The sequence below is a fragment of the Anomaloglossus baeobatrachus genome, unplaced genomic scaffold, assembly GCF_048569485.1.
Source record: "Anomaloglossus baeobatrachus isolate aAnoBae1 unplaced genomic scaffold, aAnoBae1.hap1 Scaffold_489, whole genome shotgun sequence".
NCBI lineage: Eukaryota > Metazoa > Chordata > Amphibia > Anura > Aromobatidae > Anomaloglossus > Anomaloglossus baeobatrachus.
The window spans coordinates 91561-163649 of record NW_027444239.1 but is presented as its reverse complement, the minus strand read 5'-3'; the positions used below and the strand labels follow the sequence as shown (position 1 = coordinate 163649).

The 72089-nt window shown below is 42.2% G+C and overlaps 2 pseudogenes; one reads left to right on the top strand and one right to left on the bottom strand.

Annotated features, from left to right (window-relative positions):
* The first annotated feature begins 14799 nt into the window (after nucleotides 1–14799).
* On the top strand, nucleotides 14800–15006 carry LOC142281936 (U2 spliceosomal RNA; annotated as a pseudogene).
* A 25214-nt stretch (nucleotides 15007–40220) lies between these two features.
* Nucleotides 40221–40426, bottom strand: LOC142281935 (U2 spliceosomal RNA; annotated as a pseudogene).
* Nucleotides 40427–72089: the final 31663 nt, after the last annotated feature.

Below are 72089 nucleotides of genomic sequence, written 5' to 3'. Positions count from 1 at the left end.
GCTCGAGTTCTAGTTCGATCTAGAACATGCCCCAAAATCACTCGAGCCTAGAACTGGAGAACCACGAACCACGAACCGCGCTCAACTCTAATCATGACACGTGGGCTATAACACAATAGACCGTGTGACAAAGAAGAAAGGAGAGAAAGAAGAGGAAGAAAATGCAACTACCTGTAACATTACGTGATAGTCACTGGTAAGTATCACTTGACAATTCAAGTGAAAAAGGATTCCTTTATTAAAGGGTTCTCAGTCGCCTCAGGATCATGAAATACTAGGGTAAATGATATGAGAATGGGTAAGAAGCACCACTAAAGGAAATATGAGATGCAGGACATATATCTATAAACCCCTGAACTACATGATAGAAATAAAAAGAAGAAAAAAGAAAAAAAAGAAGAAAGAAGAAGAACACATAGAATGCGGAAAGAGAATGGGTACAACTACCTGAGTTACTGCAGGGAGGCCCCTGGTTGGTATTGTGAGGGTTAGTGGAATTCCTTCACTGAAGGGTTCTCAGTTGCCTCAGGTTCGTGAAAAATGCTATAGACAAATAATGCCCGGAGAAAAGGGGTTCATATACAGCGAATAATGGTAATACAAGGTACATGTGTCACATGTAATAGTATATATATATATATTGTACTAAGCTCTACACCAGAAATAGAAAGTAGTCCCTCTGCCTTCTGTCTAGGTGCCCTGAGTTATGTCCTGTAAACTGTCACAGGGACCCAGACACACATGTGTAGTAGGGGAATATCCCTGCTGAGATGCCAGTGCTAGAGCACTCGTTTGCTGTGGAGTTGAACGCTATGTGAGCAGTTCTTACCTTCAATGAGCAGAAGTCTCTTTTTTCAGATTTCAATATCTCTGTGGGTATCTGGCAGAAATATGGAATACTCTTTACTGCTAAGACCCTGTACACCACTCCCACTAAAGGGGGCTTTACACGCTGCGACATCGCTAATGCGGAGTTGTTGGGGTCACGGAATTTGTGACGCACATCCGGCCGCATTAGCGATGTTGCTGCGTGTGACACCGATGAGCGATTTTGCATCGCTGCAAAAACGTGCAAAATCGCTCATCGGTGACATGGGTCTCCATTCTCGATTATCGTTACTGCAGCAGTAACGATGTAGTTCGTCGCTCCTGCGGCAGCACACATCGCTCCGTGTGACACCGCAGAAACGAGGAACCTCTCCTTACCTGCCTCCCAGCCGCTATGAGGAAGGAAGGAGGTGGGCGGGATGTTCCGGCCACTCATCTCCGCCCCTCCGCTGCTATTGGGCGGTCGCTCAGTGACGTCGCTGTGACGCCGCACGGACCGCCCCCTTAGAAAGGAGGCGGTTCGCCGGTCACAGCGACGTCGCCGGGCAGGTAAGTATGTGTGACGGGTCTGGTCGGTGTTGTGCAGCATGGGCAGCGATTTGCCCGTGTCGCGCAACAGATGGGGGCGGGTATCCACACTAGCGATATCGGGACCGATATCGCAGTGTGTAAAGTAGCCTTTAATAAACTGTGTAAAGGATTTTAAGTAAAAATCCACAATAAACCAGCGCTAGATGGGTTTTTATAATTTTATTAATAGACCACAAATAAAAAATTTTTTGCTATCCTTGTTTCAAGACAGAGTATTTGATAATATACAATACACTGATTATTACTAAAACCAAGGACCACATAAAACAAGGACCACATAAAATAAAAAATGAAAGTAATGAGAATAAAATTATTTTGTATAACCAATTAACTTCGAGGTGATACAATATTCACATTCATTTAGTTTTACCAGTCTAATGTAATGCCCCGGCCGGTGGCATATATTTTGTTTGGTTAATAATTTAGACTTATACAATGAAAGATGTACTATACCACCCCTGGCTAACTTACAAGTTTTAAGTTGTACAATATAAGTTTGCGACGTTATATTCGCCCCCAGGGCCTGGGGGAATAAACCTCACAACAACTTGACCGCAAAAAACACCCCGGATTTCTCCGTTGATTAGGCTGGAACCGCTATGTACAGGATTGACCTGTTAGACTTCCAGAGCGGACGTTTTGAGGCCAGTGGCCGCGACTAGTGCTGGCTCTGGGGGAGATGTATGGTTACCGACATCCCTCTTTACAGAGCCTTTATAACACTTCACAAGGCCACAAACCAGCCGGTCCCGTATTCTCCCAAATGTACTTTCGAAATCAAGCAGTACGAAGCCACTGAAAGCACCAAGATGTTGGCTGCGGACAACAATAAGATCAGCGGTAACTACTCAGCCTCTCCAGCGGGCAGTCCAGACCGTATCCAGTGTCAGCTGACTGATTCCACACAGGAGGAAGTTGCTTGGCAGGTTAGCACCACACAAGGCTCCGATCCGCTTCCAAACGAGCAATGCAGAACCGCTGGAGGTACCAATGTATCCTGGTTGCAGACAAAGGAAATGTCAGCGGTAACCTCTCAACCTCTCCAGCAGGCAATCCGTACCGTGTCCAGTGGAAGCCGGTTGATTCCACACGAGGGAGAGATTACTTGGCAGGTTATCAACGCACAGGTGAGGTAGGCTAAAAAAAAGAAAACTGATCCGACGCGCGTTTCGGGGGCGTGTAACGGCCCCCTTCCTCAAGGATAACTCAGCTGTTGCCTAGAGCACTATTTATGCATATATTTAATTGGTTATAATTTGCATAAAATTAAACAATGTTTAAATTCAACCAACATTCAATGACCACTACATATATCAATTTGTGAAAGACCGTTCATAATAGCCATATAATATAATTATGTGCAAAGGTTTTTCTAAAGGTTTTTCTAAAAAGATATAGCCTTGCTTGTATCATCATATACTGGGAAGACAATGTGTATATATGCATATGCTTTTTTTCAACAATAAATTTAACAAAAGGACATCATAAAGGTGTAATATAAATTTGCTATAATATGAAAAGCCCCTTATATCTACATCAACCTTGGGCAAGTGAAGCACCAATTTTAATATATATTATGCATATATACACATATATCTCCATGACAATCGCTTTTTTTTTTTTTTTTTTTTTTTCCTTCTCTCCGTATTATTATCAGTACCTATTACTCCTCTACCTATAAAAATATAAATTAATTAAAAGCAAACAGTTCTATATCATTATTGAGTCCATATGGTTTCAAGGTGTTCAATTCAAAAATCCATTGGCTTTCTGCTCGTGACATTTTTTTAATGAAATCGCCACCTCTCCAATCCTTAGTTATTTTTTGTACGCCCCATACTTGGGATCCTTTAAAGGACCCTCCATGTTTTAACACATAATGTCTGGATAGGGGGTGCTTAGTACATTTATTTTTAACACTTCTAATGTGCTCACCCACCCTTTTCCATAGGGGTCTAATAGTTCTCCCAATGTATTTTTTCTGACAGGGACATTGAATGCAATATACTACTCCCTTTGATTGACATGTAATAAATTCTCTAATCATGACTTCTGACTGCCCCTGTAAGAAGGATTTCCGTGAAATATTTTTTGTATTCTTACATACTATACAGCTTTTGCATGGAAAAAAACCTTTCAGGCCAAATAATCCTCCCTTATTAGGTGCTGTAAGATTACGTATGGTGGGTGCCACTAAATTGCCAATATTGTTTGCCTTCCTATATATGAATATAACGTCGCAAACTTATATTGTACAACTTAAAACTTGTAAGTTAGCCAGGGGTGGTATAGTACATCTTTCATTGTATAAGTCTAAATTATTAACCAAACAAAATATATGCCACCGGCCGGGGCATTACATTAGACTGGTAAAACTAAATCAATGTGAATATTGTATCACCTCGAAGTTAATTGGTTATACAAAAGAATTTTATTCTCATTACTTTCATTTTTTATTTTATGTGGTCCTTGTTTTATGTGGTCCTTGGTTTTAGTAATAATCAGTGTATTGTATATTATCAAATACTCTGTCTTGAAACAAGGATAGCAAAAAATGTTTTATTTGTGGTCTATTAATAAAATTATAAAAACCCATCTAGCGCTGGTTTATTGTGGATTTTTACTTAAAATCCTTTACACAGTTTATTAAAGGCTACTTTACACACTGCGATATCGGTCCCGATATCGCTAGTGTGGATACCCGCCCCCATCTGTTGCGCGACACGGGCAAATCGCTGCCCATGCTGCACAACACCGACCAGACCCGTCACACATACTTACCTGCCAGGCGACGTCGCTGTGACCGGCGAACCGCCTCCTTTCTAAGGGGGCGGTCCGTGCGGCGTCACAGCGACGTCACTGAGCGACCGCCCAATAGCAGCGGAGGGGCGGAGATGAGTGGCCGGAACATCCCGCCCACCTCCTTCCTTCCTCATAGCGGCTGGGAGGCAGGTAAGGAGAGGTTCCTCGTTTCTGCGGTGTCACACGGAGCGATGTGTGCTGCCGCAGGAGCGACGAACTACATCGTTACTGCTGCAGTAACGATAATTGAGAATGGAGACCCATGTCACCGATGAGCGATTTTGCACGTTTTTGCAGCGATGCAAAATCGCTCATCGGTGTCACACGCAGCAACATCGCTAATGCGGCCGGATGTGCGTCACAAATTCCGTGACCCCAACGACTCCGCATTAGCGATGTCGCAGCGTGTAAAGCCCCCTTTAGTGGGAGTGGTGTACAGGGTCTTAGCAGTAAAGAGTATTCTATATTTCTGCCAGATACCCACAGAGATATTGAAATCTGAAAAAAGAGACTTCTGCTCATTGAAGGTAAGAACTGCTCACATAGCGTTCAACTCCACAGCAAACGAGTGCTCTAGCACTGGCATCTCAGCAGGGATATTCCCCTACTACACATGTGTGTCTGGGTCCCTGTGACAGTTTACAGGACATAACTCAGGGCACCTAGACAGAAGGCAGAGGGACTACTTTCTATTTCTGTTGTAGAGCTTAGTACAATATATATATATATACTATTACATGTGACACATGTACCTTGTATTACCATTATTCGCTGTATATGAACCCCTTTTCTCCGGGCATTATTTGTCTATAGCATTTTTCACGAACCTGAGGCAACTGAGAACCCTTCAGTGAAGGAATTCCACTAACCCTCACAATACCAACCAGGGGCCTCCCTGCAGTAACTCAGGTAGTTGTACCCATTCTCTTTCCGCATTCTATGTGTTCTTCTTCTTTCTTCTTTTTTTTCTTTTTTCTTCTTTTTATTTCTATCATGTAGTTCAGGGGTTTATAGATATATGTCCTGCATCTCATATTTCCTTTAGTGGTGCTTCTTACCCATTCTCATATCATTTACCCTAGTATTTCATGAAACTGAGGCGACTGAGAACCCTTTAATAAAGGAATCCTTTTTCACTTGAATTGTCAAGTGATACTTACCAGTGACTATCACGTAATGTTACAGGTAGTTGCATTTTCTTCCTCTTCTTTCTCTCCTTTCTTCTTTGTCACACGGTCCAGACTGCCAGGACCCAACTACCACCATTTTTCCCCCCTAGAAAGACACGACACCGTTCTCTTATAAATTAAAATACTTTTATTTGAATTTTCCATTTTGGAGAGAGGCATGGAGAAAAAACCACTCTCATCTTTTGGCATAAAATTTGGTCGCAGCTTTAAACCAGGCATTAACTTGCCAACATCACGGGGTTCAGGTAAATGTACCGCCTTCCGGCCGTCCGGCGCGGGTATTTCACCACCACTTTTTCTACCCCTTCCGCTGCTGCGACTTAAACACAGAAAACTCAATCAACTTGGAAAACAAAAAGGGAGGGAGGGTGGGAAAACAGGTCCGGGTCCTGCAGCCGAGAGGCTGGAAGCTGGGCAGCACGGTGATATGTATCCAGGAGGCGGGGCTTAGGCCAGTCACACCACAGGAGGCGGGGGCGGCAGGTCAGTGTCTTTCTAGGGGGAGACCTCTATTTAAACATGCATAGGGGCCAGCAGTCAGGGGGCAGCATCTCAAGTTTCTGGCTGCAGTGCCCCTCAGACTGCCAGGACCCAACTACCACCATTTTTCCCCCCTAGAAAGACACGACACCGTTCTCTTATAAATTAAAATACTTTTATTTGAATTTTCCATTTTGGAGAGAGGCATGGAGAAAAAACCACTCTCATCTTTTGGCATAAAATTTGGTCGCAGCTTTAAACCAGGCATTAACTTGCCAACATCACGGGGTTCAGGTAAATGTACCGCCTTCCGGCCGTCCGGCGCGGGTATTTCACCACCACTTTTTCTACCCCTTCCGCCAAGGAGCAGCACCGCGCCAGCAAGCTGCGACCCCCCCCAAAAACTGAAATACCTGAGCCGTCCCAGGCATTTCCGAAACCACCATATCCATAACATCATCATTTTGGGGTGTACCCATCCGAGCTTAAGGACAGCCAAATATTGCCTTCCAGCTGGCGGTGCCAGACCAACAACCTCTTTTTTTTTTTTTTTTTTTTTTTTTTAAAAAACACTTTATTAACAGCACAACTTGGGTAGGCCCTGATCGACCATGCGCCAGGAGAGATCCTTATCACATTCTTCCATAGCTCCAAGCCACCTGGGCCAGAGGGTAACCTTCGACCGGATCGTTGTAACACTCCACACTAAAACAGGGAAACTTGTACCTCTCTGACCGGATAAGGGTAAGAGGCCTAGCTAGACGGCCTTGGACCAGCTACTTGAAGCCTATGTGTATCACCAAGTCGGTTGTAGAAAAGAGAGCTCACGCAATCTTGATCGCCTCTGATAGACCCACAGCTGAGCCAAGCTCCGGCAACCTTTCCAATTACTTTCACTGTAACAGGAACCAAGAACCGACCACCAAGGCGAAGAGGCGAAGATCCGCTCTCCTCGCAGACAACATACATGGAAGTAACCTCGGACCCAATCACTGGGCCGACTTGGATCTGAAAGGCAAAAACACTGTCAGAACAGGGAATTCTCGTAACCATCAAACACCTCGTCTCTCCAAGGTGGTACTGACAAAAAGACAAAAACCCACAAAAATTTTTTTTTTTTTTTTTTTTTTTTTTTTGGATAAACAAATCACAATCATGTCATTTTACATTAGCCCTGTACACTGTTCTGAATCTCCTTACGTGTCGAATAAAACCCGATTTCAAAAAACCAACTCCGACCTGACGTCCCTCATAATGCATTTCCATTGTCGTTACCTGATCCACTGAAAACTGTGCTCATGTATGCTGGCTCCTGAAGCCTTGTAGCACCCCAACTCTGGGAGAGTACGTGCCGGGTACCACGGCTGGCAAACACCAAAATAACGAGTAACCGTCGCATTACCAACCAAAAACCAGCCCACAAAATGGAGGACCAACTACGTAACGCTAAAATGAAGGGCCGTCGTCATGGGTAAAAACTGGTCCCATACACCCGCTCGCCTAAGAGACATAAACGACAACGTCGGGACACCCGCCGAGTGAGGGAAAAAGATCCAAAATATCAATGTATAGATTTGCAATGGGGCGAACAATCCAAACCCCCACTTTTTTCTTTTTTTTTTTTTTTTTTTTTTTAAAACAAAACAAACAATCTTCGGCTAAAAAAGAATAGGCCTACTGTGCTCCACTCGCTTACCATAATCATCCAACCCTTCAATACCTTTCACCCCACAAGACCCTCATCGCTTCAGTACCGTTCCGCAATTTAAAAATGGGAAGACCGACCTCGTAACAGTTTGCTTGCAACCGAAATTGGTGCACATTCGCTGAATACTGCAGGGTGTGTATTACTAGAGGGTGGCTTGTAAAATCGTCACGCACATCAACCACCAGAGCAACACCCGCTGAATAACGTACCATCGAACCGTCAGGTCAATGCAAAATGGAGGCCCGGATCATAGGCCTAACTTCACCGAGCACCCCACCATCTAGCTGAGAACTCCAACCTTGATCCTGCTGGTGGGTTGAGTTACCAAAATACCTGAGATTGGGATTGCAATAAGGTGCCCGATACTAACCCGGAACCCAGATGCCTGTTTTGCCTTCAACCCTGCGTTGACCCATAATCATTCCAAGCCACAAAAACCTAATCAGCCTGATTACTTATTCGAGGAAAGGGCTGTAGTTGGTTAAGGCTTTTACCCACCGGCATCGTCGGACCACTGGTCATTCTCCTATTTCCCAGTCCACCCCCCCTTTTGTGTAGCTGGAACCGAAATAGGGGGAAAGGCGCAATCAAAGTTAGGTTAATGGACCATGTCCCCCCGGGCCCAGCATAAGGAGCATTTTTTTTTTTTTTTTTTTTATATATATAACTATATAAACACTTTGTATCGCAAATGATCCCAAACAGCTGGCCCTGCAACGCCGTAATACTCCATCTACAAATCTGTCTGTTCCTGCTCTTGAAACTATTATGGCATGGCACGGTGGCTCAATGGCTAGCTGCAGCCCTGGGGTCCTGGGCCCAAATCCCGCCAAGGACACCATCCGCAAGGAGCCTGTACGTTCTCCCCGTGACTGCGTGGGTCTACTCCGGGCACTCTAGCCTCCTCCCACACCCCCATAAACATACAGATAGGGAATCCAGACCGTAAGCCCCGATGGGGCAGCGTCCCCAATCCATGCAACGCACACAAAAACTAAAAGTGAATTTATACCTTTTAGAATATGTATGTGGAAGTAATTGTCCAGAAAATATTAGCGGGCATAATTATTCTGCGAATAGCTAACATTGCCGGTTTTCCCATCTCACTTGTTTATTTTCAGTTCTTACGGTAAGGAAAACCAATTAAAACATACGTAATTAACCAAAGAGGGAAAATCTAGTAAAAAAGGATGAAAATTACTTCACTACAAAAAAGAAGCAGTTTTAGAAAAACAATCAAACCATGCAAATGTACAGAGATATACTTCTCACATTTCGATAAAACTAACTGTGACCAATATAGATCCCTTCTTTCAATTACAGCATGACATTAGGGGTAAAACAGGGGGGTTAGATCCCGTGATCCCATAATATTGTCACTAATCAATAAATCACTTGAAGGGTCAGTTAACCGGTGGCAACAAGATTATTACAAGGAATGGAGGCCGCCTGTATTAAACTAAGGTTGAAAAATTAAGATATGTTTAATTTTTGAAAGACGTCTCAGAGGATATCTCATTTGTACCTCTTCCGACAGGCCTACAAGCTGCCGTAACCCTCAGTCCGATACAGCGCCGCACAATCAGCTCTGCCCTCATCTACTGTCTCCTCACCCATCCCCTGTAGACTGTGAGCCCTCGCGGGCAGGGTCCTCTCTCCCCCTGTACCAGTCTGTGCCTTGTACGGTTTATGATTATTATACTGGTACCTATTATGTAAAAACCCCTTTCGCATGCAAAGCGCCATGAATTATATGGCGCATAATAAATAATAATAATTTGTATAAATACCCGTGTGGTCAATATAAATAAACTGCCACCAAACTTAATCCTCCGAAATAGGGAAGGCTTCTTTACAGTTAGAGCAGGTAGATTGTGGAATGCTGTCTACAAGGGGTAGGAATGCTAGATACCATCACAGCTTTTAACAGAAACGGGGGAGGGCGATTCCCTCAGCACCAATAACATTGTTATAAATAACTTAGTGACAACATGTAGAGCTGGGCGGGACGCCTGTTACCTGTGACGTCACGTTATCCTCCCTAGGGGGACTTATCCCACCCCGCATTCCCCATCAGGGTACTCACCTGGTGATTCAGGAAATGACAAGACGACTGGATCTAGATCTACCCACGTAACGCCTGCTACGACGACGCTCACACCTATCCAAGGGTTAAGATGACAGACTCCGGACATGGTGGCTACCCATGCCAAAGCTTGCTACCGTGACCCCTGCACATGACCGTACAACGCGATAGTCGGCACCGCACCCACCGCCGCCATAACATGCTGAAATCCCCTGTGTGACAACGGGGCGGGGCTGTTAACAGTCACCATTGTCATAATGTCAAATGGAGTGTGTTTTGGCCTGGGAGGGGGCTTGGTGTAGGTGTGGTATCAGCAGGAGGGAAAACACGCCACCTGCTGACTGTTGCTTCTTGCCCCTGTTCACTACCAGCCCCCCTCAATTTGAACATTGAAGTCCTAACAGAATCCCTTAACCCGCCCGCTCACTGGGAGACCCACATGGTCCCTGGTTCATTCCCAGGCTAGCCCCCTTGGCATTCCCGGGGCATACAAACGGAGGGGAGGGGAAGTTCAGTGCGTGTGGGATGGGGTGATTTGACTCTTGCAGGTTAGTGCCTGCATACTAGATTCTCCCCTACCGTGCCTCCAACCTGCGCTGTGACAGGGACTGCACTGAGTCTGCACTTCAATTAGGCTGTGTGCCTAATTCATGCGTCCTGCGTCCCCTGCACAGTCTATGGAGACTGTGTAGAGGCCGTACGCACGTTGCATAGTAGAACGCAGCGATTCAGCTGTTGCCCGAATCGCTGTGTTCTAAGAAGTGACATGTCACTTCCGTGCGCTTTGCCGGCAGCTCCTGCTCTGTCTATGGCAGGAGCTGCAGGCTGAGCGCACGTTCTCTACCGGCACCATGCGCCTCAGAACGGAGCTTTTCAGCTGCGCTCTGAGGCACACCTTTTAGGTGCCGTGCAGAGCGCACACAGCCCTACCCAGCTCCTCCTCGGCACTGGCGACGGTGTCTGGTCGGCGGTTGCTGGGCGGCGGGTGGGCGGGGCCAATGACAAAGAGCGCGAAGCGCTCTTTTTCAAACTTAATGGCGGCTCAAGCTGACCGGCGGGCGGGTAGTTCCCTCAGAACGCCGCTCGCCGGCGCACGTAGCTTGAGCCTCAGCAGGGAGGGAGCCGCTCATAGCAAACAGCGCCGTGAGCAGAACGCTTTCCTCCATGCTGATTTTAGGGGAGGAGGGGGGGGGGTGGGAGGAGGGGGTAGGGGGGTGGGGGGAGGGGGGGGGGTGAGGTTGTTAAATAATGGCGAGCACAAGCGGACCAGCGGGCGGGTAGTTCCCTTAGAACGCCGCGCTCACCGGTCACACATCGCTTGTGCCTCAGCATAGAGGGAGCCGCTCACAGCTAACAGTGCTGTGAGCTGAAACGCTTACCTCCCTGCTGATAGCTCTCTTACCGCCTCCAGGAGCGGGTCCCTGTGTCCGGCTGCCCAAACAGGTCCGGGTCCTGCAGCCGAGAGGCTGGAAGCTGGGCAGCACGGTGATATGTATCCAGGAGGCGGGGCTTAGGCCAGTCACACCACAGGAGGCGGGGGCGGCAGGTCAGTGTCTTTCTAGGGGGAGACCTCTATTTAAACATGCATAGGGGCCAGCAGTCAGGGGGCAGCATCTCAAGTTTCTGGCTGCAGTGCCCCTCATTGTGTTATAGCCCACGTGTCATGATAACACTTGTACCATCTTTTCATTTAGATTCCACCTACAATTATTTACCGATTCCAGTTCTGAAATAGGCTTTCATGATCTACTCACTAGAATTCTCAAGTGCATAAGGTACTGAGACATATACATGTTCACACCATTATAAAGAACAAAGTATAAACATTGAGGTTTTTCTCACACCCATGTTCCTGTGTTCTTTGATATGATATGTGTTCATTTCCTTCACTATATAGGATTGCAAGTTTTCCATTTGTACCTTAATGGCAATGACGCTATACAATTGAACACATATCATCCTGTTATCCATATAGGTGTGTATTTACCTGCTTGACTATTTTTGGTTGTTTGATCCAGAATGTTTCTCCAGATAGGTCATGTGGAAATTTTCTTTCCTCAGTACAAATGTTTTCACTATGGCTTTGGAAAAATTTTTTGTATGTGCATCATGGTCATTTGACCCATTGTACTCTCAAGTAGCAATATATTGTACTGTTATGTTGTACTATGTACTAATTACGTGTTTATATGGTTTTGTAACCCTTTATGATCTTAGATAACTTTATCCTTGATAAAGACCTAAAAACAAGGTCGAAACGTTGGATGAATTATCCTTTTGCACAAATAAAGAATTTTCAGCATTCCAAGAGTTCTTTTCTTACGTTATTGATCACTATAGTGTGCCAGAGCTATTTCTATTGAATTGACTCTTATTTTTTCTGAGCACCTGCTATATACACAGTGACCCAGACATATTCAAGTTTCATTCAGAAGGCAGAGGGAAGCCTTAGCAGCTGAGCCTATATCTTGGCTTGTGAGCATTAGAACAGGCCGGCGATTACAGGGTAACATGAAAAATGTCCAGCTTGCATTATGACTAGAACATGACAATATCCTTTTAAGTACTAACCTATGATGCGTTCCTAAGCAGTTGATGTTATATGTTCTACATTTCATTTTCTGCATACTTTACAAGTAGTAGAATTTGCTTTGATATAGGCAACTGGATTTTCACAATGAAAAGACAAAGGATAACGCCCGAAAAAGACGCCATACATTATGTCAGTGCCATCACTGACAAACCTGGATTGACCATGAAATACATCAATCCCCTTAAAGGTGAGTTAAAACAAGTTTTAACTAAATTGCCTTAATATTGTCATGCATTAGAATGACTGTCTTAGGTAATGATAAATATTTTCTACAGGAAGAGGAGTGTTTGCTGAAACTGAAATCGAAAAAGGGAGTTTTGTTGCAGAATATCGAGGCGAGCTCACGTATGCACTTACGATGGTAGACAACTACTCGAGATTTATGGTTGTGGTACAAGTCAAAGATCTAATGGCCCATACTGCAGCGAAGGTCTTCCAAGCACACTTATGCAGACCTCATGGCTACTCAGAGAGAGTCCTCACAGATCAAGGCACAGCCTTTGAAGCGGAAATCTTCAAGGACTTCTGCAGCTTTTACCGATGCAGGAAGATGCGCACTACACCCTACCATGCTCAAACCAATGGTTATCAACCTGCTCAGGACTTTACCCCATATTCCAGATGTGGCCTTACAAGTGATTTATAGAGGGGTAACAATACGTTGGGATCACCGGATCTAATCTCCCTTTTTATACACCCTAAAATCTTGTTTGCTTTAGAATAAACAATAACATCATAAAGGTATAGCAGTACCGTTTCAAAGTTTCGGTGTCCCAAGCAGCATTCCATCAGCCTCTGGAAGGTTCCTGGCAAATTGCACAGCTCGAAGGGCATGCTTTTGAACTCGCAGAGACCCATCGGGGTGGCAAAGGCGGTCTTCTCCCGGTCTGCCTCAGCAACGGACACTTGCCAATAGCGACTAGTGAGATCAAGGGTAGAAAAATAATTTGCAGTTCTCAATGCAGCTAGCTATTCCTCAATACAGGGGAGTGGTGCTGTCCTTCTTCTTTAACAGGACCAACGGAGCTGCCCAGAGGCTACAACTGTCACGGATAACCCCAGCCTCCTTCATGTTGCTCAACATGTCCTTGGTACACTGGTAATGTGCAGGTAGTTTTGGCTTATATCTCTCTTTGATGGGTGGGTGTGCACTTGTGGGGATGTAGTGTTTGACCCCTTTTATTCTTCAAAAGTCTAGCGGATGTTTGCTGAAGACTTGCTCGTATTCTTGCACTAGCCTGTAGACCCCCTTCTTGTGATGTGAAGGTGTGGAGTCAGTGCCTACGTGTAATTCCTTACACCACTCCTCTGGCTGACTTGGTGAGCTGTCACTGAATGGGTGGGCTGAAGCAATGGTGGATACTGCTGTTTGGATAGCATGTGTATCTACTGAGAACAGCTTATCAATGGTGGCAAATCGGAGCAGCTTAATCTCTTGCTCTCCGCAGTTCAACACTCTCATGGGCACTCTTCCCTTCCATATTAATGAATAAAACTATGATGTAAATAGCATATAGATACCCCACAAATGCAGATAAAAGTAGGTTATGGGAAAAGGGGGAAGAGAGAAACAGGAAAATAGTGGAATAAAGTATACCTTCCAGGTGGGAGAGGAAATGGCAGCACAGCCAGTGGAGGTGAAGCAAGGGGAGCCTGCAACTAAAGAGTTGAGAGCGTTATCACATGGTGACTGAGCCTGATTGTAACGGGAGCATAGAGGTGCCGATCCTGTCTTACCTGCGTTGGTGTAGAAGTGGGTGTCCTGTGGTGGAGTCAGCTATGTGCAGTGGTGGCCGTGGGTTCTTTTATGTGCGACCGTAGTAATAGCTGCGCCCACTTCCTGTATGGGAGTGGAATGCAGTGAGGGTAATGGAACGCACGCCTGCGCATTTGTGTTTAACGTCGCGCATGTGCAGAACGGAGAAAAGGCTGCGCTCACTTCCTAATGAAAGGGAGTGAGACGCATCTGGGAAGGGAAGGGAAAAGATTAGGGTTTGGGGATGATGAAAGGGCTTTCTACGGGCAAGGATGGCAAAGGGTGGCAGTGACGGAAAGTCAGGCAGCCTGTCCTGTCCTGTCCTGTCCGTCCGTCTTTTTGTATCATGAATTGGAAAGACTGCAAGGGGGAGGGGAGGTGCTTGTGTCCAAAAGGAGGAGTTATTCAGATTCATTGCAGTGGGCGGCGGCTGCAAAAAGCACCATTCTTCTTGTTTTTGCTCTGCAAAACAGCCTTTTCAAGGGTTGGCTTGGGTGACAAAATGTCTTCTGTAGGCGTGGGTTTGTCTCCCTCTCCCTAAGATGTGTCCGGTATAGGCCAGGGTGCCACTCAAGGCCGTAACCAATTCGGGTTATAGCTTCTCGGCCTTTTGGCTAAGATCAAGTGTAGTTTCGGAGGACGCTACCTTGGTCGGTACTGGAAGGTGCCTGGGATTGCACGTCTGCCGGCCTTGAGGAAGTGTGTGCGCCTTCTGGTGACACATAGCCCTCTTGTGCCTGGACGGTTCCCAGGCAACGGGAGGCGATCACCTTTGTTATTTTGAAGTCCTACTGATAAACAGAAAAAAAAAAAAATTAAATCTGTTCTTATCAGTTTAATATCTGATACGTCCCCTCTCTGGGGACCATATATTAAATGGATTTTTAGAACAAGGAGATGGAAAAAATCTTGCTCTGTCCACTGCACGCATTGACCTGGTATTGCAGTACCTCCAGGACCGGTGCACCCCTTCTTAACCCAGTTTCCAAAAGCAGAACTCAATTCACCTGATTCAAATGAGCCCCATTAGTTAATTGAAAGAAAGCAAAAACTTTATATGCACCTCAATTTGGCCAATTCACTTTTCACACTTTCACCCTTTTTTTTATCTTTCACACCTTTTACTTGCTTTATTGATGCAAAAAGCTGTGCCAAATAGCAAACTCATCTCCACTCAACTTGACCAACTCTGCTATGTCCCGTGCAGTATCTTATTCTCAGTCTTATCTAGATCATTTGCAATTGAATAGAATAGATCCCTTTTGGCTGCTTATGACTGTGTAAAATATGTAGTTTTACTGGGCTGGGATGAGAGAATCCATTGAAGCATGGTGTAGGGATTGTGGTTCCTGTGTGCTAAGAAGAGAGGCTGGCACCAGCCAGAAAGCCCCATTGCAGCCAATAATCACTTAATAACTTTTTCAACTTGTCATCATATGGGAGGCCTTCCATTCCTTGTAGTAGTCTAGTTGCCCACCTTTGAACTGACTCTAACTTCTGAATGTCCTTATTAAAATGTGGAGCCCAAAACTGGTTCCCATATTCCAGATGTAGCCTTACAAGTGATTTATAGAGGTGTAACAATACGTTGGGATCACGGGATCTAATCTCCCTTTTTATACACCCTAAAATCTTGTCCCAAGCAGCATTCCATCAGCCTCTGGAAGGTTCCTGGCGCATTGCACAGCTCGAAGGGCATGCTTTTGAACTCGCAGAGACCCATAGGGGTGGCGAAGGCGGTCTTCTCCCGGTCTGCCTCAGCAACGGACACTTGCCAATAGTGACTAGTGAGATCAAGGGTAGAAAAATAATTTGCAGTTCTCAATGCAGCTAGCGATTCCTCAATACGGGGAGTGGTGCCGTCCTTCTTTTTTAACAGGATCAACAGAGCTGCCCAAAGGCTACAACTGTCACGGATAACCCCAGCCGCCTTCATGTTGCTCAACATGTACTTGGTACACTGGCAATGTGAAGGTGGTATTGGCTTATAGCTCTCTTTGATGGGTGGGTGTGCACCTGTGGGGATGTGGTGTTGGACCCCTTTTATTCCCCCAAAATCTAGCGGGCTTCCCACCGGTAACCCGCTCCCCAGCTTGGATGGATGCTGAGGGAGCCCCTTTTGCCCGCAGGCTCTGGCCCTGGGAACTGTAGCCTTGGCGGTGACTGTGCTTCCCTCTACGGTGTGAGCTGTTGCCTTCAATCGGGTCTTGACTGCTGGGAAACCCTGGAGGTTCCTGTCGCTAACGGATTTGACCGGTTTTACGGCGACTCCTAGCCTGGTCGGGGTCCGTAGGCCCTGCCGGATGGTGCTGGCTTCTCTTCACTCCCCGATCTGGTACCGGCGGGCCACCGCCCATCCCCGGTCCGTACGGTTCACTCCAATCAGCCTCTCCTGCAGAAGGTCACCACCGTCTGCCAACCTTGCTGAGTGCCCGGGCCACACACCCGGACACGGTCAGTCTCCTCTCCTCTTCACTTCTCTAACTCCAAAACTGATCTCTAATCTGACTCCTTTTCCCGCCTCCAGGACTGTGAACTCCTCGGTGGGTGGGATCAACCGCCTGGCCCACCCCCTGGTGTGGACATCAGCCCCTGGAGGAAGGCAACTAGGATTTGTGTTTAGCTTCGGTGTGCCTAGCCGGAGTGTAGAGTGTGTTGGTGTAGTACCTGTGACGACCTGGCTTGTCCAGGGCGCCCATGTGGGGTGTTGGCAGTGTATTTGCGCCTGCGTTCAAAGGTTTGCTGAATGGATAACTGAACGCTGCGCTGGGACAAGGACGTGCTTGATGATGGTGTTATTTCTGAGTAGGCAACTGCAGGTGCAGGACCGGAGGAGGCTTGTTCGCAGGCAGCATGGACAGGGGATTGGCTCGCATGCACAACCAGCGAAGACGTAGCAGTGACATTAGCAAGCACTGCTCCTCGACTGTGTTGTACTTCCCACAAAGTCGGGTGCTTGGCTGACATGTGCCTGATCATGCTGGTGGTGGTCAGGCTGCTAGTTTTGGTACCCCTGCTGATGCTGGCACGGCAGGTGTTGCAAATGGCCTTTTTAGAATCATCTGGATCCAACTTAAAAAACTGCCAGACTCGGGAAGACCTAACATTTGTACAGGCACCTTGTGTCGTGTTGTTGTTCCGGGGAACGGTTGCCTGACTTCTGCCTGGAGCCACCACCCTGCTTCTTACTGCCTGTTGGGATGCTACGCCTCCCTCCCCCTGTGCACTGCTGTCCTCGCTCTGCATATCCTCCTGCCAGGTTGGGTCAGTTACTGGATCATCCACCACGTCGTCTTCCTCTTCCGCACCCTGCTCCTCCTCCTGACTTCCTGACAATTGTGTCTCATCATCGTCCACCCCTTGTTGAGACACGTTGCCAACTTCGTGAGAACGTGGCTGCTCAAATATTTGGCCATCTGTACATACGATCTCCTCATGACCCACTTCAACATGAGCTGGCGAGAGGCCAGAATGTGCGAATGGAAATGTGAACAGCTCTTCCGAGTGTCCAAGTGTGGGATCATTAATGTCCGAGGACGTGTACTCAGCCTTGTGGTAGGAAGGAGGATCAGGTTCTGAAATGTGCGGTGCAGTATCACGGCTACTGACACTTGACCGTGTGGAAGACAGAGTGTTTGTGGTGGTGCCAATCTGACTGGAAGCATTATCCGCTATCCAACTAACAACCTGTTGACACTGGTCTTGGTTCAAGAGCGGTGTACTGCTGCGGTCCCCAAGAATTTGGGACAGGACGTGCGAGCGACTAGATGTGGCCCTTTGTTGTGGCAAAATTAGAGCTTGCCCACGACCTCGGCCTCTGCCTGCACCACCATCACGTCCACTTCCTTGTTCCTTGCCAATGCCCTTGCGCATTTTGCAATGCTGTGCTGACGTGTATTCACTAGACTTGGGCGTTATATCAAAGTTTGTGCAAATTGTGCACCTGTACGCTGCCACCGACAGGCACACACGTGCGGTTTTTAAATGCAAGCACGGACGCACTAAGAACCTAACAGGTTTTAGGAGCAAAAATTAATGACGAGAACTCTGACACTATCAGCCACTGCTGACTGACGTGTATTATACACTACACTTGTGCGTTATATAATAGTTTGGTAAAAACGCACACAAGTGCACCTGTACGCTGCCACCGACAGGCACACACGTGCGGTTTTTAAATGCAAGCACGGACGCACTAAGAACCTAACACAGGTTTTAGGAGCAAAAATTAATGACGAGAACTCTGACACTATCAGCCACTGCTGACTGACGTGTATTATACACTACACTTGTGCGTTATATAATAGTTTGGTAAAAACGCACACAAGTGCACCTGTACGCTGCCACCGACAGGCACACACGTGCGGTTTTTAAATGCAAGCACGGACGCACTAAGAACCTAACACAGGTTTTAGGAGCAAAAATTAATGACGAGAACTCTGACACTATCAGCCACTGCTGACTGACGTGTATTATACACTACACTTGTGCGTTATATAATAGTTTGGTAAAAACGCATACAAGTGCACCTGTACGCTGCCACCGACAGGCACACACGTGCGGTTTTTAAATGCAAGCACGGACGCACTAAGAACCTAACACAGGTTTTAGGAGCAAAAATTAATGACGAGAACTCTGACACTATCAGCCACTGCTGACTGACGTGTATTATACACTACACTTGTGCGTTATATAATAGTTTGGTAAAAACGCACACAAGTGCACCTGTACGCTGCCACCGACAGGCACACACGTGCGGTTTTTAAATGCAAGCACGGACGCACTAAGAACCTAACAGGTTTTAGGAGCGACAATTGCTGAGAAGTCTGACACTATCAGGACTGTTTTAGACTGTGTACACCAGCCCCAGATATGATGAAGGCTGGTATACGGTCACCACTAGGAATGGCTATATACCCTGCCTGCCTGCCTGCCTGCCTGCCTGTATACTGCTACAATAGTCCTGACAAGGACTCTTTTGGTCACTAGCCTGTATTCCAACCTGGCTATACCCTGCCTGTATACAGCAACAATAGTCCTGAGAAGGACTCTGCTACTGTACTCCGACCTGGCTATACCCTGCCTGCCTGTATACAACTAGAATAGTCCTGAGAAGGACTTTTGGTCACACTGTTTGCAGCCCTGCTACGGAAATAGCTATAAAGGGCCGCAAACCTTTCCCTGAAGCAGCGACCCTCTCCCTGCACTGACTGTCTGGATAGCTGTGAGCAGAGCACAGCGCGCCCGCCGGTATAAAGGCTCGGTCACGCTGTGCAGGCCGGCCAATCACTGCAATTCCACAACTAACAGGGCTGTGGCATTGCAGTGGTCTGCCAGCCAATCCCTGCATGAGGGCTGGCTCTCAAAAGAGCGCCAACATGCAGGGATGAAGACCACGAGTACAGCACGAGTATCGCGAGATTACTCGGTCCCCGTCGAGTAGACCGAGTACAGTGATACTCGTGCGAGTACCGAGTAGTAACAAGCATGCTCGCTCATCACTATTTATTAGTAAAATGGCTTACACTCCCCTTTTTTCCACTTTTTTCTTCACTACTTTTATAAAGAAATTTTTCCTTTCTTTATTCTTAATGCAATTTTATATAGCAACACCACCATTTTTTGCCACGAACATAATTTTTCTTGTCCGTCATCCCGTTCACCCTTACAGGGTTGTGGACAGATGCACTTGTCACTACACTTCTAAGACTCAATACAGGGTCTGGAGCTCAATGCTCCCTTTTTGGTTTTTTTTTCTTCTTTTTTTTCTTTTTTTCATTTTGTCCTTCTTCTTCTTCTTTTTCTGATTTTTGTCTCAAAAAGCTGATGAAATTTGAAACACTATACCCCAGTGATTTTATAAATGTTTCTCAATATATCACTTGAGAACTTTTATGGCCGGTATTGTAACAGTTGACCATCCCGGCAGTATTTGAAATACAGCAGTCAGTCCTCTGACGTAGCTCCATATGTGTATATATAGAGGTTCTTCCTCCTTTGATTGCATACTGTTCTTTTTTTGCCCTGATGAAGGAGACAGTGATCTCTGAAACACATTGACCGGAAAAAAGAATAAAGAGATGAAATAATTAACATCAGTTTCCTTTGGTGACAGCGCGGCACGCACCCGATTTTCCTCCTATACGTTATTGCTCTTCTACTAGGGGCTGCGGCTGTCGCCATTTGTAACGTGCATTTAGGGGTTGTGACTGGCACAACCTTAATAGGTGAGTGCAACTACTATTAATTATTTGTTACCTTACCAGGTAAGACCCTAATTTGTGCGTCTGCTCCAGAGTTATTTCCCTGATTATTAATATCTGACAGGCAGTGATTGATCCTGCATTCTCACCTTCCTCTCTGTTGCACATTCTTATTGTTCCTATATGCTCTCTATTTCCATCAGACTTTTTTGTCCTTCGGTGGGGCTCTAACATATGTGCACCATTTATTATTTATTTTTATGGATTCCTTTCTTTTTTCATGCTAGCGTTCATTATGCAGTAGTCATTCATGATATATCTTATATTTGTGAATCCATTAGGGCTCTATATGTCTGGTGCATCACATTGGGTCTTTTCAGTGCACAATAGGCACCTTTTTCTGTTATGCTCTGCTGCCACCTTATGGACATCCTATCAGTGATGCCAGAAAAAAATGGACATGTCTCCGTGCAGCAATCACGGACACGCGGGTACGCCGCACGGAGACACGTGCAGTGAAAAATCACTGATGTGTGAGCAGACCCATTCATTATAATGGATCTGCGTATCTCAGTGATTCTGTTATGTTTAAAAAAAAGCACAAACGTACCAGAATCACTGACGTGTGAAACAGGCCTTATAGTGTTTTGATTTATGTATGTATTATACAACTTCTGTGGATCTTGTATGAGTGACTTTTCTTCATTTTATTGGATTGTTTTAAAATATTGAAATAAAGTCACGCTTCCTATGCATCCTTTTGTATTCTGATTGGCTACTATAATACAGTTTTTAGGCACTGAGATCGATACCAGAGGCATGGTCTTCCGCTTACCAGAGGATAAGCTCAAAAGGCTAAGGGACATAATAGAAGGGTTTAGTGCTGTTAATAAGGTGGCATTAAGATAAATGAAATATATCTTCTCGGTCTTCTCGTTTTCTTGCTGAGTTGTGCCAATGGACAGAGTTTTTTCTAGACATTTGCTATTGGAAACTCAGGGAACCAAAGCTCCTGGATAGAGTTGAGCGCGGTTCGTGGTTCGTGGTTCTCCAGTTCTAGGCTCGAGTGATTTTGGGGCATGTTCTAGATCGAACTAGAACTCGAGCTTTTTGCAAAAGCTCGATAGTTCTAGAAACGTTCGAGAACGGTTCTAGCAGCCAAAAAACAGCTAAATCATAGCTTGGTTTCTGCTGTAATAGTGTAAGTCACTCTGTGAATCAAACTATTATCACATTTCAGTGTATAGTGTGCGTGAACAGCGCCTTCAGATCACTGCTGTTTCTATAATGGCGATCGCCATTTTTTTTTTTTTTTTCTTGTCTTCCTTCCCTAAGTGCGCGCGTCTTGTGGGGCGGGCCAGCATGTCAGCCAATCACAGACACACACACAGCTAAGTTGACTTTGAGCCAGAGAAGCAACGGCATGTGTGATAGGATCTGCATGTCACATGTCCCTGCATTATAAAACCGGACATTTTCTTCACGGACGCCATTATCTGCCTTCTGCGTCTTTGGTGTCAGACATCACTGTCGCAGCTCCGTCCTCCTGAGTCCTATAGCCGATACAGCTGTATGCGCTGCATACACAGCGTTAGACAGCATAGGGAGAGCACTTTATAGCAGTCCTTTTAAGGACTCAAACCGGCAGGGTCAGAGAGCCATACGTGACAGGTCCTGCAAACAGCAACAGCATCTGTGTAGCCAAGGTCAGGGATTTCCTCCCTGCATTTCACCATTAGGAGGGAATAGAAAGGCAGGCTTCCATTCCTCTACCCAGAGCACCACAATCCTGCCACTGTACCCTCCTGTCCTCTGTACACTCCAACTCATTATAACTAAGCCATTATACTAGCAAACACTCAGTGTACCTAGTGGCATCCTATCTGTGGCTATTGGACTTTGCTATAGTCCCACTAGTGCAAAGACATTTGCAGAGCACGTCTGCCTGCATTGCACACTCCAACTTTTTTAAACTAAGCAATTTTACTAGCAAACACTCAGTGTACCTAGTGGCATCCTATACGTGGCTATTGGACTTTGCTATAGTCCCACTAGTGCCAAGACATTTGCAGAGCGCATCTGCCTGCGTTGCACACTCCAACTAATTTTAACTTAGCCATTATACTAGCAAACACTCAGTGTACCTAGTGGCATCCTATACGTGGCTATTGGACTTTGCTATAGTCCCACTAGTGCCAAGACATTTGCAGAGCGCATCTGCCTGCGTTGCACACTCCAACTAATTATAAGTAAGCCATTATACTAGCAAACACTCAGTGTACCTAGTGGCATCCTATCTGTGGCTATTGGACTTTGCTATAGTCCCACTAGTGCAAAGACATTTGCAGAGCACGTCTGCCTGCATTGCACACTCCAACTTTTTTAAACTAAGCAATTTTACTAGCAAACACTCAGTGTACCTAGTGGCATCCTATACGTGGCTATTGGACTTTGCTATAGTCCCACTAGTGCCAAGACATTTGCAGAGCGCATCTGCCTGCGTTGCACACTCCAACTAATTATAAGTAAGCCATTATACTAGCAAACACTCAGTGTACCTAGTGGCATCCTATCTGTGGCTATTGGACTTTGCTATAGTCCCACTAGTGCCAAGACATTTGCAGAGCGCATCTGCCTGCGTTGCACACTCCAACTAATTATAAGTAAGCCATTATACTAGCAAACACTCAGTGTACCTAGTGGCATCCTATACGTGGCTATTGGACCTTGCTATAGTCCCACTAGTGCCAAGACATTTGCAGAGCGCATCTGCCTGCGTTGCACACTCCAACTAATTATAAGTAAGCCATTATACTAGCAAACACTCAGTGTACCTAGTGGCATCCTATACGTGGCTATTGGACCTTGCTATAGTCCCACTAGTGCCAAGACATTTGCAGAGCGCATCTGCCTGCGTTGCACACTCCAACTAATTATAAGTAAGCCATTATTATAATTATTATTATTATTTATTATTATAGCGCCATTTATTCCATGGCGCTTTACAAGTGAAAGGGTATACGTACAACAATCATTAACAGTACATAACAGACTGGTACAGGAGGAGAGAGGACCCTGCCCGCGAGGGCTTACAGTCTACAGGTAATGGATGATGGTACAATAGGTGAGGACAGAGCTGGTTGCGCAGTGGTCTACTGGACTGAGGGCTGTTGTAGGTTATAGGCTTGTTGGAAGAGGTGGGTCTTGAGGTTCCTCTTGAAGCTTTCCACGGTAGGGGAGAGTCTGATGTGCTGAGGTAGAGCATTCCAAAGTATGGGGGATGCACGGGAGAAATCTTGTACGCGATTGTGGGAAGAGAAGATAAGGGAGGAGCAGAGAAGGAGATCTTGTGAGGATCTGAGGTTGCGTGCAGGTAGGTACCGGGAGACTAGGTCACAGATGTAGGGAGGAGACAGGTTGTGCATGGCTTTGTATGTCATGGTTAGTGTTTTGAACTGGAGTCGTTGGGTGATGGGAAGCCAGTGAAGGGATTGGCAGAGTGGCGAGGCTGGGGAGTAGCGAGGGGAGAGGTGGATTAAGCGGGCCGCAGAGTTTAGGATAGATTGGAGGGGTGCAAGAGTGTTGGAAGGGAGGCCAGAGAGCAGGAGGTTGCAGTAGTCGAGGCGGGAGATGATGAGGGCATGCACTAATGTTTTTGCTGATTCTTGGTTAAGGAAAGCACGGATCCGGGAGATGTTTTTGAGTTGTAATCGGCATGAGGTGAAGAGGGCTTGGATGTGTGGCTTGAAGGATAGAGCAGAGTCGAGGGTCACTCCAAGGCAACGAGCTTGTGAGACTGGGGAGAGTAAGCAACCATCGAGTTTGATGGAAAGGCTTGTTGGAGGAGATGAGTGAGGAGGAGGAAAGACAATGAATTCTGTTTTGTCCATGTTAAGTTTTAGGAATCGCACAGAGAAGAAGGATGAAATAGCAGACAGACATTGTGGGATTCTGGTTAGTAGAGAGGTAATGTCAGGTCCATTATACTAGCAAACACTCAGTGTACCTAGTGGCATCCTATCTGTGGCTATTGGACTTTGCTATAGTCCCACTAGTGCCAAGACATTTGCAGAGCGCATCTGCCTGCGTTGCACACTCCAACTAATTATAAGTAAGCCATTATACTAGCAAACACTCAGTGTACCTAGTGGCATCCTATACGTGGCTATTGGACCTTGCTATAGTCCCACTAGCGCCAAGACATTTGCAGAGCGCATCTGCCTGCGTTGCACACTCCAACTAATTATAAGTAAGCCATTATACTAGCAAACACTCAGTGTACCTAGTGGCATCCTATACGTGGCTATTGGACCTTGCTATAGTCCCACTAGTGCCAAGACATTTGCAGAGCGCATCTGCCTGCGTTGCACACTCCAACTAATTATAAGTAAGCCATTATTATTATTATTATTATTATTTATTATTATAGCGCCATTTATTCCATGGCGCTTTACAAGTGAAAGGGTATACGTACAACAATCATTAACAGTACATAACAGACTGGTACAGGAGGAGAGAGGACCCTGCCCGCGAGGGCTTACAGTCTACAGGGAATGGGTGATGGTACAATAGGTGAGGACAGAGCTGGTTGAGCAGTGGTCTACTGGACTGAGGGCTGTTGTAGGTTATAGGCTTGTTGGAAGAGGTGGGTCTTGAGGTTCCTCTTGAAGCTTTCCACGGTAGGGGAGAGTCTGATGTGCTGAGGTAGAGCATTCCAAAGTATGGGGGATGCACGGGAGAAATCTTGTACGCGATTGTGGGAAGAGGAGATAAGGGAGGAGCAGAGAAGGAGATCTTGTGAGGATCTGAGGTTGCGTGCAGGTAGGTACCGGGAGACTAGGTCACAGATGTAGGGAGGAGACAGGTTGTGCATGGCTTTGTATGTCATGGTTAGTGTTTTGAACTGGAGTCGTTGGGTGATGGGAAGCCAGTGAAGGGATTGGCAGAGTGGCGAGGCTGGGGAGTAGCGAGGGGAGAGGTGGATTAAGCGGGCCGCAGAGTTTAGGATAGATTGGAGGGGTGCAAGAGTGTTGGAAGGGAGGCCAGAGAGCAGGAGGTTGCAGTAGTCGAGGCGGGAGATGATGAGGGCATGCACTAATGTTTTTGCTGATTCTTGGTTAAGGAAAGCACGGATCCGGGAGATGTTTTTGAGTTGTAATCGGCATGAGGTGAAGAGGGCTTGGATGTGTGGCTTGAAGGATAGAGCAGAGTCGAGGGTCACTCCAAGGCAACGAGCTTGTGAGACTGGGGAGAGTAAGCAACCATCGAGTTTGATGGAAAGGCTTGTTGGAGGAGATGAGTGAGGAGGAGGAAAGACAATGAATTCTGTTTTGTCCATGTTAAGTTTTAGGAATCGCACAGAGAAGAAGGATGAAATAGCAGACAGACATTGTGGGATTCTGGTTAGTAGAGAGGTAATGTCAGGTCCATTATACTAGCAAACACTCAGTGTTCCTAGTGGCATCCTATCTGTGGCTATTGGACTTTGCTATAGTCCCACTAGTGCCAAGACATTTGCAGAGCGCATCTGCCTGCGTTGCACACTCCAACTAATTATAAGTAAGCCATTATACTAGCAAACACTCAGTGTACCTAGTGGCATCCTATACGTGGCTATTGGACCTTGCTATAGTCCCACTAGTGCCAAGACATTTGCAGAGCGCATCTGCCTGCGTTGCACACTCCAACTAATTATAAGTAAGCCATTATACTAGCAAACACTCAGTGTACCTAGTGGCATCCTATACGTGGCTATTGGACTTTGCTATAGTCCCACTAGTGCAAAGACATTTGCAGAGCACGTCTGCCTGCATTGCACACTCCAACTTTTTTAAACTAAGCAATTTTACTAGCAAACACTCAGTGTACCTAGTGGCATCCTATACGTGGCTATTGGACTTTGCTATAGTCCCACTAGTGCCAAGACATTTGCAGAGCGCATCTGCCTGCGTTGCACACTCCAACTAATTTTAACTTAACCATTATACTAGAAAACACTCAGTGTACCTAGTGGCATCCTATACGTGGCTATTGGACTTTGCTATAGTCCCACTAGTGCCAAGACATTTGCAGAGCGCATCTGCCTGCGTTGCACACTCCAACTAATTATAAGTAAGCCATTATACTAGCAAACACTCAGTGTACCTAGTGGCATCCTATACGTGGCTATTGGACCTTGCTATAGTCCCACTAGTGCCAAGACATTTGCAGAGCGCATCTGCCTGCGTTGCACACTCCAACTAATTATAAGTAAGCCATTATACTAGCAAACACTCAGTGTACCTAGTGGCATCCTATACGTGGCTATTGGACTTTGCTATAGTCCCACTAGTGCCAAGACATTTGCAGAGCGCATCTGCCTGCGTTGCACACTCCAACTAATTATAAGTAAGCCATTATACTAGCAAACACTCAGTGTACCTAGTGGCATCCTATACGTGGCTATTGGACCTTGCTATAGTCCCACTAGTGCCAAGACATTTGCAGAGCGCATCTGCCTGCGTTGCACACTCCAACTAATTATAAGTAAGCCATTATACTAGCAAACACTCAGTGTACCTAGTGGCATCCTATCTGTGGCTATTGGACTTTGCTATAGTCCCACTAGTGCCAAGACATTTGCAGAGCGCATCTGCCTGCGTTGCACACTCCAACTAATTACAAGTAAGCCATTATACTAGCAAACACTCAGTGTACCTAGTGGCATCCTATACGTGGCTATTGGACTTTGCTATAGTCCCACTAGTGCCAAGACATTTGCAGAGCGCATCTGCCTGCGTTGCACACTCCAACTAATTATAAGTAAGCCATTATACTAGCAAACACTCAGTGTACCTAGTGGCATCCTATACGTGGCTATTGGACTTTGCTATAGTCCCACTAGTGCCAAGACATTTGCAGAGCGCATCTGCCTGCGTTGCACACTCCAACTAATTTTAACTTAGCCATTATACTAGCAAACACTCAGTGTACCTAGTGGCATCCTATACGTGGCTATTGGACTTTGCTATAGTCCCACTAGTGCCAAGACATTTGCAGAGCGCATCTGCCTGCGTTGCACACTCCAACTAATTATAAGTAAGCCATTATACTAGCAAACACTCAGTGTACCTAGTGGCATCCTATACGTGGCTATTGGACTTTGCTATAGTCCCACTAGTGCAAAGACATTTGCAGAGCACGTCTGCCTGCATTGCACACTCCAACTTTTTTAAACTAAGCAATTTTACTAGCAAACACTCAGTGTACCTAGTGGCATCCTATACGTGGCTATTGGACTTTGCTATAGTCCCACTAGTGCCAAGACATTTGCAGAGCGCATCTGCCTGCGTTGCACACTCCAACTAATTTTAACTTAACCATTATACTAGCAAACACTCAGTGTACCTAGTGGCATCCTATACGTGGCTATTGGACTTTGCTATAGTCCCACTAGTGCCAAGACATTTGCAGAGCGCATCTGCCTGCGTTGCACACTCCAACTAATTATAAGTAAGCCATTATACTAGCAAACACTCAGTGTACCTAGTGGCATCCTATACGTGGCTATTGGACCTTGCTATAGTCCCACTAGTGCCAAGACATTTGCAGAGCGCATCTGCCTGCGTTGCACACTCCAACTAATTATAAGTAAGCCATTATACTAGCAAACACTCAGTGTACCTAGTGGCATCCTATACGTGGCTATTGGACTTTGCTATAGTCCCACTAGTGCCAAGACATTTGCAGAGCGCATCTGCCTGCGTTGCACACTCCAACTAATTATAAGTAAGCCATTATACTAGCAAACACTCAGTGTACCTAGTGGCATCCTATACGTGGCTATTGGACCTTGCTATAGTCCCACTAGTGCCAAGACATTTGCAGAGCGCATCTGCCTGCGTTGCACACTCCAACTAATTATAAGTAAGCCATTATACTAGCAAACACTCAGTGTACCTAGTGGCATCCTATCTGTGGCTATTGGACTTTGCTATAGTCCCACTAGTGCCAAGACATTTGCAGAGCGCATCTGCCTGCGTTGCACACTCCAACTAATTATAAGTAAGCCATTATACTAGCAAACACTCAGTGTACCTAGTGGCATCCTATACGTGGCTATTGGACTTTGCTATAGTCCCACTAGTGCCAAGACATTTGCAGAGCGCATCTGCCTGCGTTGCACACTCCAACTAATTATAAGTAAGCCATTATACTAGCAAACACTCAGTGTACCTAGTGGCATCCTATACGTGGCTATTGGACTTTGCTATAGTCCCACTAGTGCCAAGACATTTGCAGAGCGCATCTGCCTGCGTTGCACACTCCAACTAATTTTAACTTAGCCATTATACTAGCAAACACTCAGTGTACCTAGTGGCATCCTATACGTGGCTATTGGACTTTGCTATAGTCCCACTAGTGCCAAGACATTTGCAGAGCGCATCTGCCTGCGTTGCACACTCCAACTAATTATAAGTAAGCCATTATACTAGCAAACACTCAGTGTACCTAGTGGCATCCTATACGTGGCTATTGGACTTTGCTATAGTCCCACTAGTGCCAAGACATTTGCAGAGCGCATCTGCCTGCGTTGCACACTCCAACTAATTTTAACTTAGCCATTATACTAGCAAACACTCAGTGTACCTAGTGGCATCCTATACGTGGCTATTGGACTTTGCTATAGTCCCACTAGTGCAAAGACATTTGCAGAGCACGTCTGCCTGCATTGCACACTCCAACTTTTTTAAACTAAGCAATTTTACTAGCAAACACTCAGTGTACCTAGTGGCATCCTATACGTGGCTATTGGACTTTGCTATAGTCCCACTAGTGCCAAGACATTTGCAGAGCGCATCTGCCTGCGTTGCACACTCCAACTAATTATAAGTAAGCCATTATACTAGCAAACACTCAGTGTACCTAGTGGCATCCTATCTGTGGCTATTGGACTTTGCTATAGTCCCACTAGTGCCAAGACATTTGCAGAGCGCATCTGCCTGCGTTGCACACTCCAACTAATTATAAGTAAGCCATTATACTAGCAAACACTCAGTGTACCTAGTGGCATCCTATACGTGGCTATTGGACCTTGCTATAGTCCCACTAGTGCCAAGACATTTGCAGAGCGCATCTGCCTGCGTTGCACACTCCAACTAATTATAAGTAAGCCATTATACTAGCAAACACTCAGTGTACCTAGTGGCATCCTATACGTGGCTATTGGACCTTGCTATAGTCCCACTAGTGCCAAGACATTTGCAGAGCGCATCTGCCTGCGTTGCATACTCCAACTAATTATAAGTAAGCCATTATTATTATTATTATTATTATTTATTATTATAGCGCCATTTATTCCATGGCGCTTTACAAGTGAAAGGGTATACGTACAACAATCATTAACAGTACATAACAGACTGGTACAGGAGGAGAGAGGACCCTGCCCGCGAGGGCTTACAGTCTACAGGGAATGGGTGATGGTACAATAGGTGAGGACAGAGCTGGTTGCGCAGTGGTCTACTGGACTGAGGGCTGTTGTAGGTTATAGGCTTGTTGGAAGAGGTGGGTCTTGAGGTTCCTCTTGAAGCTTTCCACGGTAGGGGAGAGTCTGATGTGCTGAGGTAGAGCATTCCAAAGTATGGGGGATGCACGGGAGAAATCTTGTACGCGATTGTGGGAAGAGGAGATAAGGGAGGAGCAGAGAAGGAGATCTTGTGAGGATCTGAGGTTGCGTGCAGGTAGGTACCGGGAGACTAGGTCACAGATGTAGGGAGGAGACAGGTTGTGCATGGCTTTGTATGTCATAGTTAGTGTTTTGAACTGGAGTCGTTGGGTGATGGGAAGCCAGTGAAGGGATTGGCAGAGTGGCGAGGCTGGGGAGTAGTGAGGGGAGAGGTGGATTAAGCGGGCCGCAGAGTTTAGGATAGATTGGAGGGGTGCAAGAGTGTTGGAAGGGAGGCCAGAGAGCAGGAGGTTGCAGTAGTCGAGGCGGGAGATGATGAGGGCATGCACTAATGTTTTTGATGATTCTTGGTTAAGGAAAGCACGGATCCGGGAGATGCTTTTGAGTTGTAATCGGCATGAGGTGAAGAGGGCTTGGATGTGTGGCTTGAAGGATAGAGCAGAGTCGAGGGTCACTCCAAGGCAACGAGCTTGTGAGACTGGGGAGAGTAAGCAACCATCGAGTTTGATGGAAAGGCTTGTTGGAGGAGATGAGTGAGGAGGAGGAAAGACAATGAATTCTGTTTTGTCCATGTTAAGTTTTAGGAATCGCACAGAGAAGAAGGATGAAATAGCAGACAGACATTGTGGGATTCTGGTTAGTAGAGAGGTAATGTCAGGTCCATTATACTAGCAAACACTCAGTGTACCTAGTGGCATCCTATCTGTGGCTATTGGACTTTGCTATAGTCCCACTAGTGCCAAGACATTTGCAGAGCGCATCTGCCTGCGTTGCACACTCCAACTAATTATAAGTAAGCCATTATACTAGCAAACACTCAGTGTACCTAGTGGCATCCTATACGTGGCTATTGGACCTTGCTATAGTCCCACTAGTGCCAAGACATTTGCAGAGCGCATCTGCCTGCGTTGCACACTCCAACTAATTATAAGTAAGCCATTATACTAGCAAACACTCAGTGTACCTAGTGGCATCCTATACGTGGCTATTGGACTTTGCTATAGTCCCACTAGTGCAAAGACATTTGCAGAGCACGTCTGCCTGCATTGCACACTCCAACTTTTTTAAACTAAGCAATTATACTAGCAAACACTCAGTGTACCTAGTGGCATCCTATACGTGGCTATTGGACTTTGCTATAGTCCCACTAGTGCCAAGACATTTGCAGAGCGCATCTGCCTGCGTTGCACACTCCAACTAATTATAAGTAAGCCATTATACTAGCAAACACTCAGTGTACCTAGTGGCATCCTATACGTGGCTATTGGACATTGCTATAGTCCCACTAGTGCCAAGACATTTGCAGAGCGCATCTGCCTGCGTTGCACACTCCAACTAATTATAAGTAAGCCATTATACTAGCAAACACTCAGTGTACCTAGTGGCATCCTATACGTGGCTATTGGACTTTGCTATAGTCCCACTAGTGCCAAGACATTTGCAGAGCGCATCTGCCTGCGTTGCACACTCCAACTAATTATAAGTAAGCCATTATACTAGCAAACACTCAGTGTACCTAGTGGCATCCTATACGTGGCTATTGGACTTTGCTATAGTCCCACTAGTGCCAAGACATTTGCAGAGCGCATCTGCCTGCGTTGCACACTCCAACTAATTTTAACTTAGCCATTATACTAGCAAACACTCAGTGTACCTAGTGGCATCCTATACGTGGCTATTGGACTTTGCTATAGTCCCACTAGTGCCAAGACATTTGCAGAGCGCATCTGCCTGCGTTGCCCACTCCAACTAATTATAAGTAAGCCATTATACTAGCAAACACTCAGTGTACCTAGTGGCATCCTATACGTGGCTATTGGACTTTGCTATAGTCCCACTAGTGCCAAGACATTTGCAGAGCGCATCTGCCTGCGTTGCACACTCCAACTAATTTTAACTTAGCCATTATACTAGCAAACACTCAGTGTACCTAGTGGCATCCTATACGTGGCTATTGGACTTTGCTATAGTCCCACTAGTGCCAAGACATTTGCAGAGCGCATCTGCCTGCGTTGCACACTCCAACTCATTATAACTAAGTTGCATTGTCAGGGATATTTATTCTTTATTATTCTGCTGTTAATAAAGCTAGACCACCACTGCAATCTTCACCACCTCTCAATTTTTACTACCACATTTTCAGTCCACAATCTTGTCGCAATCAACATGAGTGGCAAAATGACAGATGCTGGTGGAAAGGGGAAGAGGCATGGTGGAAAAGGCAAAAAAGGTTTTGTCTGTGGGGAAAGTGCAGCAGCACTGAATACACGTTCAGAGACAACGCTGGCAGCTGGACACGACAAAATCTCCAAGGCGTAACTGGAGAGCTCTGGCCATTTTTCTAGGTTTGAAGCCCAAAAGGAGCAAGGCTCCAGTTGCACAGCCATGGCATCGATGTTCATTTGGAGATACTCCTGTATCATCCTCTCCAGCCGTTGAGTATGTGTCAGACTTGTTGTCTCTGGTGGCCTTGCAAAAGAGGGTCTAAAAAAATTATGAAAAGATTCCATAAAATTGCTGTTACCGGCACCAGATACGGTCCTACTGGTACGGGTAGACTGTTGAAGATGACGAGACCGTCCCATGTTTGTCAAGTTACAACTGGGAGATTCCCTCCCTGCACCTGCACGGTTGTTTGGTGGAAAAGCCGAGCTAAGATCGAGTAACAGCTTCTGCTGATACTCCTGCATACGTGCGTCCCTTTCTATGGCTGGAATTATGTCACAAAATTTGGACTTGTACCGGGGATCTAATAGTGTGGCAATCCAGTAGTCATCATCACTTCTAATTTTGACAATACGACTGTCATGTTGGAGGTAGTGCAACAAAAAGGCACTCATGTGTCTTGCGCAGCCATGCGGACCAAGTCCACGCTGTGTTTGTGGCATAGAGGTGCTACCCGTTCTTTCTTCCTCTGACATCTCCCCCCAACCTCTTTCAACTGAAATTTGACCAAGGTCTCCCTCATCCGCTGAGTCTTCCATGTCCATGGACAGTTCGTCCTCCATTTCTTCATGTTCTCCTGCACCTTGCTCAACATTTCGCCTGCTACTATGCGCCCTTGTCGATCCCTGTTCCCCATGGTCCCATGCCTGCTGCGTTGGTGATGATGAACGTCTGGACCTTGGTGATGTTGTTGTCCCTTGCGCATATGAATCCTCCTGTAGTTCCTCCCCTTCATGTTGTCCCACCCCCTGACTCCGAATAGTGTTTAGCGTGTGCTCCAGCATGTAAATGACTGGAATCGTCATGCTGATAATGGCATTGTCAGAGCTAAACATATTCGTCGCCATGTCGAAACTGTGCAGAAGGGTGCATAGGTCCTTGATCTGAGACCACTCCATCAGGGTGATCTGCCCCACCTCTGCATCTCGTTGGCCCAGGCTATACGTCATGACGTATTGCACCAGGGCTCTGCGGTGCTGCCACAGTCGCTGTAACATGTGGAGAGTTGAATTCCAGCGTGTCGCCACATCGCATTTCAGGCGATGAACCGGCAGGCCGAAAGACTTCTGGAGCGATGCAAGTCGCTCTGCTGCGGCGCTTGAACGGCGGAAGTGAGCTGACAGTTTTCGTGCCCTGTTCAGAAGGCCATCTAGGCCGGGATAGTGTGTTAAAAATTGCTGGACGACAAGGTTCAACACGTGAGCCATACAAGGTACGTGTGTCACAATGCCCAGGCGAAGTGCCGCACCCAGGTTTGCAGCATTGTCGCACACGGCCTTACCAGGCTGCAGGTTGAGTGGAGACAACCATTTATTAAACTCGGACCGCAGAGCTGACCACAACTCCTCAGCTGTGTGACTCTTATTCCCAAGACATGTCAAGCTAAAGACCGCCTGATGCCGTTACGCTCTGCTGCCAGCATAGTAATGAGGCGTGCGTGATTCCTTCTGCGCAGTGAGAACGCTGGTGGCCTGACCAGGCAGGCTTGGGGCGGAGGTGGAGGACCCAGATGAGGTGGAGGATGCAGAAGCTGTGGCGGAACTTGGACAGACAGAGGATTGACACACAAGTCGTGGGGACGGCAAGACTTGTGCAGCAGACCCTTCACCATCTATCAACATAGTTACCCAGTGCCCAGTCAGCGACATGTAACGTCCCTGTCCATGCTTACTGGTCCAAGTATCGGTGGTGAAATGCACCCGTTCACACACAGAGTTTCTCAAGGAAGCGGTGATGTTGTGTGCGACATGCTGGTGTAGCACGGGCACACCTTTCTTAGAGAAGTAGTGGCGACTAGGCATCTGGTACTGGGGCACAGCGACAGACATAAGGTCTCTAAAATCCTGTGTGTCCACTAGGCGGAAAGGCAGCATTTCGGTAGCCAACAGCTTACAGAGGGATAGAGTCAACCTCTTAGCTTTGTCATGGGTCGGAGGAAGTGGCCTTTTATTTGACCACATCTGAGGGACAGAGATCTGGCTGCTGTGTGTAGACGGTGTTGAGTAGGGTGTCCCTGGAAAAATGCAGGTTTGTGAGGAAAGTGCAGGCGGAGACATGATGTTGCCTTCATCCAACGTTGGTGCTATCGATGTCTGAGAGAGCTGTACACACTCACTTGTTTCCCCTTCCAAACCAACTGACGACCTTACAAGCAAACTGCCTGTTGCGGTTACAGTGGTGGAAGTTTGGCGTGGAAAAACAGGTGTGACAGCTGTCCCCACAGTCCTAGAAGATGAAGAGCGCGCGGATGCACTGGAAGGGGCGGGCGGTGGATGGTTCGCTCTTGCAGCATTGCAGCACAGTGAGCTTCCCACCGGGACCTATGATATTTATTCATGTGACGATTCATGGAAGAAGTTGTCAAACTGCTGAGGTTTTGACCTCTACTAAGAGAATCATGACAAATTTTACATATCACATGATTTGGGCGATCTTTTTCTATGTCAAAAAAGGACCAGGCTAGGCAAGGCTTAGAGGCCATGCGACCTGTTGATCCACCCCGAATAATGCTCATAGGCAGAGTGGTGGCTGAGGATGCAGTTGTAGACGTGCTACCAGTGCTCCGACTCTGTCCAGGAAGGCGCAAGGTAACTTCGTCGTCGGTTGCATCCTCCTCCACCGCCTCTGTTGACCTCCTCGAGTGCCTGACTGGGGGTTGACAGTAGGTGGGATCTAGAACTTCATCATCAATTGTTGTGTTTGCACTCCCCTCCCCCTCAGACCGAGCCTCTTCTTGCCCTGACCGAATATTTAAGTTGTCATCCCAATCGGGTATCTGCGTCTCATCTTCATCAGTATGTTCCTCATTGTCTATAACCACAGGTGTTACAGTTTGTGACAAAGGGTCAACATTATGCTCAGAAACTTGGTCCTCACGGCCTGAATCAGAGTCACAAAGGTTCTGGGCATCACTGCAGACCATTTCCTGTTCTGTACTCACTGTAGCTTGGGAGCAGACCTCTGATTCCCAGGCTATAGTGTGACTGAACAGCTCTGCAGACTCAGCCATCTCAGTTCCACCATACTGTGCATGGCTGATGGAGACTTCAGAGCTGGGAGAAATCAAGTGTGATTGGGATGACAACTCAGAGGACTGGTGTTTTTTGGATGCGGTACTTGAAGTGGCTGAGAGGGCACTTGTTGGACCACTTGAGATCCATTCAAGCATTTTCCTTTTTTGCCCATCATCTACCTTTCTTCCTGTTGTTCGTGTCCGTAAAAAAGGGAGCACATCGGATTGTCCACGGTAAGTAGTAGACATCTTACTTTTGCTGGTAGATGGTCTATCTTCAGCAGATGATAATGGAGCTTTGCCACTTTCCCCACAGACAAAACCTTTTTTGCCTTTTCCACCACGCCTCTTCCCCTTTCCACCAGCATCTGTCATTTTGCCACTCATGTTGATTGCGACAAGAATGTGGACTGAAAATGTGGTAGTAAAAATTGAGAGGTGGTGAAGATTGCAGTGGTGGTCTAGCTTTATTAACAGCAGAATAATAAAGAATAAATATCCCTGACAATGCAACTTAGTTATAATGAGTTGGAGTGTGCAACGCAGGCAGATGCGCTCTGCAAATGTCTTGGCACTAGTGGGACTATAGCAAAGTCCAATAGCCACGTATAGGATGCCACTAGGTACACTGAGTGTTTGCTAGTATAATGGCTAAGTTAAAATTAGTTGGAGTGTGCAACGCAGGCAGATGCGCTCTGCAAATGTCTTGGCACTAGTGGGACTATAGCAAAGTCCAATAGCCACGTATAGGATGCCACTAGGTACACTGAGTGTTTGCTAGTATAATGGCTTACTTATAATTAGTTGGAGTGTGCAACGCAGGCAGATGCGCTCTGCAAATGTCTTGGCACTAGTGGGACTATAGCAAAGTCCAATAGCCACGTATAGGATGCCACTAGGTACACTGAGTGTTTGCTAGTATAATGGCTAAGTTAAAATTAGTTGGAGTGTGCAACGCAGGCAGATGCGCTCTGCAAATGTCTTGGCACTAGTGGGACTATAGCAAAGTCCAATAGCCACGTATAGGATGCCACTAGGTACACTGAGTGTTTGCTAGTATAATGGCTTACTTATAATTAGTTGGAGTGTGCAACGCAGGCAGATGCGCTCTGCAAATGTCTTGGCACTAGTGGGACTATAGCAAAGTCCAATAGCCACGTATAGGATGCCACTAGGTACACTGAGTGTTTGCTAGTATAATGGCTTACTTATAATTAGTTGGAGTGTGCAACGCAGGCAGATGCGCTCTGCAAATGTCTTGGCACTAGTGGGACTATAGCAAAGTCCAATAGCCACAGATAGGATGCCACTAGGTACACTGAGTATTTGCTAGTATAATGGCTTACTTATAATTAGTTGGAGTGTGCAACGCAGGCAGATGCGCTCTGCAAATGTCTTGGCACTAGTGGGACTATAGCAAGGTCCAATAGCCACGTATAGGATGCCACTAGGTACACTGAGTGTTTGCTAGTATAATGGCTTACTTATAATTAGTTGGAGTGTGCAACGCAGGCAGATGCGCTCTGCAAATGTCTTGGCACTAGTGGGACTATAGCAAAGTCCAATAGCCACGTATAGGATGCCACTAGGTACACTGAGTGTTTGCTAGTATAATGGCTTACTTATAATTAGTTGGAGTGTGCAACGCAGGCAGATGCGCTCTGCAAATGTCTTGGCACTAGTGGGACTATAGCAAGGTCCAATAGCCACGTATAGGATGCCACTAGGTACACTGAGTGTTTGCTAGTATAATGGCTTACTTATAATTAGTTGGAGTGTGCAACGCAGGCAGATGCGCTCTGCAAATGTCTTGGCACTAGTGGGACTATAGCAAAGTCCAATAGCCACGTATAGGATGCCACTAGGTACACTGAGTGTTTGCTAGTATAATGGCTAAGTTAAAATTAGTTGGAGTGTGCAACGCAGGCAGATGCGCTCTGCAAATGTCTTGGCACTAGTGGGACTATAGCAAAGTCCAATAGCCACGTATAGGATGCCACTAGGTACACTGAGTGTTTGCTAGTAAAATTGCTTAGTTTAAAAAAGTTGGAGTGTGCAATGCAGGCAGACGTGCTCTGCAAATGTCTTTGCACTAGTGGGACTATAGCAAAGTCCAATAGCCACAGATAGGATGCCACTAGGTACACTGAGTTTTTGCTAGTATAATGGCTTACTTATAATTAGTTGGAGTGTGCAACGCAGGCAGATGCGCTCTGCAAATGTCTTGGCACTAGTGGGACTATAGCAAGGTCCAATAGCCACGTATAGGATGCCACTAGGTACACTGAGTGTTTGCTAGTATAATGGCTTACTTATAATTAGTTGGAGTGTGCAACGCAGGCAGATGCGCTCTGCAAATGTCTTGGCACTAGTGGGACTATAGCAAGGTCCAATAGCCACGTATAGGATGCCACTAGGTACACTGAGTGTTTGCTAGTATAATGGCTTACTTATAATTAGTTGGAGTGTGCAACGCAGGCAGATGCGCTCTGCAAATGTCTTGGCACTAGTGGGACTATAGCAAGGTCCAATAGCCACGTATAGGATGCCACTAGGTACACTGAGTGTTTGCTAGTATAATGGCTTACTTATAATTAGTTGGAGTGTGCAACGCAGGCAGATGCGCTCTGCAAATGTCTTGGCACTAGTGGGACTATAGCAAGGTCCAATAGCCACGAATAGGATGCCACTAGGTACACTGAGTGTTTGCTAGTATATATGGCAAAATTATAGATGGAAAGGGAGAAGGGGAGGGGGGGAGAGAGGAGGATGTAATTGACTACAAGGGTATGAGTTATGAGTGATCATAGGGATAGTGTTACATAAGTGGAAATACCTATGGAGGACCGGATGTGTAAGCGCATACCTTATACAAACCTATAGAGTGCTGATGGGTGAGAGTGTGATGTTAGATATAAGACATCCTATAGTGAATAGTGAGCCGTAATCAAGTGCAACAGGGATATTTCACGTGACTATGGGAACATGGAAGGTAAAGAAAGGGGAGAAAAAACTGTTAGACAAGGTAATCAGACATAATGTAACCAGTTGATCAGACATGACAAACATGACAAATAAAAAACAAGGAAGAATGGAACTCCATACATAGTGGAACCATATATAGTGTGAACACGAAAAAGAACCGGGCGTTAGAAAAAATGTGCACGGCCCAATGAATCAAGTCGGTTCTTCATATTCATGGTTTAAGCCCTTGGGTTCCAACGTGCCCAGAGTATATATCCAGAAAGATTCCCTTTCTTTGAGCTTCCTAATTCTATTGCCTCCTCTGCGTATGGCTGGGACATGTTCGATGACTTGGAATCTTAATTGGGCCACTGTGTGATTATGCGTCACAAAATGGTGTGGGACTGGTAATAGAATCTGCTTACAATGTATTGTTGACTTGTGCTTAGCACAAAAAAAGGGAATCTTTCTGGATATGTACTCTGGACACATTAAAACCCAAGGGCTTAAACCGTGAATATGAAGTACAGACTTGATTCATTGGGCCGTGCACCATGTCACCATGTGTGCAATTGCATTGTCCAATGGCTCACAATGGTTATGCGTTTTCATTGGATGGATAATCGAAGCCATGTTTTTTTCCTTTCTCTTGGGTTTGTTGTGTGAGTAGCCTATAGGATTAAGTTAGTTACCGCAGGCAGTGGATTTAGCTTCCTGTCTTTGGTCCAGTGGTAGATTGATTGTTTGGTCTATGAGCTGTTATGGGTTTTAATCCAGGTGAATGCCCATGGGCTGCCTATAACTGTGTGAAATATGTAGTTTTACTGGGCTGGGATGAGAGAATCCATCGAAGCATGGTGTAGGGATTGTGGTTCCTGTGTGCTAAGAAGAAAGGCTAGCACCAGCCAGAAAGCCCCATTACAGCCAATAATCAACCGCTAGCCGCTGGAACTCGTTGCTCTAGATCATGTCAAACTCTCACCAAGCAGGAATAGATACATTAGCCCACCATCCCACCCAAAGAGCAACTTCTGCTGCGCAGCTGGCTTTCTAGGCAGCAGCGCTATTGTGATGTCAGCGGGGGACATTGTGACAAGCAAGTGTTCCGTCACTTCATGTTGTGCACTGTTCAAACGGAAAATACATCAACAGGCAGACTACAGAAAAGCTTACTGACAAAGGATAGAGAGGGGCTTTCTCAGAGGGCTTTTTACAGTTTGTCTATTCCCAATTAGCCGTTTAAGTATGCTTAATGAAAGTACTAATTCTTTCATAGGCCGCCCATTCTTAGTATTTGACGTTCCTTATATTGCGGTATCAGGCTTCGCAGCAGGTTGCAAAACATTCATCACCCATGACTGTCCCCAATTGGGCTCAGAAGCTAAATGTCTATCATGACCTCTCTTTTTGAAAGTCCAAGAGCAAGCAAACTCTTCCTCCAGGAGAGGGAGCCAACAGATCACTAAAGACATCATCATTGCTCAAAGAAAACACCGAAAAACAATGGAAGCTTTAATTGGAGTGGAATCTGATAGACAGCACCTGATGCCAAGTCTGCATCTTCTAACACCTGCAGTCACTGCAGCAGCTGAATCCAATGTGTCCAAAAGGGATCTATTCTATTCAATTGCAAATGATCTAGATAAGACTGAGAATAAGATACTGCACGGGACATAGCAGAGTTGGTCAAGTTGAGTGGAGATGAGTTTGCTATTTGGCACAGCTTTTGCATCAATAAAGCAAGTAAAAGGTGTGAAAGATAAAAAAAAAGGGTGAAAGTGTGAAAAGTGAATTGGCCAAATTGAGGTGCATATAAAGTTTTTGCTTTCTTTCAATTCACTAATGAGGCTCATTTGAATCAGGTGAATTGAGTTCTGCTTTTGGAAACTCGGTTAAGAAGGGGTGCACCGGTCCTGGAGGTACTGCAATACCAGGTCAATGCGTGGAGTGGACAGAGCAAGATTTTTTCCATCTCCTTGTTCTAAAAATCCATTTAATATATGGTCCCTAGAGAGGGGACGTATCAGATATTAAACTGATAAGAACAGATTTAATTTTTTTTTTTTCTGTTTATCAGTAGGACTTCAAAATAACAAAGGTGATCGCCTCCCGTTGCCTGGGAACCGTCCAGGCACAAGAGGGCTATGTGTCACCAGAAGGCGCACACACTCCCTCAAGGCCGGCAGACGTGCAATCCCAGGCACCTTCCAGTACCGACCAAGGTAGCGTCCTCCGAAACTACACTTGATCTTAGCCAAAAGGCTGAGAAGCTATAACCCGAATTGGTTACGGCCTTGAGTGGCACCCTGGCCTATACCGGACACATCTTAGGGAGAGGGAGACAAACCCACGCCTACAGAAGACATTTTGTCACCCAAGCCAAACCCTTGAAAAGGCTGTTTTGCAGAGCAAAAACAAGGAGAATGGTACTTTTTGCAGCCGCCGCCCACTGCAATGAATCTGAATAACTCCTCCTTTTGGGCACAAGCACCTCCCCTCCCCCTTGCAGTCTTTCCAATTCATGATACAAAAAGACGGACGGACAGGACAGGACAGGACCATCTGCCTGACTTTCCGTCACTGCCACCCTTTGCCATCCTTGCCCGTAGAAAGCCCTTTCATCATCCCCAAACCCTAATCTTTTCCCTTCCCTTCCCAGCTGCGTCTCACTCCCTTTCATTAGGAAGTGAGCGCAGCCTTTTCTCCGTTCTGCACATGCGCGACGTTAAACACAAATGCGCAGGCGTGCGTTCCATTAGCCTCACTGCATTCCACTCCCATACAGGAAGTGGGCACAGCTATTACTACGGTCGCACATAAAAGAACCCACGGCCACCACTGCACATAGCTGACTCCACCACAGGACACCCACTTCTACACCAACGCAGGTAAGACAGGATCGGCACCTCTATGCTCCCGTTACAATCAGGCTCAGTCACCATGTGATAACGCTCTCAACTCTTTAGTTGCAGGCTCCCCTTGCTTCACCTCCATTGGCTGTGCTGCCATTTCCTCTCCCACCTGGAAGTTATACTTTATTCCACTATTTTCCTGTTTCTCTCTTCCCCCTTTTCCCATAACCTACTTTTATCTGCATTTGTGGGGTATCTATATGCTATTTACATCATAGTTTTATTCATTAATATGGAAGGGAAGAGTGCCCATGAGAGTGTTGAACTGCGGAGAGCAAAAGATTAAGCTGCTCCGATTTGCCACCATTGATAAGCTGTTCTCAGTAGATACACATGCTATCCAAACAGCAGCATCCACCATTGCTTCAGCCCACCCATTCAGTGACAGCTCACCAAGTCAGCCAGAGGAGTGGTGTAAGGAATTACACGTAGGCACTGACTCCACACCTTCACATCACAAGAAGGGGGTCTACAGGCTAGTGCAAGAATACGAGCAAGTCTTCAGCAAACATCCGCTAGACTTTTGAAAAATAAAAGGGGTCAAACACTACATCCCCACAAGTGCACACCCACCCATCAAAGAGAGATATAAGCCAAATCTACCTGCACATTACCAGTGTACCAAGGACATGTTGAGCAACATGAAGGAGGCTGGGGTTATCCGTGACAGTTGTAGCCTCTGGGCAGCTCCGTTGGTCCTGTTAAAGAAGAAGGACAGCACCACTCCCCTGTATTGAGGAATAGCTAGCTGCATTGACAACTGCAAATTATTTTTCTACCCTTGATCTCACTAGTCACTATTGGCAAGTGTCCGTTGCTGAGGCAGACCGGAAGAAGACCGCCTTTGCCACCCCGATGGGTCTCTGCGAGTTCAAAAGCATGCCCTTCGAGCTGTGCAATTTGCCAGGAACCTTCCAGAGGCTGATGGAATGCTGCTTGGGACACCGAAACTTTGAAACGGTACTGCTATACCTTTATGATGTTATTGTTTATTCTAACGCAAACAAGATTTTAGGGTGTATAAAAAGGGAGATTAGATCCGATGATCCCAACGTATTGTTACCCCTCTATAAATCACTTGTAAGGCCACATCTGGAATATGGGGTAAAGTCCTGAGCAGGTTGATAACCATTGGTTTGAGCATGGTAGGGTGTAGTACGCATCTTCCTGCATCGGTAAAAGCTGCAGAAGTCCTTGAAGATTTCCGCTTCAAAGGCAGTGCCTTGATCTGTGAGGACTCTCTCTGAGTAGCCATGAGGTCTGCATAAGTGTGCTTGGAAGACCTTCGCTGCAGTATGGGCCATTAGATCTTTGACTTGTACCACAACCATAAATCTCGAGTAGTTGTCTACCATCGTAAGTGCATACGTGAGCTCACCTCGATATTCTGCAACAAAACTCCCTTTTTCGATTTCAGTTTCAGCAAACACTCCTCTTCCTGTAGAAAATATTTATCATTACCTAAGACAGTCATTCTAATGCATGACAATATTAAGGCAATTTAGTTAAAACTTGTTTTAACTCACCTTTAAGGGGATTGATGTATTTCATGGTCAATCCAGGTTTGTCAGTGATGGCACTGACATAATGTATGGCGTCTTTTTCGGGCGTTATCCTTTGCCTTTTCATTGTGAAAATCCAGTTGCCTATATCAAAGCAAATTCTACTACTTGTAAAGTATGCAGAAAATGAAATGTAGAACATATAACATCAACTGCTTAGGAACGCATCATAGGTTAGTACTTAAAAGGATATTGTCATGTTCTAGTCATAATGCAAGCTGGACATTTTTCATGTTACCCTGTAATCGCCGGCCTGTTCTAATGCTCACAAGCCAAGATATAGGCTCAGCTGCTAAGGCTTCCCTCTGCCTTCTGAATGAAAATTGAATATGTCTGGCTCACTGTGTATATAGCAGGTGCTCAGAAAAAATAAGAGTTAATTCAATAGAAATAGCTCTGGCACACTATAGTGATCAATAACGTAAGAAAAGAACTCTTAGAATGCTGAAAATTCTTTATTTGTGCAAAAGGATAATTCATCCAACGTTTCGAGCTTGTTTTTAGGTCTTTATCAAGGATAAAGTTATCTAAGATCATAAAGGGTTACAAAACCATATAAACACGTAATTAGTACATAGTACAACATAACAGTACAATATATTGCTACTTGAGAGTACAATGGGTCAAATGACCATGATGCACATACAAAAAATTTTTCCAAAGCCATAGTGAAAACATTTGTACTGAGGAAAGAAAATTTCCACATGACCTATCTGGAGAAACATTCTGGATCAAACAACCAAAAATAGTCAAGCAGGTAAATACACACCTATATGGATAACAGGATGATATGTGTTCAATTGTATAGCGTCATTGCCATTAAGGTACAAATGGAAAACTTGCAATCCTATATAGTGAAGGAAATGAACACATATCATATCAAAGAACACAGGAACATGGGTGTGAGAAAAACCTCAATGTTTATACTTTGTTCTTTATAATGGTGTGAACATGTATATGTCTCAGTACCTTATGAACTTGAGAATTCTAGTGAGTAGATGATGAAAGCCTATTCCAGAACTGGAATCGGTAAATAATTGTAGGTGGAATCTAAATGAAAAGATGGTACAAGTGTTATCATGACACGTGGGCTATAACACAATGGACCGTGTGACAAAGAAGAAAGGAGAGAAAGAAGAGGAAGAAAATGGAACTACCTGTAACATTACGTGATAGTCACTGGTAAGTATCACTTGACAATTCAGGTGAAAAAGGATTCCTTTATTAAAGGGTTCTCAGTCGCCTCAGGATCATGAAATACTAGGGTAAATGATATGAGAATGGGTAAGAAGCACCACTAAAGGAAATATGAGATGCAGGACATATATCTATAAACCCCTGAACTACATGATAGAAATAAAAAGAAGAAAAAAGAAAAAAAAGAAGAAAGAAGAAGAACACATAGAATGCGGAAAGAGAATGGGTACAACTACCTGAGTTACTGCAGGGAGGCCCCTGGTAGGTATTGTGAGGGTTAGTGGAATTCCTTCACTGAAGGGTTCTCAGTTGCCTCAGGTTCGTGAAAAATGCTATAGACAAATAATGCCCGGAGAAAAGGGGTTCATATACAGCGAATAATGGTAATACAAGGTACATGTGTCCCATGTAATAGTATAAATATATATATATTGTACTAAGCTCTACACCAGAAATAGAAAGTAGTCCCTCTGCCTTCTGTCTAGGTGCCCTGAGTTATGTCCTGTAAACTGTCACAGTGACCTAGACACACATGTGTAGTAGGGGAATATCCCTGCTGAGATGCCAGTGCTAGAGCACTCGTTTGCTGTGGAGTTGAACGCTATGTGAGCAGTTCTTACCTTCAATGAGCAGAAGTCTCTTTTTTCAGATTTCAATATCTCTGTGGGTATCTGGCAGAAATATGGAATACTCTTTACTGCTAAGACCCTGTACACCACTCCCACTAAAGGGGGCTTTACACGCTGCGACATCGCTAATGCGGAGTCGTTGGGGTCACGGAATTTGTGACGCACATCCGGCCGCATTAGCGATGTTGCTGCGTGTGATACCGATGAGCGATTTTGCATCGTTGCAAAAACGTGCAAAATCGCTCATCGGTGACATGGGTCTCCATTCTCGATTATCGTTACTGCAGCAGTAACGATGTAGTTCGTCGCTCCTGCGGTAGCACACATCGCTCCGTGTGACACCGCAGAAACGAGGAACCTCTCCTTACCTGCCTCCCAGCCGCTATGAGGAAGGAAGGAGGTGGGCGGGATGTTCCGGCCACTCATCTCCGCCCCTCCGCTGCTATTGGGCGGTCGCTCAGTGACGTCGCTGTGACGCCGCACGGACCGCCCCCTTAGAAAGGAGGCGGTTCGCCGGACACAGCGACGTCGCCGGGCAGGTAAGTATGTGTGACGGGTCTGGTCGGTGTTGTGCGGCATGGGCAGCGATTTGCCCGTGTCGCGCAACAGATGGGGGCGGGTACCCACACTAGCGATATCGGGACCGATATCGCAGTGTGTAAAGTAGCCTTTAGTCACATGACCAAGACTGTATCTGTGTCCCTACAACACACTTGAGACAAATGTGTGTGTGAGCCTGCATTGTGGGGTATATATAATATATTATAGAGCTGGGAAGGATCATTCTAAGCAGTGAGCTGTTCCAGTATTTGTAGGAAAATACCCAGTAGAAGCATCAAACACAGCACCAATACCTCCCATCAGTATTCCACCACAGTGCCATGTAACCCATGCCCTACACTCCCATCTACACCAATACTATACAGGCACAAACTAGTATATCTGACTAAAAGCCCCCAAAATATGAAGAACAGCCTATAGTTGAGTGTGGATATAAAATCTATGTGAGCAGAGCTAGAATAGAAATCACTGATCGCATTGAAGTCATTCTGACCATAAATCACCATGATATCAAGGTGAGGAGTTGTGTGTTACTGCTGGGAGGAAAGGGTTAACAGTGGAATATTAAGGTGCATTTCTGTGTGCAGTGTTACTAGTCAATGTAACAATTCAGTATGAGCTGCTCTTGGTGCCGGGGGAGGGAGATGCTCTCCTGAGCAAGATAGATGGGGAATGAACATGATATCTATATAGTGTAAGGCAGGGGGTCTCAAACCAGGTGATCATGTCTGATCAACTGGTTACATTATGTCTGATTACCTTGTCTAACAGTTTTTTCTCCCCTTTCTTTACCTTCCAGGTTCCCATAGTCATGTGAAATATCCCTGTTGCACTTGATTACGGCTCACTATTCACTATAGGATGTCTTATATCTAACATCACACTCTCACCCATCAGCACTCTATAGGTTTGTATAAGGTATGCGCTTACACATCCGGTCCTCCATAGGTATTTCCACTTATGTAACACTATCCCTATGATCACTCATAACTCATACCCTTGTAGTCAATTACAGCCTCCTCTCTCCCCCCTCCCCTTCTCCCTTTCCATCTATAATTTTGCCAGTACAATATTAGTTTACATTAGGCACACACTCACATATTCCTTTCCTTAGTGATTTATTGTAATTCACATTCACATACAATTCTCTATGCCTGCCCCATTACTACATTCATACCTACTTGACCCTATCCTGATACCCCTTGTCTCACCTTGTTGGTCCCTACACCTGTTATCATGTCCTTTCCTGTGTCTGTCTTGTACGTTTCTAGGTAACAACAAAGAATCAAAATTTAAGTCCATCGTGGAGAACATGCTGAAACGTTTCAAAGCCTTGGGTTGTCTAATGAATTTGAAGTTACATTTTTTACATTCCTATTTGGACTACTTGTCTGAAAACCTTGGTGCTGGTGGGAAGAACAAGAAGGTTTTCATCGGAATATCAAGGAGATGGAACGACGATACCAAAGTAAATGAAACGTGAACATGATTGCCGGATGCTTCACAGAGAAGATCCACAGGCCTTCTATAAGAGAAAAGGGGGATCTAGAGAAAAGGAAAAAGTGCAAGAATAAATTTCTAATAAAGTTGCAGAATGACTGTACAATAAATAAATGTATTTTATATATAAAATTGTGAATATTTTTGGTTACAATAAGTATTTTTCTTGTTCATGTCACTTGTATGTAACTTCACACATGGATTGTACAAAATCAATATTTGATGGTTAAAAAAAAATATTTATTTTTTTTTTTAAATCAGGACATTAGAGCATGTGTTCTGCCTTCTTTTACGTAATGCTGTGAATCTCTAGCATACAGCTAAACCCTAGTTCACATTTCAAATAAACAGACTGTGAAGTTCAATAGCCTTGATTTATTAGCTGGTAACGTGAACTTGATTGCAGTATACATGGAATATACAGTGAATATAGGAATATCCAAGATGCAGTTGAAGACAGAATACGGTATATCCAAGATACTGTTTTATACGGGTAAAAACTATAACAAGAAAATGATTACAGTCAGTACAGTGTTAATACAGAGTTAACATAGCATAACAGTACATGAGATGCAGTTCTTACGAGAATGTAGGTGAAAGGTCACTGCATCTGCAATACATAGAAATCTTATCTAGACAAACAAGACAGGGATGACACTAAAGGTGTAGAAGTACAATGTACAATGCATTTACTACACTCTTCCATCTAGGATTCTATCACTAACACATGTAATTTGCTTTGCTCACCGGATTACACTAGGCAGGGGTGAATGTACAGAGAGGTAAGTCGGCATGTCCTTTCCTGACAAATCCAAAGAAAAAATGGCTGCAGGCTTCTTCTCAGCTCAGGGAGGCATTCCTTACCCAGAATACCTTTAGCTTAAAGGGAAACTCAGCAATTCAAAAGAATAACAATGACCTCTAGGGATTGTAACAGAAATTTCAATGAATGACTATTAGCAGGCTGCCATGAGGCAGAACAGCATGGGTATTTAATATATCCTCCTTGCTGCCCAAGAAGCAATGAGAACATTTTTAGACCACCACATATTGACCATCCCTGCTCCTTGTAGTTAAGTTTCTTGAGAATAAAGTCTAAATTCTCACAGCTTTCTTCCAAGTGCATAGCATGTGTGACGCCCTGGACTAGCCAGGTAGTCACAAACACAAAATCACACACACCCCCTCCCCTGGATAGTCTACATCAGTCACACAAAATCCTTGTTGCCTCCTCCAGGCTCTGATGTCCACACCAGGTGGGGCGGAGCCAGGCGGTTGGCCCCACCCACCGAGGAGTTCACAGGCCCGGAGGCGGGAAAAAGCAGTTAGTTTAGTTTTGTAGTGGAAAGTGAGAGGACAGAAACTGTTAGTGTCTGGGTAGGAGCCCAGGCACTGTCAGCAAGGTCGGCAGACGGTGGTGGCCGTCTGCAGGAGGTGGTACAAGTCAGCTGAACCGTAGGACCGGGGACGGGCGGTGACCCGAGGGGAACTGAACCGGTGAGCGGATCTGTACCAAGCACAAAGGCAGGGCCATTGGACCCTGACCAGGCTAGGAGCCGCCGACAATGGTCAAATCCGAGAGTGACCGGAATCCCAGGGGTTCCCTAACACCCAAGACCCGACAGAAGGCAACCGTCCACACCGTGAGGATAAAAAGCCACCGCCATAGGCTAGAGATCCAAGGGCCAGCGCCTGCGGGCAAACGGGCTCCCTCGGTACGTACACCCCAGCCATCCAGCCTCCCCGTACCGCCACCGGGCCCCGGGATCACCAACCCCTACCCACGGAGGGGGAACCAACATCCTAGCTGCTCCCTGCCATCGCTCCCGGGATCCCCGTCACCAGCAGTGGTGGTGCCCATTATCACCACGACCTGTGGGTGACGTCACTAACTATCTCCCCAAACAAACCACCCCCTTTTCACTCGTGGGCGAGGAGCGCTGCTCGAGTCCCCGGATCTGGCCCTCCGCTCGAGCCACCGAGCAGCAGCAGCAGCAGAAGTCCCCGAACCCGAGCGTAGCGTGCGTGGCCCCTCTGCCCGCGACACATGCCCTACACACACTGAAGAATACTTACTGCCATTGAGCAGTAGCACAGCTTTCAGACTTTTTGGATGAAACAATGACGTGTCTCCACTCGCTCACATTGTACTTAATGTTACATTTTCCATCAGCACAGGAACATCGCTTGAATACACTAGAGCACCATCTTCAGAAAAGTATGGAGGGAATCTTTTCAGAATTCTAACCTTTTGGAAACCTATTGTCACGCTCTCCGGGTCCCCTGCTCTGTCCCCCGGCTCACCTGCCACGCTCCCCGGCTTCCCTGCTTCGCTCCCCGGCTCCTCTGGCAGACATCCCCCGCTCCACGGTCTCCAGCCTCCACCACCTGCGGTCCCCAGGCGGCCCGGTCCCCGCTCCCGGCGCCCGTCGGCAGCCCTGCTCCAGGCCGGCTCCCATAACAGATGCAAGCTTGTCCTGTTTGGTGGAGATGATATTTAATAAAATAAGTAGAAATCCACTAAAAGTTTTGTTTGGTTATCTTGCAATCCCGAGATAATCGTCTCCATGCTCCAAATCCATTTTAAAGCCATTTTTAAGGCATTTCGCGCATACATGAAATGAACACATTTTTCTCCAAAACTATAACAGATGCAAGCTTGTCCTGTTTGGTGGAGAAGATATTTAATAAAATAAGTAGAAATCCACTAAAAGTTTTGTTTGGTTATCTTGCAATCCCGAGATAATCGTCTCCATGCTCCAAATCCATTTTAAAGCCATTTTTAAGGCATTTCGCGCATACATGAAATGAACACATTTTTCTCCAAAACTATAACAGATGCAAGCTTGTCCTGTTTGGTGGAGATGATATTTAATAAAATAAGTAGAAATCCACTAAAAGTTTTGTTTGGTTATCTTGCAATCCCGAGATAATCGTCTCCATGCTCCAAATCCATTTTAAAGCCATTTTTAAGGCATTTCGCGCATACATGAAATGAACACATTTTTCTCCAAAACTATAACAGATGCAAGCTTGTCCTGTTTGGTGGAGATGATATTTAATAAAATAAGTAGAAATCCACTAAAAGTTTTGTTTGGTTATCTTGCAATCCCGAGATAATCGTCTCCATGCTCCAAATCCATTTTAAAGCCATTTTTAAGGCATTTCGCGCATACATGAAATGAACACATTTTTCTCCAAAACTATAACAGATGCAAGCTTGTCCTGTTTGGTGGAGATGATATTTAATAAAATAAGTAGAAATCCACTAAAAGTTTTGTTTGGTTATCTTGCAATCCCGAGATAATCGTCTCCATGCTCCAAATCCATTTTAAAGCCATTTTTAAGGCATTTCGCGCATACATGAAATGAACACATTTTTCTCCAAAACTATAACAGATGCAAGCTTGTCCTGTTTGGTGGAGATGATATTTAATAAAATAAGTAGAAATCCACTAAAAGTTTTGTTTGGTTATCTTGCAATCCCGAGATAATCGTCTCCATGCTCCAAATCCATTTTAAAGCCATTTTTAAGGCATTTCGCGCATACATGAAATGAACACATTTTTCTCCAAAACTATAACAGATGCAAGCTTGTCCTGTTTGGTGGAGATGATATTTAATAAAATAAGTAGAAATCCACTAAAAGTTTTGTTTGGTTATCTTGCAATCCCGAGATAATCGTCTCCATGCTCCAAATCCATTTTAAAGCCATTTTTAAGGCATTTCGCGCATACATGAAATGAACACATTTTTCTCCAAAACTATAACAGATGCAAGCTTGTCCTGTTTGGTGGAGATGATATTTAATAAAATAAGTAGAAATCCACTAAAAGTTTTGTTTGGTTATCTTGCAATCCCGAGATAATCGTCTCCATGCTCCAAATCCATTTTAAAGCCATTTTTAAGGCATTTCGCGCATACATGAAATGAACACATTTTTCTCCAAAACTATAACAGATGCAAGCTTGTCCTGTTTGGTGGAGATGATATTTAATAAAATAAGTAGAAATCCACTAAAAGTTTTGTTTGGTTATCTTGCAATCCCGAGATAATCGTCTCCATGCTCCAAATCCATTTTAAAGCCATTTTTAAGGCATTTCGCGCATACATGAAATGAACACATTTTTCTCCAAAACTATAACAGATGCAAGCTTGTCCTGTTTGGTGGAGATGATATTTAATAAAATAAGTAGAAATCCACTAAAAGTTTTGTTTGGTTATCTTGCAATCCCGAGATAATCGTCTCCATGCTCCAAATCCATTTTAAAGCCATTTTTAAGGCATTTCGCGCATACATGAAATGAACACATTTTTCTCCAAAACTATAACAGATGCAAGCTTGTCCTGTTTGGTGGAGATGATATTTAATAAAATAAGTAGAAATCCACTAAAAGTTTTGTTTGGTTATCTTGCAATCCCGAGATAATCGTCTCCATGCTCCAAATCCATTTTAAAGCCATTTTTAAGGCATTTCGCGCATACATGAAATGAACACATTTTTCTCCAAAACTATAACAGATGCAAGCTTGTCCTGTTTGGTGGAGATGATATTTAATAAAATAAGTAGAAATCCACTAAAAGTTTTGTTTGGTTATCTTGCAATCCCGAGATAATCGTCTCCATGCTCCAAATCCATTTTAAAGCCATTTTTAAGGCATTTCGCGCATACATGAAATGAACACATTTTTCTCCAAAACTATAACAGATGCAAGCTTGTCCTGTTTGGTGGAGATGATATTTAATAAAATAAGTAGAAATCCACTAAAAGTTTTGTTTGGTTATCTTGCAATCCCGAGATAATCGTCTCCATGCTCCAAATCCATTTTAAAGCCATTTTTAAGGCATTTCGCGCATACATGAAATGAACACATTTTTCTCCAAAACTATAACAGATGCAAGCTTGTCCTGTTTGGTGGAGATGATATTTAATAAAATAAGTAGAAATCCACTAAAAGTTTTGTTTGGTTATCTTGCAATCCCGAGATAATCGTCTCCATGCTCCAAATCCATTTTAAAGCCATTTTTAAGGCATTTCGCGCATACATGAAATGAACACATTTTTCTCCAAAACTATAACAGATGCAAGCTTGTCCTGTTTGGTGGAGATGATATTTAATAAAATAAGTAGAAATCCACTAAAAGTTTTGTTTGGTTATCTTGCAATCCCGAGATAATCGTCTCCATGCTCCAAATCCATTTTAAAGCCATTTTTAAGGCATTTCGCGCATACATGAAATGAACACATTTTTCTCCAAAACTATAACAGATGCAAGCTTGTCCTGTTTGGTGGAGATGATATTTAATAAAATAAGTAGAAATCCACTAAAAGTTTTGTTTGGTTATCTTGCAATCCCGAGATAATCGTCTCCATGCTCCAAATCCATTTTAAAGCCATTTTTAAGGCATTTCGCGCATACATGAAATGAACACATTTTTCTCCAAAACTATAACAGATGCAAGCTTGTCCTGTTTGGTGGAGATGATATTTAATAAAATAAGTAGAAATCCACTAAAAGTTTTGTTTGGTTATCTTGCAATCCCGAGATAATCGTCTCCATGCTCCAAATCCATTTTAAAGCCATTTTTAAGGCATTTCGCGCATACATGAAATGAACACATTTTTCTCCAAAACTATAACAGATGCAAGCTTGTCCTGTTTGGTGGAGATGATATTTAATAAAATAAGTAGAAATCCACTAAAAGTTTTGTTTGGTTATCTTGCAATCCCGAGATAATCGTCTCCATGCTCCAAATCCATTTTAAAGCCATTTTTAAGGCATTTCGCGCATACATGAAATGAACACATTTTTCTCCAAAACTATAACAGATGCAAGCTTGTCCTGTTTGGTGGAGATGATATTTAATAAAATAAGTAGAAATCCACTAAAAGTTTTGTTTGGTTATCTTGCAATCCCGAGATAATCGTCTCCATGCTCCAAATCCATTTTAAAGCCATTTTTAAGGCATTTCGCGCATACATGAAATGAACACATTTTTCTCCAAAACTATAACAGATGCAAGCTTGTCCTGTTTGGTGGAGATGATATTTAATAAAATAAGTAGAAATCCACTAAAAGTTTTGTTTGGTTATCTTGCAATCCCGAGATAATCGTCTCCATGCTCCAAATCCATTTTAAAGCCATTTTTAAGGCATTTCGCGCATACATGAAATGAACACATTTTTCTCCAAAACTATAACAGATGCAAGCTTGTCCTGTTTGGTGGAGATGATATTTAATAAAATAAGTAGAAATCCACTAAAAGTTTTGTTTGGTTATCTTGCAATCCCGAGATAATCGTCTCCATGCTCCAAATCCATTTTAAAGCCATTTTTAAGGCATTTCGCGCATACATGAAATGAACACATTTTTCTCCAAAACTATAACAGATGCAAGCTTGTCCTGTTTGGTGGAGATGATATTTAATAAAATAAGTAGAAATCCACTAAAAGTTTTGTTTGGTTATCTTGCAATCCCGAGATAATCGTCTCCATGCTCCAAATCCATTTTAAAGCCATTTTTAAGGCATTTCGCGCATACATGAAATGAACACATTTTTCTCCAAAACTATAACAGATGCAAGCTTGTCCTGTTTGGTGGAGATGATATTTAATAAAATAAGTAGAAATCCACTAAAAGTTTTGTTTGGTTATCTTGCAATCCCGAGATAATCGTCTCCATGCTCCAAATCCATTTTAAAGCCATTTTTAAGGCATTTCGCGCATACATGAAATGAACACATTTTTCTCCAAAACTATAACAGATGCAAGCTTGTCCTGTTTGGTGGAGATGATATTTAATAAAATAAGTAGAAATCCACTAAAAGTTTTGTTTGGTTATCTTGCAATCCCGAGATAATCGTCTCCATGCTCCAAATCCATTTTAAAGCCATTTTTAAGGCATTTCGCGCATACATGAAATGAACACATTTTTCTCCAAAACTATAACAGATGCAAGCTTGTCCTGTTTGGTGGAGATGATATTTAATAAAATAAGTAGAAATCCACTAAAAGTTTTGTTTGGTTATCTTGCAATCCCGAGATAATCGTCTCCATGCTCCAAATCCATTTTAAAGCCATTTTTAAGGCATTTCGCGCATACATGAAATGAACACATTTTTCTCCAAAACTATAACAGATGCAAGCTTGTCCTGTTTGGTGGAGATGATATTTAATAAAATAAGTAGAAATCCACTAAAAGTTTTGTTTGGTTATCTTGCAATCCCGAGATAATCGTCTCCATGCTCCAAATCCATTTTAAAGCCATTTTTAAGGCATTTCGCGCATACATGAAATGAACACATTTTTCTCCAAAACTATAACAGATGCAAGCTTGTCCTGTTTGGTGGAGATGATATTTAATAAAATAAGTAGAAATCCACTAAAAGTTTTGTTTGGTTATCTTGCAATCCCGAGATAATCGTCTCCATGCTCCAAATCCATTTTAAAGCCATTTTTAAGGCATTTCGCGCATACATGAAATGAACACATTTTTCTCCAAAACTATAACAGATGCAAGCTTGTCCTGTTTGGTGGAGATGATATTTAATAAAATAAGTAGAAATCCACTAAAAGTTTTGTTTGGTTATCTTGCAATCCCGAGATAATCGTCTCCATGCTCCAAATCCATTTTAAAGCCATTTTTAAGGCATTTCGCGCATACATGAAATGAACACATTTTTCTCCAAAACTATAACAGATGCAAGCTTGTCCTGTTTGGTGGAGATGATATTTAATAAAATAAGTAGAAATCCACTAAAAGTTTTGTTTGGTTATCTTGCAATCCCGAGATAATCGTCTCCATGCTCCAAATCCATTTTAAAGCCATTTTTAAGGCATTTCGCGCATACATGAAATGAACACATTTTTCTCCAAAACTATAACAGATGCAAGCTTGTCCTGTTTGGTGGAGATGATATTTAATAAAATAAGTAGAAATCCACTAAAAGTTTTGTTTGGTTATCTTGCAATCCCGAGATAATCGTCTCCATGCTCCAAATCCATTTTAAAGCCATTTTTAAGGCATTTCGCGCATACATGAAATGAACACATTTTTCTCCAAAACTATAACAGATGCAAGCTTGTCCTGTTTGGTGGAGATGATATTTAATAAAATAAGTAGAAATCCACTAAAAGTTTTGTTTGGTTATCTTGCAATCCCGAGATAATCGTCTCCATGCTCCAAATCCATTTTAAAGCCATTTTTAAGGCATTTCGCGCATACATGAAATGAACACATTTTTCTCCAAAACTATAACAGATGCAAGCTTGTCCTGTTTGGTGGAGATGATATTTAATAAAATAAGTAGAAATCCACTAAAAGTTTTGTTTGGTTATCTTGCAATCCCGAGATAATCGTCTCCATGCTCCAAATCCATTTTAAAGCCATTTTTAAGGCATTTCGCGCATACATGAAATGAACACATTTTTCTCCAAAACTATAACAGATGCAAGCTTGTCCTGTTTGGTGGAGATGATATTTAATAAAATAAGTAGAAATCCACTAAAAGTTTTGTTTGGTTATCTTGCAATCCCGAGATAATCGTCTCCATGCTCCAAATCCATTTTAAAGCCATTTTTAAGGCATTTCGCGCATACATGAAATGAACACATTTTTCTCCAAAACTATAACAGATGCAAGCTTGTCCTGTTTGGTGGAGATGATATTTAATAAAATAAGTAGAAATCCACTAAAAGTTTTGTTTGGTTATCTTGCAATCCCGAGATAATCGTCTCCATGCTCCAAATCCATTTTAAAGCCATTTTTAAGGCATTTCGCGCATACATGAAATGAACACATTTTTCTCCAAAACTATAACAGATGCAAGCTTGTCCTGTTTGGTGGAGATGATATTTAATAAAATAAGTAGAAATCCACTAAAAGTTTTGTTTGGTTATCTTGCAATCCCGAGATAATCGTCTCCATGCTCCAAATCCATTTTAAAGCCATTTTTAAGGCATTTCGCGCATACATGAAATGAACACATTTTTCTCCAAAACTATAACAGATGCAAGCTTGTCCTGTTTGGTGGAGATGATATTTAATAAAATAAGTAGAAATCCACTAAAAGTTTTGTTTGGTTATCTTGCAATCCCGAGATAATCGTCTCCATGCTCCAAATCCATTTTAAAGCCATTTTTAAGGCATTTCGCGCATACATGAAATGAACACATTTTTCTCCAAAACTATAACAGATGCAAGCTTGTCCTGTTTGGTGGAGATGATATTTAATAAAATAAGTAGAAATCCACTAAAAGTTTTGTTTGGTTATCTTGCAATCCCGAGATAATCGTCTCCATGCTCCAAATCCATTTTAAAGCCATTTTTAAGGCATTTCGCGCATACATGAAATGAACACATTTTTCTCCAAAACTATAACAGATGCAAGCTTGTCCTGTTTGGTGGAGATGATATTTAATAAAATAAGTAGAAATCCACTAAAAGTTTTGTTTGGTTATCTTGCAATCCCGAGATAATCGTCTCCATGCTCCAAATCCATTTTAAAGCCATTTTTAAGGCATTTCGCGCATACATGAAATGAACACATTTTTCTCCAAAACTATAACAGATGCAAGCTTGTCCTGTTTGGTGGAGATGATATTTAATAAAATAAGTAGAAATCCACTAAAAGTTTTGTTTGGTTATCTTGCAATCCCGAGATAATCGTCTCCATGCTCCAAATCCATTTTAAAGCCATTTTTAAGGCATTTCGCGCATACATGAAATGAACACATTTTTCTCCAAAACTATAACAGATGCAAGCTTGTCCTGTTTGGTGGAGATGATATTTAATAAAATAAGTAGAAATCCACTAAAAGTTTTGTTTGGTTATCTTGCAATCCCGAGATAATCGTCTCCATGCTCCAAATCCATTTTAAAGCCATTTTTAAGGCATTTCGCGCATACATGAAATGAACACATTTTTCTCCAAAACTATAACAGATGCAAGCTTGTCCTGTTTGGTGGAGATGATATTTAATAAAATAAGTAGAAATCCACTAAAAGTTTTGTTTGGTTATCTTGCAATCCCGAGATAATCGTCTCCATGCTCCAAATCCATTTTAAAGCCATTTTTAAGGCATTTCGCGCATACATGAAATGAACACATTTTTCTCCAAAACTATAACAGATGCAAGCTTGTCCTGTTTGGTGGAGATGATATTTAATAAAATAAGTAGAAATCCACTAAAAGTTTTGTTTGGTTATCTTGCAATCCCGAGATAATCGTCTCCATGCTCCAAATCCATTTTAAAGCCATTTTTAAGGCATTTCGCGCATACATGAAATGAACACATTTTTCTCCAAAACTATAACAGATGCAAGCTTGTCCTGTTTGGTGGAGATGATATTTAATAAAATAAGTAGAAATCCACTAAAAGTTTTGTTTGGTTATCTTGCAATCCCGAGATAATCGTCTCCATGCTCCAAATCCATTTTAAAGCCATTTTTAAGGCATTTCGCGCATACATGAAATGAACACATTTTTCTCCAAAACTATAACAGATGCAAGCTTGTCCTGTTTGGTGGAGATGATATTTAATAAAATAAGTAGAAATCCACTAAAAGTTTTGTTTGGTTATCTTGCAATCCCGAGATAATCGTCTCCATGCTCCAAATCCATTTTAAAGCCATTTTTAAGGCATTTCGCGCATACATGAAATGAACACATTTTTCTCCAAAACTATAACAGATGCAAGCTTGTCCTGTTTGGTGGAGATGATATTTAATAAAATAAGTAGAAATCCACTAAAAGTTTTGTTTGGTTATCTTGCAATCCCGAGATAATCGTCTCCATGCTCCAAATCCATTTTAAAGCCATTTTTAAGGCATTTCGCGCATACATGAAATGAACACATTTTTCTCCAAAACTATAACAGATGCAAGCTTGTCCTGTTTGGTGGAGATGATATTTAATAAAATAAGTAGAAATCCACTAAAAGTTTTGTTTGGTTATCTTGCAATCCCGAGATAATCGTCTCCATGCTCCAAATCCATTTTAAAGCCATTTTTAAGGCATTTCGCGCATACATGAAATGAACACATTTTTCTCCAAAACTATAACAGATGCAAGCTTGTCCTGTTTGGTGGAGATGATATTTAATAAAATAAGTAGAAATCCACTAAAAGTTTTGTTTGGTTATCTTGCAATCCCGAGATAATCGTCTCCATGCTCCAAATCCATTTTAAAGCCATTTTTAAGGCATTTCGCGCATACATGAAATGAACACATTTTTCTCCAAAACTATAACAGATGCAAGCTTGTCCTGTTTGGTGGAGATGATATTTAATAAAATAAGTAGAAATCCACTAAAAGTTTTGTTTGGTTATCTTGCAATCCCGAGATAATCGTCTCCATGCTCCAAATCCATTTTAAAGCCATTTTTAAGGCATTTCGCGCATACATGAAATGAACACATTTTTCTCCAAAACTATAACAGATGCAAGCTTGTCCTGTTTGGTGGAGATGATATTTAATAAAATAAGTAGAAATCCACTAAAAGTTTTGTTTGGTTATCTTGCAATCCCGAGATAATCGTCTCCATGCTCCAAATCCATTTTAAAGCCATTTTTAAGGCATTTCGCGCATACATGAAATGAACACATTTTTCTCCAAAACTATAACAGATGCAAGCTTGTCCTGTTTGGTGGAGATGATATTTAATAAAATAAGTAGAAATCCACTAAAAGTTTTGTTTGGTTATCTTGCAATCCCGAGATAATCGTCTCCATGCTCCAAATCCATTTTAAAGCCATTTTTAAGGCATTTCGCGCATACATGAAATGAACACATTTTTCTCCAAAACTATAACAGATGCAAGCTTGTCCTGTTTGGTGGAGATGATATTTAATAAAATAAGTAGAAATCCACTAAAAGTTTTGTTTGGTTATCTTGCAATCCCGAGATAATCGTCTCCATGCTCCAAATCCATTTTAAAGCCATTTTTAAGGCATTTCGCGCATACATGAAATGAACACATTTTTCTCCAAAACTATAACAGATGCAAGCTTGTCCTGTTTGGTGGAGATGATATTTAATAAAATAAGTAGAAATCCACTAAAAGTTTTGTTTGGTTATCTTGCAATCCCGAGATAATCGTCTCCATGCTCCAAATCCATTTTAAAGCCATTTTTAAGGCATTTCGCGCATACATGAAATGAACACATTTTTCTCCAAAACTATAACAGATGCAAGCTTGTCCTGTTTGGTGGAGATGATATTTAATAAAATAAGTAGAAATCCACTAAAAGTTTTGTTTGGTTATCTTGCAATCCCGAGATAATCGTCTCCATGCTCCAAATCCATTTTAAAGCCATTTTTAAGGCATTTCGCGCATACATGAAATGAACACATTTTTCTCCAAAACTATAACAGATGCAAGCTTGTCCTGTTTGGTGGAGATGATATTTAATAAAATAAGTAGAAATCCACTAAAAGTTTTGTTTGGTTATCTTGCAATCCCGAGATAATCGTCTCCATGCTCCAAATCCATTTTAAAGCCATTTTTAAGGCATTTCGCGCATACATGAAATGAACACATTTTTCTCCAAAACTATAACAGATGCAAGCTTGTCCTGTTTGGTGGAGATGATATTTAATAAAATAAGTAGAAATCCACTAAAAGTTTTGTTTGGTTATCTTGCAATCCCGAGATAATCGTCTCCATGCTCCAAATCCATTTTAAAGCCATTTTTAAGGCATTTCGCGCATACATGAAATGAACACATTTTTCTCCAAAACTATAACAGATGCAAGCTTGTCCTGTTTGGTGGAGATGATATTTAATAAAATAAGTAGAAATCCACTAAAAGTTTTGTTTGGTTATCTTGCAATCCCGAGATAATCGTCTCCATGCTCCAAATCCATTTTAAAGCCATTTTTAAGGCATTTCGCGCATACATGAAATGAACACATTTTTCTCCAAAACTATAACAGATGCAAGCTTGTCCTGTTTGGTGGAGATGATATTTAATAAAATAAGTAGAAATCCACTAAAAGTTTTGTTTGGTTATCTTGCAATCCCGAGATAATCGTCTCCATGCTCCAAATCCATTTTAAAGCCATTTTTAAGGCATTTCGCGCATACATGAAATGAACACATTTTTCTCCAAAACTATAACAGATGCAAGCTTGTCCTGTTTGGTGGAGATGATATTTAATAAAATAAGTAGAAATCCACTAAAAGTTTTGTTTGGTTATCTTGCAATCCCGAGATAATCGTCTCCATGCTCCAAATCCATTTTAAAGCCATTTTTAAGGCATTTCGCGCATACATGAAATGAACACATTTTTCTCCAAAACTATAACAGATGCAAGCTTGTCCTGTTTGGTGGAGATGATATTTAATAAAATAAGTAGAAATCCACTAAAAGTTTTGTTTGGTTATCTTGCAATCCCGAGATAATCGTCTCCATGCTCCAAATCCATTTTAAAGCCATTTTTAAGGCATTTCGCGCATACATGAAATGAACACATTTTTCTCCAAAACTATAACAGATGCAAGCTTGTCCTGTTTGGTGGAGATGATATTTAATAAAATAAGTAGAAATCCACTAAAAGTTTTGTTTGGTTATCTTGCAATCCCGAGATAATCGTCTCCATGCTCCAAATCCATTTTAAAGCCATTTTTAAGGCATTTCGCGCATACATGAAATGAACACATTTTTCTCCAAAACTATAACAGATGCAAGCTTGTCCTGTTTGGTGGAGATGATATTTAATAAAATAAGTAGAAATCCACTAAAAGTTTTGTTTGGTTATCTTGCAATCCCGAGATAATCGTCTCCATGCTCCAAATCCATTTTAAAGCCATTTTTAAGGCATTTCGCGCATACATGAAATGAACACATTTTTCTCCAAAACTATAACAGATGCAAGCTTGTCCTGTTTGGTGGAGATGATATTTAATAAAATAAGTAGAAATCCACTAAAAGTTTTGTTTGGTTATCTTGCAATCCCGAGATAATCGTCTCCATGCTCCAAATCCATTTTAAAGCCATTTTTAAGGCATTTCGCGCATACATGAAATGAACACATTTTTCTCCAAAACTATAACAGATGCAAGCTTGTCCTGTTTGGTGGAGATGATATTTAATAAAATAAGTAGAAATCCACTAAAAGTTTTGTTTGGTTATCTTGCAATCCCGAGATAATCGTCTCCATGCTCCAAATCCATTTTAAAGCCATTTTTAAGGCATTTCGCGCATACATGAAATGAACACATTTTTCTCCAAAACTATAACAGATGCAAGCTTGTCCTGTTTGGTGGAGATGATATTTAATAAAATAAGTAGAAATCCACTAAAAGTTTTGTTTGGTTATCTTGCAATCCCGAGATAATCGTCTCCATGCTCCAAATCCATTTTAAAGCCATTTTTAAGGCATTTCGCGCATACATGAAATGAACACATTTTTCTCCAAAACTATAACAGATGCAAGCTTGTCCTGTTTGGTGGAGATGATATTTAATAAAATAAGTAGAAATCCACTAAAAGTTTTGTTTGGTTATCTTGCAATCCCGAGATAATCGTCTCCATGCTCCAAATCCATTTTAAAGCCATTTTTAAGGCATTTCGCGCATACATGAAATGAACACATTTTTCTCCAAAACTATAACAGATGCAAGCTTGTCCTGTTTGGTGGAGATGATATTTAATAAAATAAGTAGAAATCCACTAAAAGTTTTGTTTGGTTATCTTGCAATCCCGAGATAATCGTCTCCATGCTCCAAATCCATTTTAAAGCCATTTTTAAGGCATTTCGCGCATACATGAAATGAACACATTTTTCTCCAAAACTATAACAGATGCAAGCTTGTCCTGTTTGGTGGAGATGATATTTAATAAAATAAGTAGAAATCCACTAAAAGTTTTGTTTGGTTATCTTGCAATCCCGAGATAATCGTCTCCATGCTCCAAATCCATTTTAAAGCCATTTTTAAGGCATTTCGCGCATACATGAAATGAACACATTTTTCTCCAAAACTATAACAGATGCAAGCTTGTCCTGTTTGGTGGAGATGATATTTAATAAAATAAGTAGAAATCCACTAAAAGTTTTGTTTGGTTATCTTGCAATCCCGAGATAATCGTCTCCATGCTCCAAATCCATTTTAAAGCCATTTTTAAGGCATTTCGCGCATACATGAAATGAACACATTTTTCTCCAAAACTATAACAGATGCAAGCTTGTCCTGTTTGGTGGAGATGATATTTAATAAAATAAGTAGAAATCCACTAAAAGTTTTGTTTGGTTATCTTGCAATCCCGAGATAATCGTCTCCATGCTCCAAATCCATTTTAAAGCCATTTTTAAGGCATTTCGCGCATACATGAAATGAACACATTTTTCTCCAAAACTATAACAGATGCAAGCTTGTCCTGTTTGGTGGAGATGATATTTAATAAAATAAGTAGAAATCCACTAAAAGTTTTGTTTGGTTATCTTGCAATCCCGAGATAATCGTCTCCATGCTCCAAATCCATTTTAAAGCCATTTTTAAGGCATTTCGCGCATACATGAAATGAACACATTTTTCTCCAAAACTATAACAGATGCAAGCTTGTCCTGTTTGGTGGAGATGATATTTAATAAAATAAGTAGAAATCCACTAAAAGTTTTGTTTGGTTATCTTGCAATCCCGAGATAATCGTCTCCATGCTCCAAATCCATTTTAAAGCCATTTTTAAGGCATTTCGCGCATACATGAAATGAACACATTTTTCTCCAAAACTATAACAGATGCAAGCTTGTCCTGTTTGGTGGAGATGATATTTAATAAAATAAGTAGAAATCCACTAAAAGTTTTGTTTGGTTATCTTGCAATCCCGAGATAATCGTCTCCATGCTCCAAATCCATTTTAAAGCCATTTTTAAGGCATTTCGCGCATACATGAAATGAACACATTTTTCTCCAAAACTATAACAGATGCAAGCTTGTCCTGTTTGGTGGAGATGATATTTAATAAAATAAGTAGAAATCCACTAAAAGTTTTGTTTGGTTATCTTGCAATCCCGAGATAATCGTCTCCATGCTCCAAATCCATTTTAAAGCCATTTTTAAGGCATTTCGCGCATACATGAAATGAACACATTTTTCTCCAAAACTATAACAGATGCAAGCTTGTCCTGTTTGGTGGAGATGATATTTAATAAAATAAGTAGAAATCCACTAAAAGTTTTGTTTGGTTATCTTGCAATCCCGAGATAATCGTCTCCATGCTCCAAATCCATTTTAAAGCCATTTTTAAGGCATTTCGCGCATACATGAAATGAACACATTTTTCTCCAAAACTATAACAGATGCAAGCTTGTCCTGTTTGGTGGAGATGATATTTAATAAAATAAGTAGAAATCCACTAAAAGTTTTGTTTGGTTATCTTGCAATCCCGAGATAATCGTCTCCATGCTCCAAATCCATTTTAAAGCCATTTTTAAGGCATTTCGCGCATACATGAAATGAACACATTTTTCTCCAAAACTATAACAGATGCAAGCTTGTCCTGTTTGGTGGAGATGATATTTAATAAAATAAGTAGAAATCCACTAAAAGTTTTGTTTGGTTATCTTGCAATCCCGAGATAATCGTCTCCATGCTCCAAATCCATTTTAAAGCCATTTTTAAGGCATTTCGCGCATACATGAAATGAACACATTTTTCTCCAAAACTATAACAGATGCAAGCTTGTCCTGTTTGGTGGAGATGATATTTAATAAAATAAGTAGAAATCCACTAAAAGTTTTGTTTGGTTATCTTGCAATCCCGAGATAATCGTCTCCATGCTCCAAATCCATTTTAAAGCCATTTTTAAGGCATTTCGCGCATACATGAAATGAACACATTTTTCTCCAAAACTATAACAGATGCAAGCTTGTCCTGTTTGGTGGAGATGATATTTAATAAAATAAGTAGAAATCCACTAAAAGTTTTGTTTGGTTATCTTGCAATCCCGAGATAATCGTCTCCATGCTCCAAATCCATTTTAAAGCCATTTTTAAGGCATTTCGCGCATACATGAAATGAACACATTTTTCTCCAAAACTATAACAGATGCAAGCTTGTCCTGTTTGGTGGAGATGATATTTAATAAAATAAGTAGAAATCCACTAAAAGTTTTGTTTGGTTATCTTGCAATCCCGAGATAATCGTCTCCATGCTCCAAATCCATTTTAAAGCCATTTTTAAGGCATTTCGCGCATACATGAAATGAACACATTTTTCTCCAAAACTATAACAGATGCAAGCTTGTCCTGTTTGGTGGAGATGATATTTAATAAAATAAGTAGAAATCCACTAAAAGTTTTGTTTGGTTATCTTGCAATCCCGAGATAATCGTCTCCATGCTCCAAATCCATTTTAAAGCCATTTTTAAGGCATTTCGCGCATACATGAAATGAACACATTTTTCTCCAAAACTATAACAGATGCAAGCTTGTCCTGTTTGGTGGAGATGATATTTAATAAAATAAGTAGAAATCCACTAAAAGTTTTGTTTGGTTATCTTGCAATCCCGAGATAATCGTCTCCATGCTCCAAATCCATTTTAAAGCCATTTTTAAGGCATTTCGCGCATACATGAAATGAACACATTTTTCTCCAAAACTATAACAGATGCAAGCTTGTCCTGTTTGGTGGAGATGATATTTAATAAAATAAGTAGAAATCCACTAAAAGTTTTGTTTGGTTATCTTGCAATCCCGAGATAATCGTCTCCATGCTCCAAATCCATTTTAAAGCCATTTTTAAGGCATTTCGCGCATACATGAAATGAACACATTTTTCTCCAAAACTATAACAGATGCAAGCTTGTCCTGTTTGGTGGAGATGATATTTAATAAAATAAGTAGAAATCCACTAAAAGTTTTGTTTGGTTATCTTGCAATCCCGAGATAATCGTCTCCATGCTCCAAATCCATTTTAAAGCCATTTTTAAGGCATTTCGCGCATACATGAAATGAACACATTTTTCTCCAAAACTATAACAGATGCAAGCTTGTCCTGTTTGGTGGAGATGATATTTAATAAAATAAGTAGAAATCCACTAAAAGTTTTGTTTGGTTATCTTGCAATCCCGAGATAATCGTCTCCATGCTCCAAATCCATTTTAAAGCCATTTTTAAGGCATTTCGCGCATACATGAAATGAACACATTTTTCTCCAAAACTATAACAGATGCAAGCTTGTCCTGTTTGGTGGAGATGATATTTAATAAAATAAGTAGAAATCCACTAAAAGTTTTGTTTGGTTATCTTGCAATCCCGAGATAATCGTCTCCATGCTCCAAATCCATTTTAAAGCCATTTTTAAGGCATTTCGCGCATACATGAAATGAACACATTTTTCTCCAAAACTATAACAGATGCAAGCTTGTCCTGTTTGGTGGAGATGATATTTAATAAAATAAGTAGAAATCCACTAAAAGTTTTGTTTGGTTATCTTGCAATCCCGAGATAATCGTCTCCATGCTCCAAATCCATTTTAAAGCCATTTTTAAGGCATTTCGCGCATACATGAAATGAACACATTTTTCTCCAAAACTATAACAGATGCAAGCTTGTCCTGTTTGGTGGAGATGATATTTAATAAAATAAGTAGAAATCCACTAAAAGTTTTGTTTGGTTATCTTGCAATCCCGAGATAATCGTCTCCATGCTCCAAATCCATTTTAAAGCCATTTTTAAGGCATTTCGCGCATACATGAAATGAACACATTTTTCTCCAAAACTATAACAGATGCAAGCTTGTCCTGTTTGGTGGAGATGATATTTAATAAAATAAGTAGAAATCCACTAAAAGTTTTGTTTGGTTATCTTGCAATCCCGAGATAATCGTCTCCATGCTCCAAATCCATTTTAAAGCCATTTTTAAGGCATTTCGCGCATACATGAAATGAACACATTTTTCTCCAAAACTATAACAGATGCAAGCTTGTCCTGTTTGGTGGAGATGATATTTAATAAAATAAGTAGAAATCCACTAAAAGTTTTGTTTGGTTATCTTGCAATCCCGAGATAATCGTCTCCATGCTCCAAATCCATTTTAAAGCCATTTTTAAGGCATTTCGCGCATACATGAAATGAACACATTTTTCTCCAAAACTATAACAGATGCAAGCTTGTCCTGTTTGGTGGAGATGATATTTAATAAAATAAGTAGAAATCCACTAAAAGTTTTGTTTGGTTATCTTGCAATCCCGAGATAATCGTCTCCATGCTCTCAAATCCATTTTAAAGCCATTTTTAAGGCATTTCGCGCATACATGAAATGAACACATTTTTCTCCAAAACTATAACAGATGCAAGCTTGTCCTGTTTGGTGGAGATGATATTTAATAAAATAAGTAGAAATCCACTAAAAGTTTTGTTTGGTTATCTTGCAATCCCGAGATAATCGTCTCCATGCTCCAAATCCATTTTAAAGCCATTTTTAAGGCATTTCGCGCATACATGAAATGAACACATTTTTCTCCAAAACTATAACAGATGCAAGCTTGTCCTGTTTGGTGGAGATGATATTTAATAAAATAAGTAGAAATCCACTAAAAGTTTTGTTTGGTTATCTTGCAATCCCGAGATAATCGTCTCCATGCTCCAAATCCATTTTAAAGCCATTTTTAAGGCATTTCGCGCATACATGAAATGAACACATTTTTCTCCAAAACTATAACAGATGCAAGCTTGTCCTGTTTGGTGGAGATGATATTTAATAAAATAAGTAGAAATCCACTAAAAGTTTTGTTTGGTTATCTTGCAATCCCGAGATAATCGTCTCCATGCTCCAAATCCATTTTAAAGCCATTTTCTAAGGCATTTCGCGCATACATGAAATGAACACATTTTTCTCCAAAACTATAACAGATGCATGCTTGTCCTGTTGGTGGAGATGATATTTAATAAAATAAGTAGAAATCCACTAAAAGTTTTGTTTGGTTATCTTGCAATCCCGAGATAATCGTCTCCATGCTCCAAATCCATTTTAAAGCCATTTTTAAGCATTTCGCGCATACATGAAATGAACACATTTTTCTCCAAAACTATAACAGATGCAAGCTTGTCCTGTTTGGTGGAGATGATATTTAATAAAATAAGTAGAAATCCACTAAAAGTTTTGTTTGGTTATCTTGCAATCCCGAGATAATCGTCTCCATGCTCCAAATCCATTTTAAAGCCATTTTTAAGGCATTTCGCGCATACATGAAATGAACACATTTTTCTCCAAAACTATAACAGATGCAAGCTTGTCCTGTTTGGTGGAGATGATATTTATAAAATAAGTAGAAATCCACTAAAGTTTTGTTTGGTTATCTTGCAATCCCGAGATAATCGTCTCCATGCTCCAAATCCATTTTAAAGCCATTTTTAAGGCATTTCGCGCATACATGAAATGAACACATTTTCTCCAAAACTATAACAGATGCAAGCTTGTCCTGTTTGGTGGAGATGATATTTAATAAAATAAGTAGAAATCCACTAAAAGTTTTGTTTGGTTATCTTGCAATCCCGAGATAATCGTCTCCATGCTCCCAAATCCATTTTAAAGCCATTTTTAAGGCATTTCGCGCATACATGAAATGAACACATTTTTCTCCAAAACTATAACAGATGCAAGCTTGTCCTGTTTGGTGGAGATGATATTTAATAAAATAAGTAGAAATCCACTAAAAGTTTTAGTTTGGTTATCTTGCAATCCCGAGATAATCGTCTCCATGCTCCAAATCCATTTTAAAGCCATTTTTAAGGCATTTCGCGCATACATGAAATGAAACACATTTTTCTCCAAAACTATAACAGATGCAAGCTTGTCCTGTTTGGTGGAGATGATATTTAATTAAAATAAGTAGAAATCCACTAAAAGTTTGTTTGGTTATCTTGCAATCCCGAGATAATCGTCTCCATGCTCCAAATCCATTTTAAAGCCATTTTTAAGGCATTTCGCGCATACATGAAATGAACACATTTTTCTCCAAAACTATAACAGATGCAAGCTTGTCCTGTTTGGTGGAGATGATATTTAATAAAATAAGTAGAAATCCACTAAAAGTTTTGTTTGGTTATCTTGCAATCCCGAGATAATCGTCTCCATGCTCCAAATCCATTTTAAAGCCATTTTTTAAGGCATTTCGCGCATACATGAAATGAACACATTTTTCTCCAAAACTATAACAGATGCAAGCTTGTCCTGTTTGGTGGAGATGATATTTAATAAAATAAGTAGAAATCCACTAAAAGTTTTGTTTGGTTATCTTGCAATCCCGAGATAATCGTCTCCATGCTCCAAATCCATTTTAAAGCCATTTTTAAGGCATTTCGCGCATACATGAAATGAACACATTTTTCTCCAAAACTATAACAGATGCAAGCTTGTCCTGTTTGGTGGAGATGATATTTAATAAAATAAGTAGAAATCCACTAAAAGTTTTGTTTGGTTATCTTGCAATCCCGAGATAATCGTCTCCATGCTCCAAATCCATTTTAAAGCCATTTTAAGGCATTTCGCGCATACATGAAATGAACACATTTTTCTCCAAAACTATAACAGATGCAAGCTTGTCCTGTTTGGTGGAGATGATATTTAATAAAATAAGTAGAAATCCACTAAAAGTTTTTGTTTGGTTATCTTGCAATCCCGAGATAATCGTCTCCATGCTCCAAATCCATTTTAAAGCCATTTTTAAGGCATTTCGCGCATACATGAAATGAACACATTTTTCTCCAAAACTATAACAGATGCAAGCTTGTCCTGTTTGGTGGAGATGATATTTAATAAAATAAGTAGAAATCCACTAAAAGTTTTGTTTGGTTATCTTGCAATCCCGAGATAATCGTCTCCATGCTCCAAATCCATTTTAAAGCCATTTTTAAGGCATTTCGCGCATACATGAAATGAACACATTTTTCTCCAAAACTATAACAGATGCAAGCTTGTCCTGTTTGGTGGAGATGATATTTAATAAAATAAGTAGAAATCCACTAAAAGTTTTGTTTGGTTATCTTGCAATCCCGAGATAATCGTCTCCATGCTCCAAATCCATTTTAAAGCCATTTTTAAGGCATTTCGCGCATACATGAAATGAACACATTTTTCTCCAAAACTATAACAGATGCAAGCTTGTCCTGTTTGGTGGAGATGATATTTAATAAAATAAGTAGAAATCCACTAAAAGTTTTGTTTGGTTATCTTGCAATCCCGAGATAATCGTCTCCATGCTCCAAATCCATTTTAAAGCCATTTTTAAGGCATTTCGCGCATACATGAAATGAACACATTTTTCTCCAAAACTATAACAGATGCAAGCTTGTCCTGTTTGGTGGAGATGATATTTAATAAAATAAGTAGAAATCCACTAAAAGTTTTGTTTGGTTATCTTGCAATCCCGAGATAATCGTCTCCATGCTCCAAATCCATTTTAAAGCCATTTTTAAGGCATTTCGCGCATACATGAAATGAACACATTTTTCTCCAAAACTATAACAGATGCAAGCTTGTCCTGTTTGGTGGAGATGATATTTAATAAAATAAGTAGAAATCCACTAAAAGTTTTGTTTGGTTATCTTGCAATCCCGAGATAATCGTCTCCATGCTCCAAATCCATTTTAAAGCCATTTTTAAGGCATTTCGCGCATACATGAAATGAACACATTTTTCTCCAAAACTATAACAGATGCAAGCTTGTCCTGTTTGGTGGAGATGATATTTAATAAAATAAGTAGAAATCCACTAAAAGTTTTGTTTGGTTATCTTGCAATCCCGAGATAATCGTCTCCATGCTCCAAATCCATTTTAAAGCCATTTTTAAGGCATTTCGCGCATACATGAAATGAACACATTTTTCTCCAAAACTATAACAGATGCAAGCTTGTCCTGTTTGGTGGAGATGATATTTAATAAAATAAGTAGAAATCCACTAAAAGTTTTGTTTGGTTATCTTGCAATCCCGAGATAATCGTCTCCATGCTCCAAATCCATTTTAAAGCCATTTTTAAGGCATTTCGCGCATACATGAAATGAACACATTTTTCTCCAAAACTATAACAGATGCAAGCTTGTCCTGTTTGGTGGAGATGATATTTAATAAAATAAGTAGAAATCCACTAAAAGTTTTGTTTGGTTATCTTGCAATCCCGAGATAATCGTCTCCATGCTCCAAATCCATTTTAAAGCCATTTTTAAGGCATTTCGCGCATACATGAAATGAACACATTTTTCTCCAAAACTATAACAGATGCAAGCTTGTCCTGTTTGGTGGAGATGATATTTAATAAAATAAGTAGAAATCCACTAAAAGTTTTGTTTGGTTATCTTGCAATCCCGAGATAATCGTCTCCATGCTCCAAATCCATTTTAAAGCCATTTTTAAGGCATTTCGCGCATACATGAAATGAACACATTTTTCTCCAAAACTATAACAGATGCAAGCTTGTCCTGTTTGGTGGAGATGATATTTAATAAAATAAGTAGAAATCCACTAAAAGTTTTGTTTGGTTATCTTGCAATCCCGAGATAATCGTCTCCATGCTCCAAATCCATTTTAAAGCCATTTTTAAGGCATTTCGCGCATACATGAAATGAACACATTTTTCTCCAAAACTATAACAGATGCAAGCTTGTCCTGTTTGGTGGAGATGATATTTAATAAAATAAGTAGAAATCCACTAAAAGTTTTGTTTGGTTATCTTGCAATCCCGAGATAATCGTCTCCATGCTCCAAATCCATTTTAAAGCCATTTTTAAGGCATTTCGCGCATACATGAAATGAACACATTTTTCTCCAAAACTATAACAGATGCAAGCTTGTCCTGTTTGGTGGAGATGATATTTAATAAAATAAGTAGAAATCCACTAAAAGTTTTGTTTGGTTATCTTGCAATCCCGAGATAATCGTCTCCATGCTCCAAATCCATTTTAAAGCCATTTTTAAGGCATTTCGCGCATACATGAAATGAACACATTTTTCTCCAAAACTATAACAGATGCAAGCTTGTCCTGTTTGGTGGAGATGATATTTAATAAAATAAGTAGAAATCCACTAAAAGTTTTGTTTGGTTATCTTGCAATCCCGAGATAATCGTCTCCATGCTCCAAATCCATTTTAAAGCCATTTTTAAGGCATTTCGCGCATACATGAAATGAACACATTTTTCTCCAAAACTATAACAGATGCAAGCTTGTCCTGTTTGGTGGAGATGATATTTAATAAAATAAGTAGAAATCCACTAAAAGTTTTGTTTGGTTATCTTGCAATCCCGAGATAATCGTCTCCATGCTCCAAATCCATTTTAAAGCCATTTTTAAGGCATTTCGCGCATACATGAAATGAACACATTTTTCTCCAAAACTATAACAGATGCAAGCTTGTCCTGTTTGGTGGAGATGATATTTAATAAAATAAGTAGAAATCCACTAAAAGTTTTGTTTGGTTATCTTGCAATCCCGAGATAATCGTCTCCATGCTCCAAATCCATTTTAAAGCCATTTTTAAGGCATTTCGCGCATACATGAAATGAACACATTTTTCTCCAAAACTATAACAGATGCAAGCTTGTCCTGTTTGGTGGAGATGATATTTAATAAAATAAGTAGAAATCCACTAAAAGTTTTGTTTGGTTATCTTGCAATCCCGAGATAATCGTCTCCATGCTCCAAATCCATTTTAAAGCCATTTTTAAGGCATTTCGCGCATACATGAAATGAACACATTTTTCTCCAAAACTATAACAGATGCAAGCTTGTCCTGTTTGGTGGAGATGATATTTAATAAAATAAGTAGAAATCCACTAAAAGTTTTGTTTGGTTATCTTGCAATCCCGAGATAATCGTCTCCATGCTCCAAATCCATTTTAAAGCCATTTTTAAGGCATTTCGCGCATACATGAAATGAACACATTTTTCTCCAAAACTATAACAGATGCAAGCTTGTCCTGTTTGGTGGAGATGATATTTAATAAAATAAGTAGAAATCCACTAAAAGTTTTGTTTGGTTATCTTGCAATCCCGAGATAATCGTCTCCATGCTCCAAATCCATTTTAAAGCCATTTTTAAGGCATTTCGCGCATACATGAAATGAACACATTTTTCTCCAAAACTATAACAGATGCAAGCTTGTCCTGTTTGGTGGAGATGATATTTAATAAAATAAGTAGAAATCCACTAAAAGTTTTGTTTGGTTATCTTGCAATCCCGAGATAATCGTCTCCATGCTCCAAATCCATTTTAAAGCCATTTTTAAGGCATTTCGCGCATACATGAAATGAACACATTTTTCTCCAAAACTATAACAGATGCCTGTTTGGGTGGAGGATGATATTTAATAAAATAAGTATGAAATCCACTTAAAAGTATTGTTTGGTTATCTTGCAATCCGAGATAATCGTCTCCATGCTCCAAATCCTTTTTAAAGCCATTTT